Source organism: Asparagus officinalis, chromosome 8 (assembly GCF_001876935.1).
Source record: "Asparagus officinalis chromosome 8, Aspof.V1, whole genome shotgun sequence".
Lineage (NCBI taxonomy): Eukaryota > Viridiplantae > Streptophyta > Magnoliopsida > Asparagales > Asparagaceae > Asparagus > Asparagus officinalis.
In genome coordinates, this window is record NC_033801.1 from 88122514 (window position 1) to 88194602 (window position 72089).

At 37.1% G+C, this 72089-nt stretch overlaps 1 protein-coding gene and 1 long non-coding RNA gene across 2 annotated transcripts; one reads left to right on the plus strand and one right to left on the minus strand.

Moving 5' to 3' along the window:
- On the plus strand, window positions 38581-45729 carry LOC109822687. Its single transcript, XR_002242219.1, has 3 exons — window positions 38581-38810; window positions 44808-45183; window positions 45443-45729. It is a non-coding gene; the product is annotated as an uncharacterized LOC109822687 (long non-coding RNA).
- On the minus strand, window positions 46304-56691 carry LOC109820551 (coatomer subunit epsilon-1-like). The gene is made up of 7 exons (XM_020386710.1): window positions 56428-56691; window positions 56264-56347; window positions 52702-52853; window positions 49305-49440; window positions 49067-49222; window positions 48862-48941; window positions 46304-46651 (listed from the first exon to the last, which is right to left on the minus strand). The coding sequence occupies exons 1-7, from the start codon at window positions 56587-56589 to the stop codon at window positions 46558-46560; spliced, it is 864 nt and encodes a 287-aa protein (XP_020242299.1). The 5' UTR covers window positions 56590-56691; the 3' UTR covers window positions 46304-46557.

Sequence of the window (72089 nt, forward strand, 5' to 3'; positions counted from 1 at the left end):
ATGTTAGAAAAGAAAAATTTTAAATATCATTTCCCATTTGTGAAAACTCATTATTTTACAAAATCTCAAGAATTCGAGTTTGTTTAAACACTTAATTTTAACAAAACGATTTCAAACCCATTTTGGAATCCTTTTGAATGGATTATTGGACTTAGAAAATATATGAAATAGTATTGTTAAGTCTATAATCCAAAACAATGATAAATCAAAACAAGTGTGTGTGTATGAATTTTGAGCTCTAAGTATAAACACACAAAGTATAAACCTAAAAACATTATACCCAGGCAATAGATCTTCAATAAGCTCATCTTAGTTGCGGATAAAGCGATGATGAATCTTGATTTGAATTATGACAACTTCATTCCGATTTTCTTCCAACCTCCTTTGAATGTCATTGTTAAGTTCAGTTCCAACCAACCTCCAACAGGAGGATCTTTGTGTAGGATACCTAACAAACAAATGCAAACACTCGACAAACGATATTAGGAATTGTTTGTTAATTATCAAAACTAGATTAGACAATAGGCTCATAAACATGAGACCTAATAGACCCGACCTAGTAAAAACATGAGTCGACTCTCACAACACGCCCCGGGTCGAGTCAAAAGGCATCATTGGTCGGCCAATCCTAGAGTCGAATTGTATGTTAAATTTGAACTCATAGGCAAAGCTTGCCAACCAACAAACTTCTATCACGTCAAGTGGACCAAGTCATCCACTTCCGAAAAAAGGTGCGCCCACGTCCGTGGCGACCTTCGCCCACATCTTAAACGAACCTCGCCAAGTCTGCAAAGTACGCCCAAATAGTCGTTTCAGAGTAATTTTTAGGGGAAAACCACTTACCACTAACTCCTACTTTAATGGTCCCTTAACCCACAATTAAAAGGGCCATTAACTCTCTCTTTTAGCCTATAAAAGGAGAGGAGATAATCTATTTTGACAGAGGTTCTAGCGGGGAAAGTTCAGGAAAAGAATCGGCACACGCCTCATACTTGCGATTCCATTAAGAAATATTGCTAAGAGAAAACTGAGTTATCTTCCAAGTAATTTAACTCTCATCAACAACAAAAGACACATTGTCTTAATCGACGCATTAACGGAGTACAAGATCGATGCTCCACCGGCACACAGAAAAGAACCCCAGGAAATATAAAAATTTCCTTTGTTTTGTTATAATCTTTAAATTGTAATCTGAATCAATTGCAACTTAAAAGACCCAAAATAGGATGGCGTCTCCGCTGGGGACTTCTTTCTTCTTCGATGAGAAGATTGTGTCACACGCCAATACTAAGACCCTTGGCTCTTTTACTGAAATGCTGGTCATTGAATTTGACCAAGTGAAGTTTTAGGAATCTATTTCCAAGAACTAGATCTCTACAATGGTGACTGTACACAGTTGTCATAGAATTCATCGCAGTGCGAATCTTGGGTCTGAAATGACCCTTGTGTGTGCAAAGGCCACCTTCGTCGAATATAGTTTGAGCTTAGCTGGAAGCCAAACAAACTTCGCCAAGATTGAAAGAAATTCAATCCTTGCCTTGAGTGAAGATCAAGATGTTATCACATCTGATCGCGGACTTCAGTCTTCAACTCTTTTAGGAGTTTGATTTAAAGCGTCTCATGATGCTCGCTATGATTCACCGATAGAAGTTAAAAATAGGGGTTAACTCATTATTAAAATTCCCTCAAGGGAATAAAATCATCATTAATGATCCCGCTGGACAAGCATCTAGCCACGTCGCTGTAAGAAGCGTTTTGCATTCCAAAGCCAAGACTATCGAAGTTGGCACCGACATTGATCAAATAGAATTTATAACTCTAAAGAGAGCTCGCCAATCTCAGCATTGTGCGACCCTCAAAGAAGTGGTCTCGGCAGTTTAAAAAGTTGCCAATGTAAAGAATCAATCTTCAACCATCTCAGTTGTGTTCCTGAACTTCAAATGTTCAGACTAAATACGACGACGTGCTCGAAGAGGAAAAATGCAAGTATTCATTGTTAACATGATAAGTGTGACTTTCAAAGACAACAAGGAAAGTACAGATAGCTCGCCTGATCCAATATACTCTCCTGGCATTGAGTCCATACTACTAGAAGTCGATGGCGTATATCGTAATACCAGGCTAAGAAGAAGAACGACGATTCCTTTTGACTACTCCTCCATCCCAATGCGGACATCACAGTCTTCATCCAAGATGAACCAACCCACTTCCAGTGGATCCATCTCTGCTATGGCATCGAATCCAACGCCTAGTTTAAGTCAAGAATGACAATAGACGATAGACATGCAAACCGAGAAGACATTTTGACTCAAGTGGCGATTCAGAAGAAGGACTCGGACGAACGAATTGAACGTCTGGAAGAGATGGTTAAACAACTTCTACTAGCCTCTCATCCTCAAGTGAGCTCTTCAAAAGGGAAAAGGCCATTTGAAAATCCTCCCGATGAAGATCAATAACATCAAGATGATGCGGACTTTGAACATGCAAGACCAATATGTAGGATCTGATCTAATCACACTAAAAACACTAGAGGGGGGTGAATAGTATTTTATAAAATTTTATGCAAAGTAAATAATAGATTGCAAAGAAGAAATGACAATCACAGAAAATCAACAATACAAACATAAGGATTTATACTGGTTCCACCTTCCAGGTGTACATCCAGTCCCTAAGCAAATCCCACTTGAGAGTTTCCATTATGATTTTAAATAACTTACAAAATCAAAACTCAAACCTGACCAATTTGCAAGACCATGCAAATTGTAACCAATCTCTTCACTAAGGGATTACACCTCTCACACTTGAGAGAATCCTTTCCTTGAATCAATGTACAAATCTCCTATAAGCCTTGATAAGTTTGTGATGTGCAACAGTGGCTTATAGACTCTTTTGTTCTCTGAGTTCTTTTCAAAATCTTGTATAAATGAAGATGAACAATAGTTGTTTTTCTCAATACTCAAGTAAAAATCAGATTTTCTATCACTTGAGTTTCATACAAATTCAATCTTATATGTATATTTTCGTGATCCAAAATTCTGAACTTCTAACCTATTTACATCCCTTGAAAAGACATATTTTTGAACTCATTAAACGGATATAAATGGCTAAAAATTGTTTCAAATTCAAACATAAAACGTTCAGAAAAACTATCTTAGTAGTCGACTATAATGCTCAGTAGTCGACTACTCTGTAAAACAGAAAGTCTGTAATTCCAAAATTAAAGCTGGGTAGTAGACTATAATTCTTAGTAGTCGACTACTCTATAAAACAGATGTTCTGTAATATAGATTTCAATGCTCAGTAATCGACTATAGTTAGTTGTAGTCAACTACTCTGTAATACTGAAGTTCTATAAATAAAATTCAAAGCTGAGTAGTCGACTATAATCCTGAGTAGTTGACTACTCTGTAATTTTACAGAAACTTATGTTTTGATCTTAAACTTTAGTAGTCGACTACAAAACTAATTAGTCGACTTCTAAGGAGTGAAAATGTTATGTATGAAATATTTTTGACTCAATGATTAAATAAAAACTCTAATGGTTAACATATGGGATTTCTATTGTTAACCAACACATTAAGCATGTGTTAATGTGTTCTAATCTCTATGTGTGTGTATGTGTAAGTGATCAAGGCTTGTACAAAGTTTCTAAGTAAAGAAAATATAAAAATTACATTGATACATAAGCTCATCATCTTCTTTACTTCATAATGCCTTGAACTCATCTTGCACTTGTTCATATTGAAATATGTACTGAAATTAGTGCACAATAATACACATAGTGATTCATGTTATGAATAAATTGTTATCATCAAAATTATATCATGTGAACATGATATCCAACATTCTCCCCCTTTTTAATGATGACAAACAATTTATGCATATGTAAGTATATTTTAAAAAAATAGACATTAATAAACAAATATACTTACTCCCCCTGCATAAAAACATATTAGAGTCTACAATTCATATTTTTGAGTTTATATAACATAATAACATAATTATTTCCCCCTTTTGTCATTAATAAAAAGAAAAAAAACACATCTATCCTCTTCATGTCATAATTTCCTCTTCATGAGCTAGTACTTCAAAAAGATCTTTCAAATTGTGAACATAGTCCATCACTTCACCCATCCATATGGATAGACAAAGACTTGCCGTAAATATCAATATTTTAACAATTTCCATCTTCACAATCTGTTTGTAATAAAAGTATCTCATGAACAGAAAATATGAAATATAAACTAACATATAAATTCATACATAGTCATAAGCCACATAAACATAATATCAACAAACAACATATTACATAAGTCTTAAAGCAAATAACTAACACATAGTTTTTCACACATAAACTTAAAACAAACCAAGTTAACACATAGTTTTTAACATAAACATGAAACTAAAACCAAACACTACATGATGCATGTTTTTCTAACATGAAGGTCCTAGAGGAGGTTGATTTCCTTGGAAGTAGGCACTGAGCTTCATGTCCAAGGTATCAATCTTCATATTCATTGTGTCAAACTTTATTTCCAGAATATCAAATTTGTTGGTTAAAGCTTCTTGACTTTTCAGCATAAGCACATTTTGATCGTACAAGGCTTTTTGACCCGCTTCCAAATCAAGTATTCTAGCAGATATTGTATTGTATTGTGCGTCGGAGAAACAAGAAGATTCATGCATTGGTGGTATTAGTGGTGGAATATGAGAAGAGGAAAGTCCAGCTTCATTAGTGTTTTGTGATATATGTTAGGGTTGTTGTTCTGGTTCAGGTTGAGGTTCATCTTGGTGAATTTCAAAATTTGTTAACTTCATCCTAGTTAGGGCATTAGAATCAAAGAATTCAATGGAACGAACGATAGAATTATCAGACTCAAGATCAATATGAAATTTATCAAAGATTTTCATTAAAAAGGCACCATAAGGAAGAAATCTTTTTTGTACTGTCAGAAGATTGTCATAACAAACTTTAACCCAATTAACTTGGATATTCACTATTATAGCACATAATGCTTTTGCTAAATCTAGGGAAATGAAATGGAAACTCTCGGTTTTTGGAAACAAGTTTTAGGCTAAGATTCGGGCAATGAAACAAGGAATTGGATGAAGCTTGTTTGAATTATTTAATGGTTTACCTTAACCCGGAAGAAAGATATGATTTGATAGTAAATTTGCATCATTCATTCTGATTGACCTAAGAGAAACACCTCTGAAAGGAATATTAAATATTTTTCCAATTGACTTAGAAGTCAATTCAATTTCCATTCCTTTAACAAGTGTTTTTAATTTTTTAGTTCTACTTATAGTTCCTACATGTTTTATGTTTTTATAGAATAGTTGAACTAGAAATGGATATGTGGGTTTTCTATTTTCAGCAGAGAATAATTCAAGCAATCCCACATTTTCAAAATATGAACTAAAGTTCCAAGGGATGAAATCATCAAATTTCACAAAGCGTCCTGAAAGAACTTCAAATGTACATATATTGTTAAATTCTTCAAGCAAATCAGGACTTTTTAAGTAGACAATGATTTCATCATTAACATTTGTATGAACTTGCTTAGCCTTCTTTGCTCTAGACATGCTAAATCACAGAAGAATCAAAAGCTAAAAAAGACAGATTGAAGAACTTACCAAATAACACAGAACCCTAGGAATAGTCGAGTAGAACCTATTGTAGTCGACTACAGAACTTGATAAACTCAAGAATAACATGAATTTGATGAATTTTTTTGGAAAGAAGGAGAAAATCGAAGATGTCCTAACCTGGATTTGTTGGGTTCAGAAGAAGGGAATGAGAGGGTTCAGTTATGAGAAGAAGAAGGTGAGTTTAGTTTTTATGATTCTTCTTTAGAAAAAAATAATTTGTATGGTTAAGATTAAATTAATAAACAAATAAATGGTGAAGATTTGCTCTTAAATATGTGGCTAGGATTGATAGGGTTAAAAATAAGTGGTTGAGCTGAATTGTACTTAAGTGAAACAGGTATTAGGTTTAGGGTATAATGGGTTAAAATCTAATATGCTAGAAAAATAAGTTTGGAAAAAATCTGTAGTTGTACTCGACTACTAAGAAGAATAGTCGACTACACTGTAATTGACAGAACTCTGAATTTTAGTTTAAACTCAGATTAGTCGACTACAAAGCAAATTAGTCGACTACACTATAATCAACAGAATGATTTAAATGCAGTACTTATGCATGTAGTCGACTACAAGCTTGATTAGTCGACTACTCAGGCTGAAAAAACATATATATTGATTTTATAACTTAATTTACATCTTCCAAAGAACATATACCTAATTCTCTTCTTAGTTTAACATATGTTTCTTCTTTTAAAGGTTTTGTTAATATATCAGCAATTTGTTTATTTGTTGAAATAAAATCTAATGAAATAGCATCTTTTAGTACATTATCACGTAGAAAATGGTGTTTTATATCAATATGTTTTGTACGTGAATGTTGAATAGGATTTTTAGATAAATTAATTACACTTGTATTATCACACATGATTGATGATGTGGGACAAACTATATCATAATCAGATAACGTTTGTTTCATCTAAAGAACTTGTGTACATGCAAGACTAGCAGCAACATATTCTGCTTCAGTGGTTGATAATGATATTGAATTTTACTTTTTACTAAACAAAGATACAAGTGAATGTCCAAGAAAATGACATGTACCACTTGTACTTTTCCAATCAGATTTACATCCTGCAAAATCTGCATTACTATATGATGCTAAATCAAATGTGCTATTCTTAGGATAAAATAAACCATAATCTGTAGTATTTTTTAAGTATCTAAAAATTCTTTTTATAGCTTTAAGATGTGATTCTTTAGCATTAGACTAAAATCTAGCACATAAACACACACTAAACATAATATCTGGTCTACTTACTGTAATATAAAGAAGTGATCCAATCATACCTCGATATAGCTTTTGATCAACATTCTTACCATTTTCATCTTTGACAAGTGATGTAGTTATACTAATTGGTGTTGGTTTGCTTGTTGTATTTTTCATTCCAAAGCGTTTGAGTAATTCTTTAGTATACTTGCCTTGGTTGATGAAAATTCCTTCCTTTAATTGGTTGATTTGAAGTCCAAGAAAGAAATTGAGTTCACCCATGTGACTCATTTCAAATTCATCTTGCATATTCTTTGTAAACTCTTGACAAAGATTATCGTTAAAAGAATAAAAAACTATATCATCTACATATATTTGAATTAATAATAAAAATTTATTTATTTTCTTTATAAAAAGTATAGAATCAACTTTTTCTATTATAAAACCAGAAGTTATAAGAAATTTTTTTAATCTATCATACTAAGTACGGGGTGCTTCTTTTAAACCATACAAAGCCTTTTTAAGTTTAAAAACATGGTTTGGAAAACTTTTATTTTCAAAATTTGGAGGTTATTCTACAAAAACTTCTTCTTTAATAAAACCATTTAAAAAAGCACTTTTAACATCCATTTGATATAAGTTAAAATTCATAAAACATGCAAATATAAGTAAAATTTTTATAGATTCTAAACGTGCAACATGTGCATATGTTTTATCATAATCAATACATTCTTCTTGATTATAAACTTGTGCAACTAATATAGCTTTATTTCTAATAACTTGTCCAGATTCATCCAATTTATTTCTAAAAATCTATTTAGTTCTAATAATGGACTTATCTTTTGGTCTTAGAACTATATCCCAAACATTATTTCTTATAAATTGGTTTAATTCATCTTGTATGGCAATTCAATTAATGCTTCTTTTATATTTTTAGGTTCAATTATAGATATAAAAACTGAATGAGCAATTAAATCAAAATGTGATCTAGTAGTAACTTTATCCGAAATATTTCTAATAACTAAATCATGTGGATGATTTTTAACTTCAATAAAATCTTTAGGTAAATAATTTTGTAAAATATTATCTTTTGAAATGTCTAAGATTGGAGTTTCATGAATAGTATCAACTATATCATCATCATTATTTAAAATAACGGGTGGTTTTATAAAATTCTCATCAAAAGAAACATGCATAGATTCTTCAATGACTAAAGTTCTTTTGTTATATATTCTATATGCTTTATTATGATTTGAATATCCAACAAAAATTCCTTCATCAGATTTTGAATCAAATTTATCCAAATTATCTTTTGTATTCAAAATAAAATATTTACAACCAAAAACTTTAAAATAAGAAACTTTAGGAATTTTACCATAAAATAATTCATAAGTTGTTTTCTTTAGAATAGGTCTTAATAAAATTCTATTTTGAACATAACATATTGTAGATACAGCTTCTGCCAAAAAATATTTTGATAAATTACTATCACATAATATTGTTCTAGCACATTCTTGTAAACTTTTATTCTTCCTTTCTACAACTCCATTTTTTGGAGCCGCTTGAGGAAAAGAAAAAGTATGAGAAATACCATTTTTATCACAAAAATTTACAAAAATTTCATTTTGAAATTCTCCTCCATGATCACTACGTATAATAATAATTGAAAGAGACATTTGTTTTTGAATTCTTTTACAAAAGATTGAAAATTCATTAAAAGTATCAGTTTTATGTTTAAGAAATATTACTCATGTAAATCTTAAAAAATCATCAATAAGAACAAATGCATACCTACTTCCATTTAATGAAGCTACTCTAGAATGACCAAAAATGTTAATATGAATTAATTCTAGTGGTTTACTTATAGAAACTACATATTTAGATTTGAAAGATGATTTATGCATTTTACCTTGTTGACATGCATCACAAAAGTTATCTTTATAAGAAAGTTTAGGTAAATCTTTAACATAATCATTCTTAAAAATTTTAAAAATATATTTAAAATTGACATGACCAAAACGTTTATGCCATAAAATAGAATCATTAGAAGATGCAAGAAGATAATGTTCATTAGAAATGTTATTCATAGATAAAACATAAATATTAATTTTTCTATGGCCTTTAAATAATATAGTAATCATATCAATATCATAAATTAAGCAAGATTCTTTTTCAAAAATAATTTTAAAACATTTATCACAAAGTTGACTTATACTAAGCAAATTATGTTTAAGACCATCAACTAATAAAACATTATCAATAATAGGTTTATTTGGATTACCGATAATTCCAATACCGATGACCTTCCCTTTGTTGTTATCTCCAAAAGTGACGGTACCATCATTCTTATTTTGATAAGATGACAACCATTGTATATTACCGATCATATGTTTAGAGCAACCGCTATCCAAAATCCACCTATTTTTCTTAGGTACCTAAAATGATAAACATTTACAAATTTGATACCCATGCTATGTTGGGTCCATAAAATTAGTCTTTAGGAAACCAAACCCATAAAGAGTTTGATTTGCCTATAAAATTATTTGATAAACAAACATCTTTAATAAAGTTAGAAATATAACACTTTTTCTTTAAAGGAGATAATTCCTTAGGAATCCAAATTGATAAATATTTTGATTTCTTTTCATATAAAATATTATTTTTAACATTATGTTCATGTAAATTACAAATTGGTTTTACAAAAATAGTTTTCTTAGAATTATTATTATTAACATGAAAACCCAAACCTTTTGTCTTTTGAGATTCTTTTTGAAATGAAAGTAAACTCTTAAGATTTTCTTTACCTTTATTAAACTTACTGACATTCAAACATATATCATCATATTTTAATTTAATAAAAGAAATATCTTTATCTAAAACATTAATACGAATTTTTAAATCATTGCATTCCGATTTTGGATAAACATTCTCATTTGACAAAAAATGATTTTCTTTAAGTAATGATTCATTTTCTTATTTTAATTCAATTATTTGAGAATTAAAAGAAGTGAAAGAATTAAAATTAGAAACTTCTTCATGTAATCTTTTATTTTTACCTTTAAGAAAATTATGTAAAGCCTTTAATCTCAGAAATGTTCCATATAATTCATTGAAAGCATCTAAAAGTTCTTCATTATGACTTACTTCATCTTATGCCATAAAACACATATGAACACTTTCCTTTTCTTCAATTTCTTCATCGGAAGATGAATCATCACTATCATCCCATGTAACCGCCAAAGCTTTTCTTTTCTTGTTACTTTGAATATTGTTGAAGTTGTTGAAATAATTTGACTTTTGCTTATTTTTCAACAATGGACAATCTTTCTTCATATGCCCTGGTTTGTTATACTTGAAACAAAGTAAGTTATTTGAATTTAAATTCTTTGATTTAAGCTTACCTCGTTTTATGAATTTTCTAAATTTGCGTGCAAACATGCTCATTTCTTCATCATCATTTGAATCTTCTTTATCCGAAGTAGTATTGAATGCAAGCACTTTCTTGTTCTTAGTTTCATCTTTATTTTTTCTATCTTCAATTTGGACTTCGTAGGCCATGAGATTTCCAATGAGGTTTTCTACCGAAAGTGTTGACAAGTCATTTGCTTCTTCTATTGCAGTCACTTTCTTTTCCCATTGTGGAGTAAGAGAACGAAGAATCTTTCGCACCATTTCCACTTGTGTGAATTCTTTACCAAGACCAATAAGAGAATTTGTGATGTCGGTGAATCTTGTAAACATTTCTCCAATGGTCTCGTTCTCCTTCATTCTAAATAATTCGAATCTATGTACAAGAATAGAAATTTTAGATTCTTTAACTTTACTTGTACCTTCATGAGTTATCTCAAATGTGTGCCAAATATCATAAGCGGATATAGCCATTGACACCCTATTGAACTCATTCTTGTCAAGAGCGCAAAATAGTGCATTCATGGATTTGTAGTCCAAGTTTGTATTATTTCTTTGAGATGTTGTCCATTCTGTGAAGGGAGTGATTGGCTTCTCACATTTAGTTTCCACAATATTCCAAAGTGGTAGCCAATTGATTGAAGATAAATTCTCATCCGACACTTCTAATAATTATAGTTTAATCCGCCGAACATTGGAGGACGATTCGTAGAATGACCTTCTTTAAATTTTAAAGTTGAATCTGATGATGATGTCATTTCTTCAACCTTGCTATGATACCAAATATAGGATCTGATCTAATCACACTAAAAACACTAGAGGAGGAGGGGGGTGGGGGTGAATAGTGTTTTATAAAATTTTATGCAAAGTAGATAATAAATTAGAAAGAAGAAATGACAATCACAGAAAATCAATAATACAAACACAAGGATTTATACTGATTCCACCTTCCAGGTGTGCATCCAGTCCCCAAGCAAATCCCACTTAAGAGTTTCCACTATGATTTTGAATAAACTTACAAAATCAAAACTCAACCCTGACCAATTTGTAAGACCATGCAAATTGTAACTAATCTCTTCGCCAAGAGATTACACATCTCACACTTGAGAGAATCCTTTCCTTGAATCAATGTACAAATCTCCTATAAGCCTTGATAAGTTTGTGATGTGCAACAGTGGTTTATAGACTCTTTTGTTCTCTGAATTCTTTTCAAAATCTTGTATAAATGAAGAAGAACAATAGTTGTTGCATAATTTTGTTTTTATCAATACTCAAGTAAAAAATCAGATTTTCTATCACTTGAGTTTCATACAAATTCAATCTTATATGTATATTTTTGTGATCCAAAATTCTGAACTTCTAACCTATTTATATCCCTTGAAAAGATATATTTTTGAACTCATTAAACGGATATCAATGGCTAAAAACTGTTTCAAATTCCAACATGAAACGTTTAGAAAAACTATCTTTGTAGTCGACTATAATGCTCAGTAGTTGACTACTCTGTAAAACAGAAAGTCTGTAATTCAAAAATTAAAGCTGAGTAGTCGATTATAATCCTTAGTAGTCGACTACTTTGTAAAACAGATGTTCTGTAATATAGGATTTCAATGCTCAGTAGTCGACTATAGTTAGCTATAGTCGACTACTCTGTAATACTGAAGTTCTGTAAATCAAAATTCAAAGCTGAGTAGTCAACTATAATCCTGAGTAGTCGACTACTTTGTAATTTTACAGAAACTTATGTTTTAATCTTAGACTTTAGTAGTCGACTACAAAACAAATTAGTCTACTACTAAGGAGTGAAAATGTTATGTATGAAATATTTTTGACTCAATGATTAACTAAAAACTCTAATGGTTAACATAGTGGATTTCTATTGTTAACCAACACATTAAGCCTGTGTTAATGTGTTCTAATCTCTATGTGTGTGTATGTGTGAGTGATTAAGGCTAGTACAAAATTTCTAAGTAAAGAAAATGTAAAAATTACATTGATACATAAGCTTCTCATCTTCTTTACTTCATAATGCATTGAACTCATCTTGCACTTGTTCATATTAAAATCTGTACTGAAATGTTAGTGCACAATAATACACATAGTGATTCATGTTATGAATAAATTGTTATCATCGAAATTATATCATGTGAACATGATATCCAACACAATAGCAACCTACTTTTGAAGCCAAATATGGAAGAGAAAGCCTTGGAGGACTCAGAAATAGTTTAATGCTCTTTCTCAACGATCTAAGCCAAGAAGGTCGAATCATCCGACTTATCCCATCGAGTGGTACATGGTTCCCTATCCGATGAAGTTCAAACCACCTACATTATATATGTTTGATGGCAAAGGTTCTCCGACCTAGCATATCTACTACTTCCATCATCAAATTGGAAACATAGTGGATAGCGATGCTATTAAGGCACAATTGTTTATTAGCACCCTCCAGGGAGTAGCCTTTGATTTATTCCAAAATTTGCCCGAAGGTTCAATCAGATCTTGGGTAGATTTAGAATTAAAGTTTCTCTCATAATTCCACGAGGAACAATCTGACATTACCATGGCCAAACTCCTTTCCGAGAAAGAAAACGGAAGTGAGATGGTTAGAGAATACATTGAGAGGTATCGCAAACTTACATTGTGATGTCAAGATATGCCTCTACCGATGCTGCTTCAAACTTGTTGGCACAATTTCATAGTACGGATTGAAGCTCGCATGAGTACCGTTACTGCCCACACTTGGAAGGATTTGATGGAACATGCCAAGATAGCTGAATAGTCATCGGACTGTTTCAACAAGTTCGAGCCCCGTACCAACTTCAAGGGTAACAAGGGCAAGCAAGGACAGACGTCACAACTGAAACCCAAAGAAACTTTTGTAGTTAGAGTCTAAAATTCCAATAACAATCAGCAAAGAGAGCCAAGGAAAAACTTTCAACGCACTTATTCATTTAAGGATGAACATACAGTCACTATTTTCCATATGCTTAATTAAGGGCATCGTTTGAAGCTCCTAGAAGCTCGTCACCCCAAAGAAGTCGGAAAGACTGACAATCCTAATTATTGTCTCTATCACAGAATGTTAAGACATCCAATGAAGAATTGTTATATCCTTAAGGATAAGATCCTAACATTCGTCGAATTAGGGATTCTAAAGCTCAAACTTGAGCAAAAGAAAGTTACTACCAACATGGTGACTAGTCAATTTGGCTTCATACCAGAATTTCAAACCCAAAGCAGCATTGTCCCATTCTTACTGAGAGAATGGAGGTGGTGAATAATGATTGCTAAAACTAGCAAAACAAATGCTTTATTCCTCTCACCACGGCAAAAGGAGAAATAATGTGGGTACATCCCAATCTTTTTCAAGATGAGGATTGGACTCTTTAGAAGTCCAAGAACAAGCGTAAGATGAAGACCTACAATACCATCTCTACGGTCCTTGAAGAAGAATCTCTACATGTCACTTCACTCACAGACTCAGAGGGAGAGCAAGTGGCTATGACAGGAACGAGATCTGGAAAAGATTACCTAAGGGATTACAATCAATCATGAACGTCCAAGCAAAAGGAGACTCAGCCTAACAACATCCTCCAAGTGATCTTATGCCCCATTCAAATACGACATCATGGCTCAGCTAGCAAACATTCTAGCTCGTATAACCTTATTCAAACTCTTACATTTGTCTAAGGACATGAGAGAAGATTTGAAAGAGGCTCTCAATAACAGTGAGACATTTTTTGCCCACATGACTGAACCTCCCTAAGATGAAGAAAACAAGCAGTGCTATCAATGCCAATGACAAATGCCTTGTATTACTTTCACTCCGAAAGATATGCTTGTTAAAGACCATCATCACAACTGACCCCTCTACTACACGGGATATATAGGGTCGTCAAGGATCGAAAGAATTCACATTGATCCAGGCTCTGCGCTGAGCATAATTCCTTGAGGGCTCTTGAGATTTCTGGGTTTTCCCCTCCACGAGCTCTCAAAGACTTCTACAACCATACTCGGCTTCAACTCCAGTAGTAGCCAATCTCTTAGAAAGATCCGACTTAAGTGTCAAATCAAAAATTTGAAGACGGAGGTAACATGCTATGTCATCAACATCAAAACACCTTACAACCTACTCCTCAGACGACCTTAGATCCACTCCAACATACTCGTCCCTTCAACACTTCACCAGTGTTTACATGGATGGATAGGGGGTCCAATAAAGAGTCGAAGCTGAAAAGCATCATTTCAAGGGGGTGGAGAATTACTTCATAGACTCTCTCTTATATGATGAAAATCACACAATCGAGATTGTCCTCCCTGACGATGAGGATAGTGGTAATAAAGCAAATGTCGAGCTAGATCCCATCGATGATCTGGGAGATAAATTCACTTATAATTACCCTAGAAGACCTCTGTATCAACCAATCCGCCTAAGATCAGGGTGACTGGATCCTTAATGTAGAAGAGTTTACTACGACTACTCTTTAGACTTCGAGTTTGAAAACTCAAGAGTCAAAATTCTGATGGTCAAGCTAGCTTTAGAACCGGCATTGCACATGCCAATAAGCGAATCGTACTCCACTCACAAGCAACTAGATAATTCAAAGGATGCCACCTTCATTGTCCGATTCAATGAGGACACTTTGAATCCAATCATCTTGAGAGAAGTTGAGACACAACCTCACTTATCAAACTTCGATGAAGAAGGTAAATCAACGCCATAATTTTCCTGATACAGCCGACAGTCTTAGTAGAATATGGCAAAAATGAGATACAACCTAACTGCAAAACAAGGATTGAATTTTAATATAGGACCACGAGTCCCTTTGATCCCCTTTATACCGGAAGGTGAAGTTTTCAATTATTACAATCGAACCAAACAAGGACTCGGTTACATTTCACCCAAAGCCGAGCCACAAACAAGACAAACATCTAACAACTTTCTAAGCAGTTCTTCAGACACATCCAACTAGGATTCCGATATCAACCTTGGAGCCTTATGTAGTGAATTCAGAGCCAAATGGTCTCATATGACCTAACCATGGATATCGATGAATCCGGAGTGTTCAAGGATCCTGAAGATGATTCATGGGTAAAGCAACTTGAGAAACAATGGGAGTCACGTTTCGAAGTCAGGGAGCAACCCACCGAAGATAAAGTGGTTCAGATCAACATAGGTGATAAAATCAACCCTAAACTCATCTCCATCAACCAAAGTCTTATCATCCACTAAAAAGAAAGAACTCATAGTTCTCCTACAAGAATACATCGATGTCTTCACCTGGAGCTATAAAGACATACCTAGTCTCAATCCTAATGTGGCTATACATTGCATTGACATCAACCCTAGCATTAAGCCAATCAAGCAACAACAACGACGATTCCATCCTGAGTTAATGGAGTAGATCGAGAAGGAAATCCACAATCTCATTAAATGTGGATTAATCCATGATGAACAACATGCCGATTAGCTAGCCAACATCATGATGGTGATGAAAAGGAGCGGCAAGATCCGAATCTGCATCGATTTCTAAGATCTCAATCTCGTTTACCCAAAAGTTGAGTTCCCTCTCCCTATCACAGATGTTACGGTTGACAACATGTGTGGGTTTGAGAGGATATCTTTCATCGACAAATTTTCTGGATACAACTGAATCAAAATGCATCCAGATGATAAAAAAACACACAACCTTCAGAACACCATTAGGAGTATTCTGCTATACAATAATGCTTTTTGGTCTGAAGAATACTAGAGCTACTTATCAATGCGCTATGAACATAATTTTTCATGAACATTTGCGTAAGACAGTGGAGTGCTACGTCGATAACCTTGCGATCAAAAGTCGTCACGAGCAAGATCACATTGGTGATTTGAGAACGGTGTTCAAAATTATATGAAAACACCAGCTCAAAATGAATCCAACCAAATCCTTCCCAGGGGTATCATCAGGCAAATTTCTAGGATTTATTGTGACATCCAAAGAAATACATGTCGACCTCGAAAAAGTGAAAGCCATCCAAGAGGTGCCACCTTTGAGGAATCTCAAAGAACTTAGAGGACTACAAGGACGATTAGCCTACATCCTTTATCACCAACCTATCTAGAAAATATTAACCATTTCAAAGACTCATGAAGAAAGGTGTTTCATTTGTCTGGGATGACACTTGACAATAATCTTTCAACGAGATCAAGGGTTATTTCATGAAGCTACTGGTTCTAGCCGCACCAGTATCAGGTAAACCATTCCTGATATATGCCAGAGCAATGGACCATTCTCTTGGAGCACTTCTTGCCCAAAATAATGATAATGCCTATGAGCAAGCTATTTACTATCTCAGTCGGACTATGATTGGCGCCGAGCATCGCTATAATCCAGTCAAAAAGGAATATTTAGCATTAGTCTTTGCAATTCAAAAGATGCGATACTACCTCACCGGCCAATCCATTCATGTCATTTCAAGAGTTAATCCTCTATGGGTACTCATGATAAAACCTAGTCTCTGAGTTTCAGGTTAGAAAAATAGGCGTTACTGCTCTCACAATACGACATGACTTTCATGCCGCAAAAAGCAATCAAGGGTCAAGCAATAGCCAATTTTCTAGCAGAATACCCTATTCCCCAGTCTTCTAAGCTCTACGAAGACGGACATCCCGTATGAAGTCTTTGAGTCGAATACTACTTCACACCATCAGATATGGCAACTGTACTTCGACGGTGAGTCACGACACAACCACAAAGGAGCAACCATTGCATGAGTGGGGGGTAGTGCTGATCGATCCCCATGGACATGTTCTTCCTCGGGCCTACTCATTGACTGTGCCATGCTCCAACAAAGTAGCTGAGTATAATAACATTGTAATCGGCCTACAACTCGCTCAAGATATGGGTGTCAAATATCTTGAAGCCCACAGTAACTCCAAGCTGATACTGAATCAGATCAAAGGAGAATATAAGGTCCATCACAATGATCTTATACCCTACCATAAAGTGGCAACAAAGCTCACTCGGTCCTTTGAAGGCTTCTACATTAGCTATGTAGCTTGCCTCGAGCATGCAAACACTCAAGCATCCCTTGCAGCCACACTTGCTTTGGCATCCAAATCTACCTGACGCATAGCCATGGCTAGCCATTGTATGCTCTCTGTCGAAAATTCTTCAAGCCAACGAAGTGCATGTCATGAAAACTCACTTTGAGGGTAATGATTGGTGGTTCTCAATCGTCGACTATATCTTGCATGGGATACTCCTAGATAATCCGAAGTAAGCAATCTCTGCTCAAAGAAGAGCTCCGCGCTTCTTCTATGATCCTACCATGCATACTTTGTACCAACGATCTCTCGACGGTACTTTGCTCCGATGCTTACCACCAAATAAAGCTTGAAAAATATTAAAGGAAGTCCATGATGGTACATGTGGAGCTTACCAACCAGGTCCCAAACTTTAGGTCTGACTTCGTCGTCTATGTTACTATTGGCTGACAATTATAGCAGATGTGGTAGCGCATGCTAAACAATGTCATACGTGTCAACTTCATGTTGATTTCCTACATCAAACTCCAAAAGAATTACATCCGACAGTCGCCTCATGGCCATTTTAAGCTTGGGGCATGGATATTCTTGGTCCGATCAGCCTGTCATCCGCCAAAGGCCATCGATTCATCCTAGTCATCATAGATTACTTCTCCAAATAGGTCGAGGTTGTTCTCCTCAGAGAAGTCAAGACATCTTAAATGATCAAATTCTTAAAACATCATGTGATTTATCAATTCGGTGCTCCTAAACGAATCATTGAGGATAATCATCTGCAATTCATCAGTCGATCGTTCTTCAAATTCTACAACAAGTTCAGAATTCAAGAGGTGGCTTTTGCGCCATACAACCCAGCTGCTAATAGTCTAGTTGAAGTTTTAACAAAACCATCATCAAACTTCTGAAGAAGTTCTTCTCCTCCAAAAAACAAGATTGAGACGAGAAATTTGGAGAGTGTCTATGGGCTTATTGAACAATAGTCCACACTCCCACTAGCTCCATGCCATTTTCCTTGGTCTATGGACACGAATCTATCATCGTACTAGAAATTCAGGTACCATCATTGAGAATCAGCATTGCTGAGAAGATGACAACCGAATAATATCATCAAAAGCGCCTCCAAGAACTAGAAGCGTTAGATAAGCTGAGACTCTAAGCTCAGCAAAGAATAGAGATCTACCAAACACAGATTTCGAGAGCCTTTAACAGGAGAATCAAGAACGATCCATCAAAGAAGGTGACCTAGTCTTAGTCATTTGTCGACCCATGGTCATGACGCATAAGACTAAAGGTAAATTACAACCCAAACGAGAAGTTCCATTTGTAGTAGAGACAATCTACTCAAATTGATCGTATCGTCTAATTGACCAACATAGCAATAGGCTTATGGTGCCAATCAATGGAATTTTTTTTAAGAGATACTACGCGTGATTTTGACCATTACTATCTCCCCACAGAGATCTTGGTCATGTTTAATTTTTTACCTCTAACCTGAAATATTGATCTTCTTGATCCAAAATCCCCAACGAGTCATCACATTAACACCACACCTCTACTTTACTCCAGATACATCATCACTATCATGTTAATATTACACCTCTAAACAGTGTCGACTCCAAATATATCCTCATACTGTGATGTTAATATTACACCTCTGAACAATACCTACTTGACCAAACCGTCATGTTACAATTGCACCTTTGAATGGTTTCTCATTCCAAATGATCTGACTGGTTAACATTACACCTCTATCATATCATTTCGTTGACAGGTTAACATTGCATCTCTGTCGACCTATCTTAGCAAATTTGACCAGTTAATACTACACCTCTGTCAATTCGCTCTTATCAAAAATCGATTAGTTAACATTACACTTCCATAGATTTCCTGCCATTAAGTTAACACTACACTTCCAAACGATAGTCATCCTTTGGACTCATTTGAACTAACTGGTTATTTGTTGGTCATCCCATTTGACTGGTTAACATTACACCTCTATCAAATATCCTCATACTATCATGTTAACATTACACCTTTGAACAGTGTTAGCTTGATCAAACTGTTATATTAACATTACACCTCTATCAGTTTAATCTAACATCATTCTCCCCTGTAAAGATATCACTACGATATGTTGACATTACACCCCTATCGTATACACCTCAAGGGGGGTAAAAAGTTCTTTTATTATCAAAAGAGCTAATTAGTTACAAAAGGTTTTTACAGGGAAAGTGGATAAAAAGTGTGTATCTGTGTAAATATACTTAGCCATCCTAGAGTCCCTAACCTCATGTACACCCTTCTGAGCCTTCTCCTTCAAGATCCTAGAGTTAATAAGAGCAGCCTGAGACCTGATGACGAAGAGCCTCTTAGTTTTAGCTTGAAGTTCTACAACCTGAGAGTCCCACTTCTTGGTCAACTCGGCTAGATTAAGCTCAATATCCTTCTTCTGGTGTTGAGCTGCCTTCAGACGCGCCTGAGACACAACAATAGTTTTACCTTAGCCTTATTGATTGTCACGTTCTTTTCCTGGATAGCACCTTGAAGCTCTCTGTGGTGATCATCAGCCGATGCAATGCTATAGTTCAAACTTTGGACTGTCACATTGATCTGCTCCATCTCCGCATGGGCAGATTCACCGGCCCTACAATGAGTTGCCAGCAAGTGATGGAATTCAACCTAAGTAATATTATCAAGATTAACCGTATGAAGTTCATGTAGCTCTCGACAATAGAATTTAGCTTTGTCGATTGTCGTCTTGAAAGGTTCAATGCAGGAAGAACTAGCAACTGATGTCAAAAACATCCAGCTGATCCCTTAACAATTTGAGAGTGTGGGTAGATAACCCTCTCTACAAGTTCAAGGTGGACACGACACTCTGGTTGAACAATCTTACCAGACTCTCCATTAAGATCTTTATCTCTACCTTGACCAATTCCTCGACATCAGGAGATTGGACAACCTCCAAGTAACTCGAAGAATTGCCTCAGTAGAGACCACCATTGCATCCATGGTAGTTGTGAAGATAGTCGGCAAGACTTGTATCCGTTCGTTGCCTGACATGAGGAATGGTGTGAGTGTGACCAAGACACTTGAGACAGTGGATGAGACTGCTATTCTTACAACCATCGCTATAGTCATAAGCACATCTACAGGAACAACTTCAATACCCATGGACGAGACCTCCGATTCATTAAGAGTAGCTGTAGTCATGCTTGGACCTTCATCAAAATGAGGTTTAGGACATGGTGGCACCACCTTTCCAGCTCCTGCTGGCATGGGAGAAACTAAAGCATCATTATCATTGTTGGAAGACCCATGAACGATCAGTTTTCACTACACTAGTGAAACGGGTGTTGGCACAGGAGCTTCGGTCATTTCAATTGTAGGCACCGATGCTAAAACACCAGAAGCACCCTAAAAGTCAACCATAGGTTCAAAACGACCACTGGCAAGAAAAGACAAAGGCTTTGCTTCACACATGGTCCTAAAATCATGTTCATCATCTGTTAGACAGACGAAACGTCAATTACCAAAAGTGGAGCAACCACACAAGACTGATTGAAAGTACCTGGCATGTACAAAGAGCTGCCGATATTACCAATATCGCCTATGTCATCAGGCTCAGTCAAATAGGCATCAGTGTTGTCGTGCCCATAATCCACTTGCTCCTCTTCATCATCTAGAGGAATGGACTCTTTATCTGCATAAAAGAAGCGTATCAGCTAAAAATACTTCAAAATAAAAGTCATGAATATGTAAACATAAATTATCTGAAGAGCCAATCCTAGGTTTTTGCACTGGAACTACACGAGACTCCTCTCTAATCCTCGAAGAGCTCTAGGCATAGATTCAGGCTCAAGAGATGCCAAACATTGCTTCTTTGAAGGATGCAAAGGAGGAGGGGTGTGCAACGGTCTCTTCTCTTTCCCCTGTCCTCTACCGGGTGCCTCTTGGTGAATCATAGTTCAGTCGGCTCTTGGATGTTGATACCGACTTGCCTCTGAGGTGCAGGGTATTCCCCTAGCACTTCCCAATCCTCATCTGTCACACCTTCCATAAGAAATTATTAGAGTCCAGGAGCTCTACTCTTTGAACCTTTCCTGGATAATTCCTTGTACCGGTGGATGATCCAAAACAAACCAGTTTTGTTCACCTAAAAGTTAGAATGAGGAACACTCCTTTGTTGTACCACTTGCAAAACCTGATATGAGTTGCTGTGCGAGCACCCTTTGGTCGCGGAATTACCAAAAGATGGGTTGAGAAGATGATGACAGAAACACAAGCACAATTCAGTATATAGCGAAGGAAAATACCTTCTGTAGATTATGAGTATGAAAAGATTACAATCCCTTTCTCACAATCTCACTAGAATCGAGAACAAACTCTTAATTCTTACTAAACCCTAATACAATGATTAGAATCTCTTTTAATTGCCTCTCTGATTCTATCTGATTTCCTCTGATGTAAGATCTCATAGATCCTCACAATCTAAACTCTAATCCTTTTGATTAGGATCTCACTTAGACCTAAAACTCTTTAGATATACATCTTGGCCTCTAACCTCCTGTTTAGAACCCTAAACAGTCCTTATTTATAGGGTTTACAATGTGGTGGCAATTTGGTAAATAACCAAAACCAAACCCAACTAGAATTCCTTCAAAACAGAAACCAAGTCTGTCTAGGAAACCTCGATGAGTCGACTCATGACTGCATATGAGTCGACTCATGACTGATGAGTCGACCCATAAGCTGATGAGTCGACTGAGCAGAAGCTTTTGACAAAACAGGTGGGTTTCGTGAGTGGACTCATGACAGGCATGAGTCAACTCATGACAGGCATGAGTCGACTCAACCTGATGAGTCGACTCATGTACATGTATGAGTCGACTCACGAGCTGAAATCTGGATTCTTCGAATCTGCTGCTCGCCATCTCGTTCTATGCTTCCACCTGTGCTCTGCCGTGTCGCTTCACACCACTATTCTCAAGATATCATGAGAATCACCTATCCAAGCTCCCATGAGGATCTCTTTTTTCGAAGAGAAAATACACCCGTATCAAAACCCCAATGTCATATAACAGTTGGGTATATGTTCGGGAAGAGAGAATCTAGCTCCTGTAACCCCGGCAACAAAGTGGTACCAAGAACGAGCCCTATTGACCAAGCTTCCTGTTCATAACAATCTCATATTTGGATTCCTGACGTATAGTTGTTGTAGCCAAATTGACGAGCAAATCGGAACGACAAGTAGGGTTGATGTAGCACTCTGTACCATTCAACCTAGCTATGAAGTGACCTGGTCAAATGTTCAATCTAGTTGAAACACCCACTATGTAAGCAGGTGAAGTGCTCATTGCTCATGTCGTCTTCAAACTCGTCCCCAAGATTTACGTCACCAATCAAGGGGAAATAGCAGTAAAAATGATAATGGTCCTTGTTCTGAAGAATTTTAAGGAACCCTGCAAGGTACTTAACCATCCATTTTGAATGTTCATACCTCTGGAGCAAGCAACATTCGCTCTACCAAGTATAGCGTCTGACATCAGTGGAGAGCAGTGTTGAGTGAACCATATTACTAAGTACGTATATGATAACTCCACCTTAGGATTGGGCACGAGATTTCTCGCGGAATGCTCTTCCTGCTTCATATATTCAGTGGCCAACTCCCTTAGGCCATGATGAATGCAGCTAACCATTGCCGGTAAGAAAGCTAAGTTATACCAAGAGGCTAAAAATACAGCAGGGTATAACACTTTGATGGAGATATGATCCTTTGGCCGAGAAGGCAGAACACAACCCTTCAGCTAGATCAAGAAGAAACCTACAAGCAATGCCAACTCAGATATTGGCTCTTTAGCTTGATAATGGAAGCTCTCAAATTGATCACCAGCATGGAACCCGCACACGTCAGAGTCAGCATTGTGTAATACGAAGCCATCTTTGAATATACGAGTATCAACATCATCCTCTGTGGCTAGAGAGATCAGACCTACATCCCCCTTCTTGCTAATGTTGGGAAATAGGTATTCTGCCCAAGGAACATGAGGCGTAGTATAATTGTGCCCAGTACTCCTTGTAGCCCTCTGGAAAATGAGGAAATGACAAACTAGTTCTCAAAACACCTCCGCAACTTAGGCAATGTGGGGGAAGTGTTCAATTCCTCGTTAGTAGGAAAACACTCCTTGTACGGATGATCCCCCATCGGCAAATGAGATACCTCAAACATCTCATGAAGAGAAATCCCAATCTCCCCCACTAGAGTGAAGAAGGTGCTGCTATCAACATTGTACAGCTCCAGAATGTCGTACAACATAGGTGCATAAATCTCAGCACCATACTTGGAAGCTCTCACTGCAGCGTAGAGCCCCATCTCTCATAATCTTTCCTCAAAGGTGATGAGAGTGAGGTCCACCAAATGGGTTCACCACTGATATCTGTTGATTTGATCCAGTCGAGAAACCTAGCATCTCCATCAATATACTGAGCATCATTCTTAACAAGCTCATTCCCGAAGGTAATCGAGACAACAACAACTTCATTAACCGGAGCATCCTCATTCACAAAGCCTGGTGCAACCCCATGATGTTGATTCCAAAATCCCCTCTTGATGAAAGCCACCTCTGTGCTTTAAAAAGCCTTTTTTATGCTATCTTCCCTATTGGTGAGGTTATAGCACATGAGACGAGACACGGCAAGGCGGTGCAAGAACAAGAAGGAGACCTAACGCTCTATCGTCGATAAAGCAAATCTATGATCTTCTTGAGCATAACACCAGTACTCTTCTTCCCAGTGTAAGAGAGAGTTTCCACTAGGGACACTATCTTCGAAGAGGAAATGCGGCTTCACCGATACGTCCTCATGAGGGACTGAGAACTTTGCATCAGTGATTATCTCCCGCAAAGTTCTATAGCTACCTGTACAGATGGTCTCCTTCTTCTTGGCTACTACCTTCAAGGAACAAATGTACGTTTCTATCAAAAACATGTGATACCTTAGGATCATGAGTCCCATCATGACTGAAATAATTATGACGATCTATGGGGGGCCTCGAATAGGCAACTGCACAAAAAACAACAAATGGGTTAGCAGATAAAAATCAAAATTAGCCGTCATACACAAGAACAAAGGCAAAACCTTGCTCATAAGTTAAGACCATCTATATCAACTATGTGTTGATAAGATGAAGCGAAGTTCAACTAAGAACAACAAACTTCACTCATATGTTCAAGTTGGTGAACTTTATCCAACTTAAACAGGCGAATCTTGCTCAAGTGAAAGTTATCCAAATTGGCGAACATCACTCTAGCAAAGATCGCTCAAAATAGAGCAAAAAACTCTGCCCAAATGAAGTCCATTGTAGAAGCCCAAAAGGCTAACGAGCCTCACCTGAGAAGTGAAGCTCACCCTATTGAACGACATTAATGGTCGCTAACAAAACTTCATCGCCAGAGACAAAAGCTCATCGGAGAGACAACAAGTGGTTGTAAATCTTGCCTTTAATGGTAGACCAAGTTGCCAAATGCCTGGAGGCATTGTTTAAAGCCTAATGTACTGAGGTTTAGGCTGAGTCCAAGCTCACAATTAATGGTTTCGAAGCTTACCCACAACCATCTTTAACTGCGTCGGTGCCTCTTCAACCCTTAGCCAACGAGCTCCTCGACCGAAGCCTCTTCCCCTAGAGATAGCACGATGAGGAGCCATAGATGATGAACTTTGGGGATTTTAAGAAAACTAGAGTTCAAAGAAAAGTAGAGAATTTTTGAAATCAAAGTGGAGAAGGGGGCAAACAGTCTATTTATAGAATAAACCCCCGAACATCGCTGAAGAATCTTCATCTTGAACTTCACCGAGTATTTCACCACTAAACCCCACCTAACATCTTGCTATCAAGCTCCGCTAAAAAATTATTTGCCTTGAACTTCGCTGAATATTTTGCTATTAAAATCTGCCAAAGTTCTCGCTATCGAAATCTGCCGAAGATCTCGCTATCGAGCTCTGTCGAAGATTTCATTTCGAACTTTGCTAGAGATTCTAATCTTAAATATCGCTTCGAATGAACTTCGCCACCATCTCAGGCATGCAAATCGAAGACCTGAGTTTTATGTCCTTAGGTTGAGCCTCACCCAACCGACTTACTAAGCCTCGCCTTAACCGACTTACAGAGTTTCACCAAAACGACTATTTCTTAAGTAAGTGAACCTCGCCCAAATTAATAGGACACTAAGGCGAATCTTGCCAGAGCATCATAATGAATTTCTCTAAGTCTCCAAGTTAAGAAAATCACAACTTAATTTGTTTGAGGCCTTATATAATAAACCTCGCCAAAATGACTTGGCAAAATTCACTAAGTTTCCAAATTGAGTAAAAACTTCAACTCAATTTGTTTAAGACTTCATCTGACAAACTTCAAACTAACTCTCGCCAGCACAAGGAAGCCCGAGCGTTGCTTCCAAACACAATAACTCCATACAGAGTTCGAGCCATGCAGAGTCCAAGCTTGCCATAGAAGTAAAGTACGCACAGATCAATACACTAAAAGATGGATAATTTTAACATTCTAAAAAGTTTATTTTTATTGATTGAAGACTTTACTACATGAATGCGACATTCTAGACTGCCAAATTACAAGGATGATGGGTACTTGTTGGTATTTGTTACTACCCTATATTTCTAAAATATGGGTAATATGACGACAGGTGAGCATACACGAGCTGCACCAAGCTAGAGCTCGTACTACTTTGATCTTACAAGATTAAGAAAATAAGAATTTTCCCACTACAGAGAAAACAGCTCCTACTTACTCCTCCCTAAGCCGTATGCCAGGAGATGAGAAGAGAGTTGTTGAATAAGAAGTCCCCCTTACACGAGACTGAAGCATACCAGCAGCAAGAAGTACTTCTTGCAACCAAAATTCGACGTTAGGCCTGAGTCAGCCACACGACGTCTAATTTTGATCTAGGTTCATGTTTGTGATACCTAGTTACTATTGGAATCCTCACTCATAGAGATCCAAGGATCCTTCTTTAAGCACCGTTTCAGTCATTGAATAGTCTTACGTAGAGCTCGGCAGTCGAAGATCCACGTATCTCTATTGCAATCCATCTTGTGCTAAGTCATCGATTGATTCTTGATGATCCCCTATAGCATCTCTTTCTTACCTGACAACAACTCTGCCAGATGACGGGGTATGTGAAGTTGATCTGCTTGATTGCACTTTATTTGCGCTAACTCCTATTGGAGTCTTTTGATTTTAGCTCCTCTGTCAAGGAGCATCTCCGGTCTAGGCGATGATGGCGCAAACATGGAGAAGAAGAAGAAGAAGAAGAAGATAGAGGCGGTGAAAATGGATGGGGATGACTACTATTTATAACCTCTTTCAAATCCTAACTCCCAAGAAAATTACATCTTTTAAGATTAGATTAGATTGGACAAAGAGACTAAGTCTTAACCTAAAACTCAGTCAAATCCACAGCGGATCTCACGAGATCTTTAATCAAGAGATCTTAGCCACAGATCACGGCACAAATCTAGAGGCAAATCTCAACAAACTTCGCCAGCCAGTGAACATCGCCAGATGACGAACTTTGCCAACACAACTCAAAACAAATTGAGCATTGCCATCTAGCGAATGTCGCTAATCAACGAACTTCGCCCAATAGCCCAAAGTTGAGCAACCTTCGCTCATACACAGAATCGATCGAACTTTGTTGATTTCTCAATATCACCTCAATAACAGAAGAGGCAAATTTCATTCCAAGCATGGATTTGGATGAGTACAAGCATCATTAATCATTCGATACAAGTTTACAACAAAGGAAGCTATGTTCAACATTATACCTCTGGCGACCAAGTGGGCGGATGAAGACAAGTTTTCACCACATCAAGATAACTCAAGTCACGTTCAACACTACACCTCTGGCTATTTACCCAAAGTATTTCAATCCTAGCTACATATTAAAATGTAGGATCTTGAAAACTTTAAGGGGGGAGTCTTGTAGATGGTCAAAATGTATTTTTACTTAGGACAATGATGATCTTGTGTGACGCCCCAGGGTTCACACAAGGCTGCAGTTCAAGGTAAAACCCGGATTGTCAAACCTATCAAGCACCAAACACCATGCTACGATATGTTTTACCATCACAGTCACTATCTCTCTAGTGGAAACAATAAATAGGTGAAGGTACAAAACATGCAAATAATAAAAGTAGTACAAAATCAGATATGCATAGAAGAAGTATATCAACAAATGAGCCCAACTGAAATAGAATGAAAATAACTTTGAGTCTGAAATACATCTCAACACAACGAGTCAAATGAAATCTCACTAAGGTACTCAGCCTCTACAAAATGAATACAACTCTAAAGTCTGAACAATGAATATAACTATATAGTGGAGGTTTAACTGCTAAAACTATGCGACGACGACTATGCTAGAACTCTATCATCCTACGGCTCTCCGAAACTCTGATCTGCCTGAAAGATATAATTTAAACAAAAGGAATAACGACAAGAGTGTCAGAGCACTACAGCAAGATCACCTCCATCCGCCCCAGGGGAAGGGCTGCTAGATGAAGTGGATGCTCTATCTATTAAGCATAGTCTACCTATATCATTTTTCTCGTATCTAATGGAGTTAATATTTAGACACCTACAAGACGAGACGCAGTACATCGAGCAAAATAATCCAAATAAGGAAACCCTCATATATATATCATATGTCTCAAATTGTAGATCCCTAAGTACCAATTCCAACTCTATGAATGAAAACAACACTCAAAAGAAATACTCCAAGCCTAAATCATATAGGACCAATGTCATAATCTCTAACTACTTCCCAAGTAGTTGGTGCAGTAATAACAGAATATCATCCAACTCAAAAAAAATCACCATAGGCCATATCCTGTATGACACAAATCAAGGAATGTGCCCTACTCATGGGTAATCTAACATTAGAGTAACTACAACTGATGATATATATATATATATATATATGTATATCTCCTTATACAATAGCGATACTCTTGTAATATTCTTACACAATCGCTCTGCGGCAATAGGTTTTGTCTCCTTATTCCGGATACATAAAATAACGATACTATTGTAATACTCTTACTCAATCGTTCTGTGACAAATAGGTTTTATCTTTCTATTTCCGGATGATGCATCCAGATGATCGTACAGCAGAGTATAGACATATCAGCCAAATCCAGAAAACCTTGATCATCTTCGAGTATTAGTACAGTCGCGATCTCATTGCGGGAAACATCCAATACTCCTAGTGTGGTACAGCCGCGGTCTCATTGCGGGAAACATCCACATAGAGCATCTATAACTGATGAACAATACTTTATTATATGTTATTACACTTTTATCAACTCAACGTATATCAGAAATCTCAACAGTGCGTGTTAACACAACATAAACTAAGTGTATGTGCACATATCTTGGTGTGAGTGTCCATAACCGGTGTTCACCATCATCTCAGGTGTTAAATAACACTTAATCATTGTAATATAATAGTACAAGATCTAGAAACTCTCTCAAAAATAACAAACAAGAGCGAAACTCAAGAAACTTTCACGTTATATATTAATTATTTCAAATCAGCACATTTGCAGTTTTCTGCAGAATATATCGTTAGTAAAATGATCATATCTTTCTCTAGACAAACTCTTTTTAAGAATAGTTTTTCGTTTTGGAAACTAGATTCACATAGCTATCATTTGACACTAGTTTGGTTCAGTTTAGAGTTTATATGATATCTCTCATTTCTAGTTAAACGTTATATATGTGTAGCAGTTTTTTTGCAAAATGTATCATTAGTAAATTAGGTATATCTTTCTCTAGAAAAACTATCTTTAGGAAAGGTTTTCTGTTTTGAAATCTAGATTCACATATCTTTCAATTGGAATTAGTTTGGTTCAATTTGGATTTCATTTGTTATTTTAAATTTCTAGTTAAACAGTATATATGTGCAGCATTTTTTCTACAGAACATAACAAGCATGATTATTTGCACAAGAAATCATATTTAAACCTTCAATCATGTTTAAAACATTCTGAAACATATATAAAATATATAACAATACTTAAACTTTGATAATCACTTACTGAAATTTCTCGAACATAAATCAAACTCTTGTGTTAATCTAATTAGGATTTTTCAACCTAATTAACCAAATTCTTCAATCTAAAGCATGAACTTTTAACATATTAAACATAAGCATGAGTGCCAAACAACTTAGAAAAGATATACATTCATTAAATTATATTTTTAACACCTAGGTATCACAAACCTAGGGTTTTTTCATCTTTAATCCACATGTAAACTCAATTAAATGTCAAATTAGGGTTTAAACATGATTAGAACATGATTAACAAGTTAATTTTTTTTTGAAGAACCCTAATGATCATAATCATGTTTCTATTATAAACAGTAAGAAAACATATAGATCTAACATTTGTTTAAGATCTAACAACAAAAATCTAATCTTTTTCATATTAGATTAAGATCTAAGCATGTAAACATAATTTAAACTTCTAAACTAGTTATTTAACTATAGGGATGGGTTTGGATGTAAATGATCTTTCCTTAATATCATGTGCAAGCCTCTGAAACAAAGCAAGTAATCCCCAAGCATAAACAACCCGTTCTTCCTTGCCACACGTCGATGATCTCGCCCTCGTGTCGGTGTTTTGCTTCATAAAGCTCTTCAAACTCATAAGAAAAGATCTAGGGTTTTTGAGGGGAGATGGTGACTGCTAGGGTTCATAGATATGATAAAAGAAAGAAATTTTCATGAAAAACACAGGTAGTTATAAAGGCAAACCCAAAACAAACCTGTTTGATCCGAACCAGGAAACCTAGTCTGACTAGGAAAACAACCTTCGATATTTTGGCTGTAACTTTCTCATCCGACATCGGAATGAGGTGATCTAAGATTTGTTAGAAATCTGTTGAAGAGATCTATAACTTTAGTCTTTATATTTTTTCATATTCTGATTGCATCGGTATGAAAAACATAGAAACTCATAACTGGTCATTATTCTCAGATTTTTACTATTTTGGCCTTTGTGCATGTTTTGTGTATTTGCACTCATATTTTCACAAATATACATTGAATTGATCTCAAATCAATTCTTATCATACTCAAACATCAAAATATGTTATTTTTTACTATATAACATATTTATTATTATTTATCATAAAATATTCAAATTTATAGGGTTTTACATCTTGGATCCAAGAAGTGAAGTCCCATAGGCTAAACACTTTGAATGGGCATAAAGTTAAGCCCACAAAAAGCTACAGCAAAGGTCGCCCGATGACTAAGGAGAACCTCACCAAGAAGCCCATGTCGACTCGATCCGACCAAGTCAAAACACGAGTCGACTACTACCACACACCCCAGGCCGAGTCAAAAGGTGTCATTAGTCGGCCAAGATTAGATCTGCGTCAAATTCAAACTCATAGGCGAAGCTCGCCAAACAGCCCACGTCGACTCGACCGGACCAAGTTAAAACACAAGTCAACTCCCATGACATGCTTGAGGCCAAGTCAAAAGGCGTCATTAGTCAACCAAGCCTAGAGTCGAATTTCCTATCAAATTTGAACTCATAGACAAAGCTTGCCGACCAATAAACTTCACCCACGTTAAGTGGACCAAGTCATCCACTTCTGAAAAAGGCGTGCCCTTGTCCGCAGTGACCTTCGTCTACGTCTTCAGTAAACCTCGCCAAGTCCACAAAGTTCACCTAAATATTCATTTCAGAGCTATTTTTAGGGGATAACCGCTCTCCAGTAACTCCTACTTTAATGGCTACTAGACATGATAATTAAAGGGGTCATTAACTCTCTCTTTTAGCCTATAAAAGGAGAGGAGATCATCCATTTTGAGAGAGGTTCTGGCGGGGAAAGTTCGGTAGAAGACTCGGTACACGCCTCACGCTTACGATTCCATTAAGAAATATTGCTAAGAGAAAATTGAGTTATCTTCCAAGCAATTCAACTCTCATCAACAGCAAAAGATACATTGTCTTAATCGGCGTGTCAACGGAGTACAAGATCGACACTCCACTGCCACATAGAAAAGAACCCCAGGAAATATAAAATTTTCATTTGTTTTATTATAATCTTTGAATCATAATTTGAGTCAATTGTAATTCAAAAGACCCAAAACAATGGCCACGTAGGACTACTCCAGCTCCACTACCCCCTTCTCTCGAGGATCCATCCACCTTCAATAACGACCACAAATGAGAACTTAGGCAGGTCATGCTTGGGAGTATTGCGTTTTTGAGAAGGAGGCTCTTTGTGTTAGACCCTAGAGGGGGGTGATTAGGGTCTTATGCTAATCTAATCTGATTTTATACCAATTAAAACTAATAACAAGTTATCCTAGTAAGTATGAAATACAACAAGATATATGAGCTAGGATAAGCAATATGAACAAAGAGATATATCCTAGCAATGAGATATACTATGAGATATATGCAAGGATATACAAATTAACACAATGGTGAAATAAACATAAACAAAACAAGAGTGATAGTGTGCAAATAAACAATGCAAACACACAATATGATCACGGAGTTCGGACCTTTCGTCCTACGTCTCCGCTCCCCACTCCCGGGGAGAAATCCACTATCACAACCGGGTTTTCTACGCTTACCCGAACAACGTTTACATCTCACACTCGGTTTTCTAGTTTACTGAAAACTCTACAATCAACACTCTTGCAATCCCACTCTACACCCTCTCAAGTGTTGGAACTAGACGTATCTCCCTCAAGTGCTCAGATACAACCTCTCCCTAGGTTCGTCAACCGACGCCACTCCTCTTGGGACAATCCCTAACTCTCACCACACACTTCTCTCGGTGTACAGGTGTATTACAAAGTGATTCTCACAATAAGCACAATTACAATAAATGATTATTCTCTAATATGGATGAGAACACAATGAAAGCTCATACTCAATTGTTACAACTCTCACCAACCCAAATATACAATGTATGCAAATACAATAAGCTCAAGTGAGTGTGTGTAAACAATGAGTGAAATCAAATCAACTAAACTCAATATAAAACTAGATTTAATAAAATGATAATCAAACAAATAGATGTAAAGCTAGAAATAGAGTTTAGAAAACTTCTCAATAGATTAAGAGGTAGAGGAAGAATAGTTGGATGCCCAAACACCAATAGATGATCTCCTCAAGCTCTTGTGAAATTAATTTCACAAACTCAAACTTCCAAATACTTAAAAGCTTCTTAAACAAACTTAAACCCTTGTTTAAAACTCTTTAAACTTGTTTTAAAACATTCTCTTAGTTCTATGAGAACTGAGATCAATGGGGTATTTATAGCCTGCCAAAACCTCAGCCAAAAACCCCAAACAAAAGACCAAAAAGCCCCACAAAAACAGCTGCAGAAAATAGCCGTTGGTGTATGAAAAGACAGTGCGGCGGTCAACCATGAAATTCTAGTGGTCGACCGCGAGACATATTCAAAACTGAGAAAACTTTCAGAGAAAGCTACGGTCGACCGTGGCGGTCGACCGTGGGAACTTACAGGCTGACGGTCGACCGTCGGTCAACCGTGAAAGTCTCTGCTAGCTCCTCAGGGAAAAACATAGGCACGGTCGACCGTGGCGGTCGGCCGCAAACAGATATATGAAATAACAGGTTTAGAAGCAGTTTGATAATTTTAAAACCCTGTTTAAAAATATTAAATAAATTCCAAAAAATATAAAACTTTGGAAAATGATTGTAGGCACGATAATACACATGCTACAAAAATTGGTTTTTAGAAAGGACCTCCCAAATAAAAAAATATCATTATTTTGCAAAATAGTCCAAAACATGAAAATGTGAACATATGAGTTTTGACATTTTAGCTTAACCATGTTTTGAAACAATACAAAATGATTTTGTAGACTTAATAAAAGATGTATATAATTATTGTTAAGTCCAAAAACAACGAATACAATATTTTCACAAAATTGCATATTTTTGCAAACTTTTCAAAAACAATAAATATGATTTTATTAAATATAAACTTGATATTGATAAAATCATATATAAGCATATAAACATGAAACAAAAATGTATTTTCCAAATATATTCAATTGTTTCATATTTAAACTTGAAAAACCAAAACAATAAATATGAAGGATGTAATTTCATATTATTTAAACTTGAAAAACCAAAACAATAAATATGAAGGATGTAATTTCATATTTATATATACTTGGAAACCAAAACATGTATGTATATATATAACTATATATATACAAAACTAAAACGTGTATGTGTTTATATGATTGAGCTTTAAAGTACTAACACACATAATATAAACCTAAACTAAATTACCCAAGGTTTATCTTGATCTTCAATAGCTTGACTTGGTAATCTCACGGATGAAGCTTGAACTTGAATCTTTAACTTGAATTGCATAGCTTCAACCACTATATCCTCCAACCTCCATTTGATATGATCGTTATATCCAACCTCCAACATGTAGTTTATCTATAATAAATAGAATTATACAAACACTAGACAAACAATATTAGAAGTAAATTGTTTGTTAAACATTATCAAAACAAGAAGGCCAACACTTTGGTCATCTTGGGAGTTAGAGACTAAGGTGGGGGGCACCGGTATGAACGGAGATGGCTCATCGTCTGTTGCGGATGACTCTATCAAGAAGTTGGCCCAGGCTTCGGCTTTTATGGTCGTCTTGGGCTCAAATTGTATATCATATTCACTGAGCTCGACTAACCAGTTGATCATTCTTCCTAAAGGGGTAGGGCTACTATGTGCTTTCTTCAAGGTAAAGGTTTGTCCACATCACTATGGTATGAGCTTGAAAGCAGGGGCGAAGCCTCCTAGCTGCGATCATGAGAGTGACGGAGGCCTTCTCAATGAGAGTATAGTTGAGTTCAGCCACCTTCAGAATCTGGCTGACGTAATATATCGACCTCTATGCATTGTCTTCCTCTTGGATTAGGACAAAGCTAATTACTTCTTGGGAGTTGACCAAGTAGCGGTACAAAGGTTTCTCTTTCTCTAGGATGGCTCAACAGAGGCTTGGTGGTCAAAAATTTCCTGAGGTCATTGAAGGCCTCACTGCACTCTACTATCCAGCCGATGTCTTCCTTCAAATCCTTACTTTCTCTCAAAGTTTTGAAGAACAATAGGCTTCTCTCTGCAGATTTTGAAAGGAAGCAACCCAACGCCACTATCTTTCTATTTAGTTTCTGAACGTCCTTCAATGCACAAGGCTCACACATTTGCTCTATGGCAGTTATTTTCTTAGGGTTGATCTCAATGCCTCGCCAGGTAATAATGAACTTGAGGAATTTGCCTGATTGCACCTCAAAAGCTCATTTGGCCGGGTTAAGCTTCATGCAGTTGTGTCGAAGGACAGAGAAATTTTCTTCAAGATCCGACATGTAAGACGCTGCCTGTTTTGACTTCACAAGGATATCATCCACATATGCCTCCACATTTCGGCCAATTTGGTGCTTGAATATCTTGTTGACCAATCTCTAGTACGTGGCTCCTCATTCTTAAGACTCAAGAGTATCACCTTATAGCAGTAGTTTTATTAGACTCTAATGAATAAGGTCTTCTCTTGATCATGCTCTGCCATCAGGGTCTGATTGTATCCAGAGAAGGCGTCCATAAAAATAAGCAGGTCATGGCCCCTCGTTGCATTCTAGCATAGGAATGGGATCACAGCTCCTCATTGGCACTCAATGAGGCCTAACCTAATTTTGACCTTCCTTGACCCCTCGAGGTCAATCAGCACTTCTTGCAATTCTTCCACAGGAGTCGTCCGCTCTCGTTCCAGCTTTTTTCTCCATCTAGAGGTGGGTCTTCTCAATTGGCAAGTTCTCCAATACTCCTTTCCTTTTCAATAGGAGCAGATAGCATGATCTAGTCTTTTGTTGATTGCTCCTCACAAACCCGACTCCTTCTGGGTTAGAACTTCACCATCTGGTGGTAGGTGGACGGAACCACCTGTAGGTTATTCTGAAAAGTTCTTTCAAGAATAACATTGTAGGCAGACTTTATGTTCATCACAATAAACTGAGTTTGAATAGTGGAATGGTGAGGGTACTCGCCAATCATTAGGCAGAGAGTAATCAGCCCTTCTGTTAGGAGCAAGTGCCTTGTGAACCTAATGAGGGGACCTCGACAAGGTTGTAGTTTGTACTTGTTGATGCCCATCTGGTTGAAGGCATTAATGAACAGGATATCAGTGGAGCTCACTGTATCGACTAAGATCCTTTTGACCCAAAAGCCATTAGTCTCGGTCGATATAATGAGAGGGTCATCATGAGGTATCTCTATGCATTTTAGATCAGCATTGCTGAAAGAAATAGGTTGATTTGTCCTTGATTATTCTCACATAAATTGACATCAAACGCTCACCTATCATATTTCTTCTGAGTGTTATTGGATATTCCTCTTGATGCTGGAGCTAATGGTGTTGGTGACGCTCTGACTACCGATTTTTGTAGGATGTTTATCTTGCTGATGTTGGGGATGGGTCAATCTGGATTGAGACCTCCTGTTAGACTTCCATGGAACGGGTTCTCCTCTATCCCGCTTAGAGATATGTCTCTTCAATATTTCTTTTTGTATCAAGTCCTTGATATCTCTCCGCAGAACTCTATAGTCATCGATATGATGCTCGTGAACCGGTAGTATTATTTGGTGTCTCTAAATTAGGGGGTCTAACTTCATGCGAGGAGGACTGGAGTTCAAATATCCTTCTTTCTGGACCAAATAGAGAGTTTGTGAGAGAGCAATGTTGAGGGAAGTGAGGCCGGCCTCTTGGCTGCTTCTCTGCTCTGGTCCCTCTTGTTGACCTTGCTTGGCATGGAGTCAGTTCTTGGGGGGTCCTTCGCTATTTCCTCCTTTGGAGAGATATCGACTTCTGCTATTGTTGCTACTGCTACTGCTTCTACTTCTATAGCTACCTTCTTATAGGCTCAGGTGTCTTCCACGTTAATGTGCCCTCGTGCCCTGGCCATCAACTGTTCATAATTGGTGACTCAATCTATGATGGGTGAGTCAGCTAGCTGGTTGTCCTCTAGCCCTGCCAAGATCACAACTGTGGCGATCATGTTGCCAAGGTCGTCAACTTCTAGCCTCTTGGCTTGGAACCTCTTGAAGTAGTCCATGTGGTTTTCCCTATGGTCCTTTCTCATTTGCAACAAGACATAGGAGGGCTTCTTCTATTTGAAGTCGGTTAAAAACTGATGTACAAACTTTTGGCTGAGCTATTCAAAACTGTGGATGGACTTCTGGTTTAGTGAGTTCCACCACATCTTAGCACTTTCCGTCAAGGTGACAGGGAAGGATCTACAGATGATCGGCTCAGTTACCTGCTGCATGCTTATCAAGTCATAAAAATTTTGTGAATGCTCTACTAGATCTCCCTCGCCTTTGTACTTCTCAATATGCAACATCTTGAATTTGGCATAGGGAGCATTCATGATCCAGTCGACAAGTGGAGTGTTCCCTCTGATGGTTTTGGCAACAGTGTTGAATGTCTGGTTGTAACCAGAGGCAAGATTAGTGGTGGAAGGATTCAGATCTACGTAGCAGTATCTGGGGCCACGTGAAGTCGTCCATGTAGCTCGCTCATGATCGCCATGGTCGTAGCTGGGGCTTCCCATGTCGCCTCTACATATTGTAAGGTTTGTCGAGGCAGAGCGGCAAAACGAGCATGTTGGTGAAGTGGAGGAGAGGCGTGCTCAACATAAATCTTCGGGTGTTCATTTCTCCTCCTGAACTACAGGAGGGGGGAGGAGGAAAGAATGACAAAGAAGGCTATTGAGGAGGAATTCTGCTGAGGTGCTTATTCGTGAAGGAAGTGAAATGCTGCTGGAGAGATTGAGAAATTCTCTGAGCGTACTCTTCTAGTTGAGCTTGAGTTACATAGCCTATATGTGACTCTTCAGCGGATGGATTGGAGGATCGGTCTGGGCGATCAGAACCAGCCATCTTATGTAAAGAAGAAAAAGAGGCACCCCAGTGGGTGCCAACTATTAATGACGGTTATCAAACAGGAAATTGAGGGTGGATTGTTTAGGGTATTAGAGTCTCTTAATCTTCTTCAAACGGTTGGTTCTTAAACAGAGAAACAAACAACTGGTTCTTGAGCAGAGAATCCAGCCCTGCACATGAACAACACATGAGAGGATCGGAGTTGAAATCTCCAGTGATTCCTCCGACGATCAGGTTAGTCTCATGCTCAAGTGGACAAGAGAGTAAACGTATGGTGTTTTCTAGAAAGAGATTGCTTACCCTATGCAGTAGATAGTAACTTTCCTTTATAGCAGATCCAAGGGGTAGATGTGTAACTTTAGCCGAGTCTAAATAGGCTGCTCAGTTGGCAGCTACTTTACAGGGTTCGGCTGCAGAGGAGATGAGTCACCTATGCATTTAATGTGATGGTGATGTGGCGTGCATAGTGCTGATGAGGTCTATGAGTCATAAAGACTTTAGGGGCGGAAGCAATGATGATTTTGATCATGCATTTAATGTGATGGTGATCAACTGTCGGCAGGGGGTTCGAGGATAAACCATCTCTTGACTCATCTCTATGAGAGGGTCAAAAAATAACGCCTTTTGCCTTAATCTTGCAAGCGGACCGATAAGTACCATCTTTTTACTCAGCTTCAAAAATTCTCGACCTGGCTTTGTAGAATGATAAGGGAGGGTTGATTCTAATGGAAAGATACAGGTAAGGAAATCTTTCGACTTGGCACTTATTGGGAAGGGTCGAGTTTTGAAGCCGCTCGAGTCATCCTGTCTAGGGTGAGGCCAATCTAGTGTTTAGTTAATATAGGACATATGTTGACTCCTCGTATATGATTAACACTTGACCATTTATGTGATATAACAACTATCAAATCCAAACGGAATACACTTAATTTTAACCTCTCGTGAAGGGTTAACTATGTTAGTTCTTCCCCCTAATCCTTCTCCTTTAATGTCTTGCCAATTGGCACCTTAGGTTTTTAAAATCTCGCTTGTAAATCTCCCCATGACCTTGAGGTAATTTTCCCCCCATAAATTACTACATTAAAAAACAATTGGAAAAATTCTACCAAATTAGACCAAAAAATTTGTTAGTATAAGAAATTACTTTCAAAAAATTCAGTGTACTAGAAATGAAAGTAATATGATGGATATCTACATAAGATAAATTGAGAAAACACTTTGGGGTTCTGATACCAAGCCCTAGAAAATTCATGAATATTAAGGCCAACAGCACTCGTGTCTAAGATTAATAATCGAGGTTTATTGCATCTATCTCAAGCCTCTCTCTTTCGGTACCTTTCTGCAACTCCAAATGAAAACCTTAACGATCTCTCAAAATCTTTGCTAAATTGATCCCCCCAAGAAAACCTAGAAGCTCCAGCACCTCAAATCCTACAGTACTTCACCTAACCGCCGCCATCTCCTACTCATGCTGCCACCTTCTTCTCTGTAAGTAATCTTTCCCCTCTCACTCTGCCACCTCCTTCTCTATAAGTAATCTCTCCCCTCTCCTCAAAACCCTATTCCTATGTTTAGTACGCTGTCATCTCCCTCTCTAAGTAATCTCTCCCCTCTCCTCAAAACCCTATTCCTATGTTTAATAATTGGGTTTTTTGGTTTAGGGGCTTCTTTTTTGGATTTTAGTTTCCATTACAACTTTTGATCACAAGTTACTCAGTACAAATCTGCTTATGAATTAATCAGTACTAATCAAGAAAAGAGAGTGAGAGAAAAGCTGTCAATAGTTAATAGAAATAATGTGCACCGTTTTAATTTTAATGAAGGAATTCCCTTGATCATACAACTAAAATATCTCTTAATTTGAAAATAAAGTTGAGAATAGGTATTTATCCTGTGCAAAGGCTTACAGGCTCAAGAAAGGTGTGCAAGTTGTCTTGTTGTCTTGTCTACTAAGAATGACAGTCACTCATCTTAGGATTATTCTTATCCAGTCACGTTTAAGTATAAAGTTGTTTGGCTTATACACTATTATAAATATTTAATCATCAATATATTTAAATGTTAAGACTTATTATTTTAGTCCATTAATAAAACCTCACACAACCAATATGGGACTATTAACCTTTTTTAATTTTAACTTTGTATATCTAATAACACAATATATGTCGTGATTTGCCACACTTTGTACTTGTGTCACTATTATTTAACCATTTACAGATAAAATGACACTTCTGTATGTGTCCCAAAATAAGTGTGGATATATGCAATTTTTATTGGCAGTGACTCTTATTTCATTATAAATGGCCCTTATATGGGACAGGTGATTTGGCATATTCTCCTAAGAAATTAAATAAGGTTAGTTTTGGTAAGAACTTGTCATCTTCTCAAGCAGTCCAACTCTTCACCTTCTTCATTGATATTTTCTCTTCTAACCCATAATTTCTTTCCCTCAGCTGCAACTCAATCTCTCGAGCTTCTCTCCTGAGCTGGTCACCATCTTTCTCCTGCTCTCGCTATCACAGACTCACTGACGCATCTAATGATAATCTAACTACCAAATTTAACAACATCCTTTATGAAAACAAAATTTAACGACAACAAAATTCATCTGCATACTGTGCCCCAAAAACCAAACTTTCAAACAACCTTCTTCACACAAGATCCATCAAATCATATGGATCTAAAAAAAATCGATACAAACTGATAAAATAAAATAAAATTTTGATACAAAAGAATTGAGTCACGGGAGGAGTCATCATCATTTAGTATAAATGAGTTAATCGTGGAATGGCTTATGAGTCGGGACCGCGTCGATTGGAGCACATGCCGATGTCAGTAGTGCCAGTGACAGGGAGCGCGACATTGATAGTGTTGGCGCCTTTGGATAAATCTAAAATAAAACAGATATAAATCAGATAGAACTGAAAGAAAACTGAAGTGCTATATTTTAAAACTTTTTCAAGTTAGCTGATGTGCGTTTGTGAAACGATGTGCTTAAAGCAATATTTGGTCTACTCCGGTGCAAGGATCCTAAGGCCAAACTGCTTCCAGGAACAGCAGTACAGTACAATGATGTGCACCAACCAAGTACTGTCAAGATCTCCTTGATCTATAAGACCTTTCGGTCAAGACAACGATCTCCTCAATCTGTGTAGTAACATTTCGGTTCAGAGAAAAATCTTTCGATCTGTAATAACCTTTCGGTTTAGGGCTATGTTCCTTCGGGCACAAACTAAAGCTTGCATGCTTTTAAACTCTGCAGCAGCAGCACAACAGCTTAACAGATTCAATATGTTCAAGTTGTACAACATTTCAGTGTATTTTTTCCTCTCCCAAGAGCTGCCCCAAGGGGCACTATTTATACGTCTCTAAGGCCAGCTCAAGGGTCACCCACAATCAATTTGACTGTTACAAATCATAATGACAATTATGATTGTAACAGCAAATGACTTAATTGTTGTAACTGCTGCATGCAGTAACGCCTGAACGCGAGGGTCGCGTTTTCACGCAACTTGAGGTTGCGTCGCATCTCGCGAAAACGAGGCTCACACCCTCGCGCGAACGCGAGGGTCGCGTCACTCCTCCGAGGGTCGCGTTCTCTCTCGTGAACGCGAGGGTCGTACCATCGCACGTATGCTCTCTAATATCTTCTAATGGAATCTTGGCCTTTAATTTATCAATCAAAGGCCAAGATTTCCTCATGAGCAAAAGTAGGGGGAGGATAAGGATGAGATCTTGGCCTTTGATTGATAAATCAAAGGCTAATGAGCAAAAGTAGGGGGAGGATAAGGATGAGATCTTGGCCTTTGATTGATAAATCAAAGGCTAAGATCTCTTTATTAGTGTAGGGGGAGGATAAGGATGAGATCTTGGCCTTTGATTGATAAATCAAAGGCTAAGATCTCTTTATTAGTAGATATTAGTAGATGATCCATTAGTAGAGGATCCCAATCCCATTTTTTATGGTCCTCCTATTCCCTATGGCACTTTTTCTTTATTCCTTTTATAGTATACTCCGCTGGGCCCCACATCCTCCTCCTCTTATCTTGTCTCCCAAAAAATTCAACACAATATGCTCAAAATAAGTAGCACTTAAATACCTTATAGCTTCACTCATTTTATAGTTACATACTCTTAGTTGTCTTCGGTAGCATTTGTATGTCGTAAGTTCTTTAAAATTGGTACATTAGTATCCTTTATTATGTAAAATTGAAAATATTCACCCGATTGTTCCACGATAACATTCGTATGTTAATTTTATAACTTTCCAACTATCTATGTTTGTGAATTGACTATTAAACATGTCCAAATTATATTTTAAAAGTAGGATTGGGATAGGTTTAAACTAGAATTTGGGCAAGGTTAACAGTAAATTAACATATTTTTTGAGCTGACCAGTAAATTAACATATTAATGGTTAAGAAACTCTAAACTAACATGAGAATGTCATCTGAAAATTTTAGAGTGAAAATTTTACATTTGCATAATAGAGAGTATTAACATGCCAATTTTAGACAAGTTAGTTTATATAAATGCTAGAAAAAAACAACTAAGGGTATATAAGTACAAAATGAGTGAAACTATAAGATATTTAAGCGCTATTTTGTTTTTGTCCCTTTTTAACCCTCTTTTAGTGTGCTAAAGTAGATTTAAGATCCATGTTTCCATAACTTAACTTGATTACAATCAATTTTGGTTTCATAACAGATGCTCCATAGGGCAGTTTAATCAAAATTATGTTAATTAGGGAAAATCGCGCAACAACAAAGTTTTCCCTGGTACTCAACAACTAGAGAAGCAGTGGCATCGTGCTTTAGCACTAGTTAAATAATACGGTTAATTTCACTAAACCCCCAGAACTTTTGGGGGTGTTACACATAACCCCCCTAAACTTTAGCTTATCTCACCAACCTCCTTGTCTATAATTTGCAAATAAATAAAATATCTTTTGAGTGAAAATTTTCCAAACTTTATCACCTCATTTACATACAACATACTCATTCCTGAAGTATGAGCTTTATTCTCTCGAGAAAAATTTAGTTATTTACAAATTACAAGCAAAGAGAGTTAGGTGAGGTTAGGGGTGGCAAATTTTGACCCGACCCATCAACCCGACCCTACCCGACCCGTTTATAATGGGTATGGGTTGAGTTATATGGGTTGGGTCATAAATGGGTCAACCCGAATTTACCCATTTATTAGATGGGTAAATTCGGGTTGAGCCACTGACCCGTATAATGACCCGTATAATGAAAGTACCGACCCGAATAACAACCTGCTTAAACCCGTGCGACAGAAATAAGCTCCAGATCCCATCACGAAGAAAAGCCCTAGATCCCACCACGAAGCTCAAGCGGCGAGCGGCCCTAGATCCCATCAGGAAGCTCGATCGGCGAGCGGCGGCGATCGGCTAACGGCGGCAAACGGCGAGCAGCGGCGATCGGAGTGAGGTGTCGACGACGAGTGACGGTGAACAAGCGGAGGCAAGCGGCGTTGTTTCTTCCCCATTTTGGTCTTCGTTCTAATTTAGACCCTTGTTTCCCAATAATTCACAGCGCGATCCTCTCTGTAAGTTCCCCCCTCTCTCTCTCGAAGCTCAAATGTTCAAGTTTTGTAGCTCAAATGTTCTGTTTCCAGAGTTGATCATTGGCTTTCATGTAAATGAATTTGATCATAGACATCTATTCCTCTTACTAGGGTTTCATTCATGCTCATTTATTAGTGAAATCTGGCTAGAGTTCCATCTTTTGATGTACTCTTTATCTCTGATTGTGATTTATTTTTTAAGTAGACTGTTTGAATATCGACAATCAGTATTGAGGATCTAACCTTAACCTATTACTCTGCCATGATTTTGATATGTTTAATTAATAAATTTTAATTACCTGAACATATAATTAGTTTTTCTTGACGCTGCATTTTAGGAAATAATCAGTTCCCCAACGGATAGCTGAATGAACATTTTGTAGCTCATTTGTAGCTTGTAATTCTTGGTTATAATGAAGAGCAGCCCATGCCAGAGTTGTGACTGTAAAAGTCATGGGCAAGCCATATTTTACATTGTCTGCTGCATCATAGTATCCTCCCACGAGGTCCACCTACACTTTCCATGAAAATTGTCAACATAAAAGAGAGAAAATTTAATATATGACTCCATTGGAAGTGGATAAAAGAGAGAAAATTTAATATATGTGTGTCTATTAATTACCAAGATGATATCGAAAAATTTAATATATGACTCCATTGGAAGTGGATAAAAGAGAGAAATTTTAATATATGTGTGTCTATTAATTACCAAGATGATATCGAAAAATTTAATATATGACTCCATTGGAAGTGGATAAAAGAGAGAAAATTGTTTGTAATGGAGAGAAAAGATTGAGAAAGGGAGATACTATATACATTGAGTTTGGTACTTAATTAGTTTGTTAGTTTTCTTTTTATGTCTATCTTTGCATTGTGCATAGCGGTACCTTGTAATCTTTTCTTTTGAGACCACACAAAATAAGTTTAAAGCGACAATATTAGTTGTAATTTGATCTGTTGTTATCCCTTTCATAATATTTCTAAATAAAAGAGCTTTTAATGGAATGTTAGTTTGACATTAACAAACTAAATTAACTAATTCTTACTGGCTGCTGTTTCTATATTTAACTATTGGGCATTGGTCAAGTTTTTGAAATACCTGTCCTATTTATATGTGTGTCTATTAATTACCATATCAAAAAGTAAACATAACAGTAGTTAATTTGAAAAATATTGGAGTGAGTACAATGTTCTACTTGCTATTGCGTGCATCTTGGATCCCCGATACAAAATGCAATTTGTAGAGTTTTGCTATCATGGGCTATATGGACACAATTCTACGGAGCTTAAGAATGTGAAAGACAAGCTTTTCTCTCTCTTTAATGAGTACTCGAGCAATATGGATGGTAATAGAATGTGAAAGACAAACTTCCACATTGTAACGTAAATCATGCTCTTTAGATTGAGGAGAGCAACCAAACAGTGCATTATTCCGAACTCTTTAGTATCTTAAAATAAGTCTCTCTATTCACTAAGTTTAAAACAGCCTACAATATCTATCCAGTTTAAAACATGATGCTGATTTTTCAGTGAGCACATGTACAAAGTTTGTATATTTTGCAATATTCGGTTTCAGCTTTAAGTTAAAATTTTGAATCAAACATATTAATCTGTCTGTGTTTGTCACTCAAAAATTTGAATCAAATATACTCGCTGTAGTACTCTCCTACTTGTTTTGCATACTATTATCATTCAGCTTCCAACAAAGCTGATTAACAGCTATTGATATTGTACATTACATTGTCTCTTCTCTTGTCTGTACTTATAAGTATTTGTGCTCTCTGTTTATTGTCAGTTTCATTGGTGGTTACTATTAAGCCTTCAACATGTTATTATTATTAGTTAGCAACTTCAGATTTTCTTTAACGCATCGTTAATATATTTGTGATAATTGTTTAGGTAATTTTGTTATCATGTCTGCTTCGAGAATATGGCCCCTAATAAAAGTTGGATGCACAATATTGATAATCGTGCTACTTGTGAAGATTATGCTATTGGATAATAAAACTGGTACTCTTGAGATAGTTGACATAATGCCGGGGGCGGAGATGAAGGTTGTGAGGGAGAGCCCGACGTTGACTATTGTTAGGTTTAAGGCGGGGAGCGGGGAGCCGGCGCATCACCATAGTTTCGGGCACGACGTGATGGTGATGAAAGGGAGGAAGAGGGTTTGGAACCTGGGGAAGAAGGAGAGCTTGGGCTTGGAACCTGGGAAAGGCGAGGTCCGAGACTGACAGGGAGCTTGGACTTGGAGAGGGAGGGGGGAGCAAATGAGGTAAAATGTGTTCAGTGATAGCTTGGCATGCTTTTGTTGTTGTTGTTGTTGTTGTTGTTGTTGGATGATAAAAGTATGATCCTTATAGGCAGGTGATAGTTTGCTTTGATTTGCTTGCTTCTTGTTGTTGTTGTTGTTGTTGTTGTTGAGGATAAAAGGATGAACTTTGCTATTGTTTTCGGTGCAATTTGCTTGTGTTACAGTGCCAAATATGCTTGTGAGCTGCACTTTTATTAACAAATCCACCCTCTCGTTGCAGGACTTGCCACCGGAGCGAGCTTTTGCTGATTTTGTCCTCTGCAATCTGATTCTCCACCTTGTGATCATGAACTTATTCGAATAGAACTGTATTAATATAAGTTGGAAACTGCAGCAATATGTATTAGGTCTTATCAGTTTTTGGACATGTCCATTTATGGTACTCACATAATTGTTTACCTGGTTGAAGATTGTACTCTTGCCTCACAATTCTCAGGATGAATGATGTATTCAACTAAAACTCGAGATCAAAGTTCTTATTTATTTTTGATGACTGATATTGCATGAGAAAAAAAATATGCAAGCTAGGGGGTGACCTTCAGATGCATGAGAAATGGTGTCATTACTTAGAAGTTTGGAAAATTTGAACAGTTTAAGTTCATTGTTAGAAGTTTGATAAACGGGTCATTCGGGTTATATGGGTCGGGTCGGGTAACCCGTTTAATAAATGGGTAGGATCGTATTGACCCATTTATTAAACGGGTCGGGTCGGGTCATACTTATACGGGTCGGGTCAAATTTTATATGGGTCGGGTCGGGTCGGGTTGACCCGTTTGCCACCCCTAGGTGAGGTAAGCTAAAATTCAGAGGGACTTGAGACACCGCAATATTTAGAGGGGTTGTGTGTGATAAATGAAGTTTAAAGGGTTAAATGCAACATCTCACAAAGTTCAGGGGGGTTTTGTGAAATAAACCCTAAATAATAAATAGCCTTTCCGGCATTGAACAGGTGAAGTCAGTACATACAACTAGTCATATTTTTCCTTTTCTTTTTTTATTTTTTCTTTTTCTTGCAAGATCCTGGTCCAAGTTAGTGACCTACAACTAGAAAAAAAATTTGAAATCGAATGAAAGGCATAAATTTCTGGCAGCCACCACAGAAGCTATAAGATTTTATAGAGAATTAGACGCAGGTTTATAGAAGCAAAGTATAAGAAAGTGAAACTGTTTCCCCAAAATACAGAATTAGGGGCTGTCTTCGTAAGATTTAACTGAGAACATATCCATAAACTTCAACCTATAAAATCCAAACAAGCCTACTTTTGCTCAACCAAAAACATAGATTTCATCAGAAAATGGAACAACAAGATGACAGATCTGAAAGTATTTGGAACCTCAAGCAACAGACTGAAGAGCTCTGTCAAAGTTTTCTTCAGCAGCAGAAGCGCGTTTCACTAGCAAATGCTCAGGATGTAACAGCCTCAGCTGGCTGCAAAGGTACAGGAGAAATCAGAAAAATGAGCAGAAAGAAAGAAAATGGCTGCAACTTGATTGGTTAATGCTTCAAAAGATAGGAAATGAATAATGTTTCAATGACCGACATATGAAGAAGTATGGCTTGTGAACTTAAATGCGTCCAAGAAGTTGAATCCTAAAGATTAAAGACCATGAGTAGAGAAAAAACGAAAAAGCTTACAACTTTCAACTGAAAGTAAGCCTAAACAATTTTTTTCCCCCTTCTAATTTTAGGCATTAATGCTTTTTCTCTTTAAGACTTTTCTTTTCTGATTAGCGCTTGCAGTAATTTTAGGCAGTGTGAACGGTGTAATCTATTCACAGTTAACCATAGGGATAATTCAAAACAATGCGCTTCATGCCCACAGGCCACAAGTTCTTCATTTCTACAGGCTGCTAATTTGTTAAGAGTCTTGTCGACTTGACTAGAACCGTAACCGTGATCACCTAGGGATAATCCAAAACAATGTGGCTTTGCGCACTTCATGCTTACAAGTTCTTCATTTCTTCTGGCTTCCAATTTGTTAAAGAGTGTTGACTTGACTAGAACTGTGATCACCAAGAAAGCGCGTGCAACCTGCTTGATTTCATAAGTGACGATTGCACTCTATGTATGACCATATAAACTGCAATTCTTTTATCTTTACAAGAATGCATATTACATACAAAAGTGCACATCAGATTTAATATAAAATTCCGTGTACTTACAGAGAGGTCCACATGAAGGAATATTTATAAGACAAAGTTCGAGAAATTATAACATCAACTAGGTGGATGTTTACAGATAATCACGCTAATACCTGGAAAATGCAAAACTATATTTCTCCATAGGTCTGTATTGAAATTGAAATTTAATGCTTGGAAAGGTAGAAACACAGATGCCAAACGAAAATTTTCTTTTAATTTTTATGATGAATCTATTCAAAATGAGTCATTTGCAATACTGCCTTCACCTAGTTACTGGTCTCTAAAAGATGGAAAATGAAGATTGTCTTGGTCTAAACACAAAACTGTCTTCACCTCACTGCTGATCCCTAAGTTGGACGAAGAAGATTGTTTACGGAGTAAAAAGACAAAAAATAAGTTGAGGACAAGACAATGGTAGAATAAAACGAAACCAGAAGTATCTAACTCTTCCACTGAAAGTGTGATAGTTGTTCCCTATGTTACCCGGGTGCTTCTATAATGAAGCCGTACCCGTACCGTACACGAACCCAACACTTTCCCGTACCCAAACTTCATGAACATTTCTTGAATATATGCATGCATTTATTACAACATGTACTCAATTATACGATATATGTGTTAATTTAAAACACTTGCCAAAGACTTCCTGGACGTAGAGCTTACACTTCACATCCGTCTTTTGAAACTAATGAGATACGGGTCAGGTTCGTTTTAGTCCATACCCAAGTTTAAAACTATATAGTTAATGGGTCGTTTAGATGTCTAGTAAAAAAAATGAGTAGTTTACAATTCACGATAATCGATATGATAAAAGAAACTCAAAAATGTGATCGGAATTTTAATTCTAATGACACATGAAGGGGAAAAAAATTATCTTATGCACAGTATTAATTCAATATATATATGTAGTCGTGTCCCCGTACCCTACATTTTACAATTTTGCCGTGTCCCGCACCCGCACCCGTACCAGTACTCGTGCCCGTTTCCATGCAACTTAGGTAGTTCCCAAGCAACACCTTGCTAGAACTTCTCCTGCAATATGCAGAACAATTTTGCATTTGGGTGTTATTGCTAGAACCTATCCTGCAATTTTCAGAACATTCTTTCTGCATTTGGTGTGTAACAAATCACCTTCTTCTGCAATAGTTGATCCCCAAAGATCTATTCCACTAGCCTAGTAGTTTTTCACTGTTAATGAAGTTTGACCTAAATCTTGTGCTGGCAACAGTCTCGCATAAACAAGTTCCAGTCTTGAGCATGCTTAACTGAGGAGATGACAATATAACAGAAATCTACCAAGGGGATGCGCTAGAGTTGGGTACCGTTAGTTAAGTTTTTAGTTTTGGGTAATATTGTATCTGACTTTCTAACTGGAGCAAGCTTTAAAGTTATGCACAGTTTAAGATCGAAGGCCATATATATACTAAGAAATACAAAATGTGGAAAAAACTGGCATATCTTGGCATATCTGGAATTCATTAAAGTACGGATGCTTACGTAAGGTATCTTGCTGGAGGTTTGCCTACATGAAGACTGCACACAACTAAGTTGGCCAGAGTTTCCGCATCCTTTGCATCCTAGAGATCATCAAACAACATTCTCAGCCAACAGATGATCGTAGATACTGACCAGAAGACATTCCAGCCATATGTTTTCCAAATATAAGCTAAAACTTTATTTTTTTTCTGAATGTCCAAGATACCTTGTTCAGTGCTTCAAGCAACAAAGATTCAGCTTCATCAAAATGCCCCATGTGCATACAGCAGACAGCCTTTCCATTAAGAACCATCCCAGTCATCTGATACTTCTCAGAAAAATCTTGGAAAATAAGATATGCTTCCTGAATCTTAGAACCACCCTGAAATTGCAGAAGTTATGATTCATATCGTCAAGGAGTAATTAGCATAAATCTCCCTGTAAAGAAAAAGACAGAAACTTACTACTGCCAGATTTAGCCATGCATTTGCAAGTTGGGTCAATGTGTGGTCTTCATCAATTTGTTGCATCAACTTTAGCTGTTTCTCTGCATAATCTGACCTGTGCATCTTTATGTATATCTGAACATTCAGTGCAAGCCTGCATACAGAAACAATGGATCAAATTGTAAATTCCACAGTTGAATCAGTTATACAGAGTTATTGCAGTGCAAATCAGGTTGGCAGGTGACAAACTATGCTCCTGAAGAAGAAAGTATGTGATCAAGAAAACTAAGGTCCAATATCTGATTACATTTCTGTTAACTGTTTCCAAACCAACATCAAGTGTTTGGTTATGGACGAACTTTAAACAAAAACGCTTTTTTATAAAGTATAAATTCTTAATAAACCGTACCTTATGGTTACATCTGACCATAATTCTATGAAATAATATTGGATCGAGATATAAAATATAGATGCGGTAAAACTCACATCAAGTGATCACATACGTTAATGTGGATATATAATAGCGACTATAAAAACAACAGTCATGACTCCAAATTTTGGAGTCAACAACATGAATATTTTCCTTCCATTCAGCCATGTTAAGGTAATCACCTAATTAAACTAACCACTAGAATGCACTTGAGTCTTTGACTCCTTTACTGGCTCCATGCAAATTCACTTAGGTCTATCTCCGGTCCTCATTTGCTCCATTCCGTGGACTATAATCCTATCACCTCTCCTAATTCGCACACTTACTAGTCTTCATTGCACATGCGAAAAACCATATTCTCCACGCCCTCCCCCGCCGCACCCACGCCCCAAAAAATAATAATAATGAATCCTTCAATCGGAGAAATCTCTAACTTCCTATATGCACCCATTTATATCCTATCTCTTACACTATGTCCACTCAAACTCTATAAACTTTTTGAAAACATGTTTCTTAATAGTTCTGTATTTTGACCCATAACACATTGTGGGTTTCAAACCTGCCACATAACCTCCCTTCAATTTTCAAGGGTATTCTATAGCACTATGATTTTTTGTCACCCTACTTTCCTTCCTTTGTCACAATCTTGATAACTACACCAAATAGAAAAAATGGCTACTCCAAGATATTTCTTAACCTCAAATATGTACTGTATATCCATTACCTTAAACCCTTTAGCTTAAAGTTGCATCCCATATATTCAATTTTAAATTCTTTTAGGCTCCTAGATTTTCGTTACCTTTCTGGTCACCCTCACTCAAGTCATTCCCCTTTATTATGTACCTTTCATACCATCATGTATAAAAGACTACAGGCACTACAATGTTGTATGTGGTTGTGCACCTTATGTTATGAATAAAGAACACTAGGCTTCAAAACATATCTAAATCCAATTGTAACATGATAATCAACACTTTTCATACATGAGTAACACTTCACACTTATTCATCTTTTGATGGTGATATGTGATGGTGCTGTAATGTCTTAGCTGATACTTGTACACATATCTCTGGAGTTGGGGAAATGGTTTTGATTTGTATAACCAATTTTGGAGGTGAATGAAGGTGGCTGGGGCTTCTCTTTGGAGCCCCATCTTTAGTTTAAAACATATAGGTAAATATTCTTACTCTTTCCATTTATGAATTACATGTATCACGTTGCATATTTACTTAATAATTGAATTCCCATGTACACTATAATGATGTCTCTTTCAACTAAATTATGGCCATCAAGGAACAAAGAACGCGTGCTGCATCCAAGATGCATTGCAAAATATGGAAGTTTCTTGCTATGTGATAACTCCTATTTACTGCCATGAATAAGCGGTCATAAGTATATTTGCTCTCTACACCAACATGCTTTTATATAGGCTGAAATCTATACTATTTGCCTAAATGCATACTAATCATGGGGGCATCCCTTAAACTAGAAATTTAAAATGCAAGAGTGAAATATTAACATGACAAATTCCTACATCACCTGAGGTGTGGATCCAAATAAGACAACCATATAATTAAGGCAAAGGAAAACAAAATTAAGTTATGACCTTTACAATATAACCTAATAAACAAACATAGTAAAGTCCAGTTCTAATTATGTTAGCAAGTAGTGACCACCAACAAGAATTACAAAATTAACAAGAAAAATAACTATAAATTGTAAACTATATTAACACACAAGAAAAATCAAAAGGGAAATTAAGATAATAAAATATAATCGAAGATGATAAGACATAAACAATAGGTAATAATATAAGATATTTGAAGGACTCCTACAGCTCCTATTTGAAGTGGTTGGAGTAGTCAGTAATGGCGTCTGGGACTGATGAGCGAAAAAAAAAAGGTTGGCTATGCTCCTATACATAAACAAATAGAATAGTCTATTTGTACAAAGTGATAACAAAGCAAACTTAAAGATCAAATGTCCAGTTGGACGGTCAGTACGGTGACCATAGAAGGAAAAGAAGATAGGACAAAGGTGGCGATGAGTTCTACAACAAACCCCAGGTTTTGAACGCCTTTCCATTCCGTTTCATTTCTTCTACTCATACCACCTCTACTTTACTCTCTGTGCGTGCATTTGGCCCTTAAAGGGGATTAGCACCCATGGAACAAGGTTTCAAGATAGAGACCAGGGTCCAACCAAGAACATAAATTGATCATAAAGATATAGCCTTGAGTTCATGACAGCATACATAATACTTGGTTTCTTATGAAAAAATACAACATTTCAAAACTAAAACCCCACAACATTATGCACACATTATCCACGGTTTCTGTGTAAGTTGAGTTGCCTAAAGCTTCAACATGGAACTAACAGAAGTTCAGGCAGAATTACGAGTTCCAACTTAGAACCAGTCCAGAATGCAAACAAAAAAAAAACTAAACTAAACTAAACAAAAGAAAAAGGGAAAAGAAAAGGAATGGCCTAATCTCCAATATTTCTACCTGTTATACATAAACTAGAAGTATTAAGGTTGCAGTTCTACTCATGCTAACAGAACAAGACTAGTTAAAGGAAGCCAAAACCTTTCATCTGATTTGCTTATTCCAATTTTGATTGTCAACAAACACTCATAATTTAAATTTTTAAATTTTTTTTATTAAAAAGTAAAACAAAACATGTGTATAGTTGTATATACCAGTCGTGAATATTAAACTCTTTTAATGATGATTAGACCATAAACAAAAACCATTTGAAAAAAATTGAAACTGGAAGGAAGCACAAAGTCACCATTACGTCCAAAATACAGACAAACGTGCATAAAGTTATCTAGTGTTTCTTTCAAGTTCTAATGGGGCTCAGGATTCAGCAATGTTTATAAGTATAAAAAATAAATTGCAATGCTAAGGCTCTCTTCTATAAGAAATTGAAATGTGCATATATTTTTCTTAGTGGGAAAAAGAACGAGATTATATGACTCACAAGTCCATTGTTCCTCCAGCATTAGTATGCTTAAGAGCCTCATTGTAGTCCTGCTCATGCATGTATATTATCCCTGCAATCAGCCGGAGAAAAGGATTGTTCGCTATTGCAGCATCACTCAGCCATTCTTGTAGACTTGATTTTGCACCTTCCTTTAGAAGCAGTATGAGAAGAGGAAGAACATATTAGACTTGAGTAGAGTGCAGTTTGAAAAATGTCCAAACAAGCTAGTTTAGAGCATGTTTGTGAAGTGAGTAAGTTTAGCTTCTAATTGTATTCACTTATAACCAAATTCATGTTTGGTAAATAATACTTATTTATTTATTTTTTCACTTATAAGTATTAAATATGTTGGGAGTTTCCAACTTATTTTTTGGCAGTTACAAGAAGTTTTCACTTATTAATGTTAAAAGACTACTATACCCTCTAACAAAATAAGTAAAACTAAGTAACAAATAACTTACAAGATTTCATAAAATAAGTATTAACCAAACATGCCCTTATGATGTGTAAAATCACAAGTTTCTAATCAAACAGAAGATTTAACGAATTTCTAGGAAAAACATACACTACAATGGTGAGTGAAATTTTTTTCGAAGTAAAAGCGTATGACATATTTTCCAGTTAAGAGGACAACTTTTATAGAGTATAATGTCTAATTAACCCTTGAAGGGAAAATAACCATATAATATTGCCAAGTCGTTCATGCTTTAGATCAATTTATCAAAATAATTTCTAGATAAAAAAATTTGCAGCTTATCTACATAGAGTAAAAGAAATGATCATGGAAGTCCTCCAACAAAATAAACCAACCATTTAGATCGAGAAATAGAACATACTCCTAAATCACATAAAGCTAAGCTGTAAATTAGTCACCTATGACAATCATCCAGGCCCTCGACTTTAACTATATTTCTACCAAATTCTAATACCTACTGACTTATAGTAACCTTTAAGACAAAACTTTGCATAACATAAAAACCTGAATAACTAAGCCTCAAAGTAAAATATTTTCCAATTAAAAATATCAAATAATCAGGGAACCATAAAACATCAAAAAACAAAAAAACTAATCATTTCGCATTTCATTCTTTTTTTCTAATTAACAATGACGAGACATCCTTGTTATAGACCCATCTCAAATGATGAAAACTAAGGCTTAGGTGGAAAAATGTGTTTTGTTTTGGTGGAATATATACCTCCGAAGAACACATTTGCAAATTTACCACCAAATCAGTATGTTTTCTAATTTACCCCTACATTATTCCACATTGGATTTTTTGGCTCTCACATTTAACACCATTAAGTTTTAAATTGTTGGGGTTAAAATGTCAAAAATATCTCCTCCATGAAGAGAGGGATGACCCTCTCCTCCCTTAAATCAAACCCTAACCCCTACCCAAACCGAAACTCCAAATCTTCTAATATATTAGTAGTTATTAGCCAATATCTACCAATATTGTCCTTTTTCTAATATGGATATATGGTTAATATGTGTTAATATCTATTGACACATCAAATCTTTGGTCCATGAAACTTTCATACTTTAGATAGAAATGATTTTTCAATGAATATTTGCAGCATATCACCTACAACAAAGTAAAAGTCATATTGATGACAGTCTTCCAAAAAAGTAAAACTAAACAAGCCAACCTTCTAGTGCAAGATCTATGCTACTTTATAAAAGTATTTATGAAGGCAGGCAAAAGTGGAGGAATGCATAATGATTCCTTCAATTTGTCAAAGAATAGAGAGTTATTATTTTAGTAAAAGATAAGGGTAATTTGGTCACGGGTCAATATCTTATTGATGTGGGCTTCATCTCTCCCTCCCTCCCTTTCCTCTCTAGAAGGTTCCATTACTTTCATTCCTCCATCTCTTTTTCAAATTTAAAATTTCATCCCCCCTAGAAAAATTTAAGAATTCATCCCCCTCTCTCTAGAAGATTCCATTGCTTCCATTGCTCCATTTCTTTCTCAAACTTATAATTTCGTGCATGTCTTTTTTAAAACCATATAATTTAAGAAAATAAAAATGCAACAACGTAAACTAGGCAGTAATCTATAAGTAAGTGTCTTCTTTTAACATGTATATATAATATAATATATATTTAAAAACATTTTTTAATAACAAAAAAATACTTTTCATAATTATGCTAATAAAATTATAAATTTTGGATGAATTTTCTTATGCACAATAGTTTTTGTTTACTTCAATAAAAGGTTAACCAAAAAACTACAAAATTCAGAAAATAAATCAAATAAAATTTATTTATTACATCCACTATAGTCAATTACAATTTCACTCCTATTAGTGAAATGAAGGATACAATAACAATTTTCGAGATGCATAAAAGATATACATATATTTTAATATTCTTTATTATTTTGATCAAAATTTTTACTAGAAACACTATAAATGCACATTAAATGATTATAACATAATTAACAAGCATGACGAGAACTATTTAGATAGAAATTTAAACGTGCATTTGCATGTGCTAATATACTAGTTGGAAAATAAAAAATATTCCATCCCATATAATGCCAAATTATCATGCAACTACTCAAGACCTCCAATTTAGCTTACTTATGTTTTTTGTGTTTATTATACCTAATGGCCACAATAATACATGGGACAGAATTTTCCATAATCATGATAAAAAATCTAAATAACAAATAAGGCCAAAATAAAATATCTATCACTTTTAAACATGTCAAAAGACCATACTCTAGGTCATGATATGTCATTAAACAAAGACCAATCGTTCACATCTCGTTCTTTCTATAAAGTTATAAATAGCAATGGCAATAGATACTCATCAATGATCATACAACTCAAAATGCTGAGGAAACCAAAAATCTACCAGACGAGTAGATACAAAGTGGGGAGGAACAAGTCCATCTGCATTCATTCACATGTTTTAATTCAGAGATCTCTAATGTACAACGCACAAGTGTTTATCTTTTGCCCATCAATTCTGCTTTTTTCGAAACTTCCAGATCTAAACAAATCAAGCCATACGACCTCAAAACAACTACCAACCTATTTTAGGGATTCTACATCTCTAATTCAGACAAATTAGGGTTTTGAAGCTACAAAAATATGCAGGAAACAGTACTTTGAACAGATTCTAGATCACAAAACAACCAAACTGTCTAATTTGAGGGCTTCAACATAACTAATTCAGCACATTAGGGTTTTCAAACTCCTAAATAAAAGATAATTTTCCATTTCAGCTTGTCCAACTTCCAGATCAAAGAAAAACAAAGCCATAAGATCACAAAACAACCAAAACTATCTGATTTTAGGGCTTCCATGTAGCTAATTCGGTTCACATTAGGGTTTTCAAACTCCTAAATCACGGATTAACCCTGCATTTCAGGTTTCCCAGCTTCCAGATCCAAAGAAATTAAGCCAAAAGATCACAAAACAATCAAACTACCTAAAATAGAGCTTCTGCATCTCCCATTCAGTTCACATCAGGGTTTTCAAACTCCTAAAACTCACAGATCTCATCAAAACTTAATCCAGATCCAGATCAAAGGTATCAGAAACCAACCTTATCGCCGGAAAGATATACCGCGAGCAACTTCACCGCCTGCAACGCCGTCGGGGCGTTCGAATCGATCTCGCTGATCACCAGCTGATAAACAATCACAAAATCAAGAGCAGCAACAACCCGAAACGATAAAAATCCAATAGAAATCAGATCGGAACCGTAACCTGATGAGATCCGAGGGCGATGTAGGATCTGTAGACGAGGGAATCCCGCTCGATGGCGTCGTCGTGGGAGAGGTTGGGGACGTCGCTGTTGTTGATGGCGGCCTGGTACGCGCCGAGGTAGAAGTTGTTACGGAGGTTGAAGAGGAGATCGGGGGTCGCCATCGGAGAGAGGATTTTTTTTTTTCTTTTTTTTGCCGCGGGGGAGATCTGAGAGATTTGAAGGAAGAAATGGGCTTTAAGATCTTCGCTCCTCCTCCGGTTGATGAATGATGATACATGTGTGCTGGAGTCGAGGGGAAGGTGGGCACGTGCGAGGCTGCACGTGTGTTGTTTGGAGCCTCAGTGGGTCTGGACCCGACCCGGATTCCAACGGCCCATGGTTACTTCCCGTTGGGTGGGATGAGGACCTATTGATCGCACCAGAAACACTTACTATTGGGCCTAAGCCCGTGATGGTTTCACACAACGCTCTTCAACTTAGGCCCGTTTTGAGATGACCTGACTTTTTGACGCTAGTAACACCACCACCACCCCCCCCTAACCATTAATTCTTCTTGCCTTCTCAATGAACACCATCAATGTATACTCCATAGGGGTGCCAAACCGTATCCGTATCTGAGGAAATATCTGTAACCGTATCCGTTAGGATACGAATATGGTTACTCAAATCTAAAACCGATAGGATATGGTTATGGATATGGTTTTGTAGTGAAATATCCGTATCCGTATCCGAAAATATCCGAATACATATATTGGTCATACTCTTACGGTAGTTTCAGAGTCTTAGATTATGGATTTGTGATTAATTTTGATGATCAATATGTCTAATCTTAGCTTTTCAATCATAATGAACGTATTAACGAACTCTTTTTGTATCACATGACTATATTTTTTTGAATACTATCTAGTTTTCTGATATCCTTTTTGTATCCGCATGCATATCCGTTTATATATCCGCATCTATATCCGTAACCATATCCGATTTTGGCGGATATGGATATGAATTTTTCTTACCGACGTATATCCGTATCCATATCCGTATCATATGGTTATGATAAGTGTCATATCCGAACCGTATCCGCTCCGTTAACACCCCTAATATTCCAGCTTCAATGAAAATATGAAACGGACCACTATTTGAGTCAATCACGTGCTGGTTTACAAGTACACCCTGACCGTTAACAGAATAAAAATAATAGTAATAGAACAATTACTCAATTTTCTCTGATCAGTTTTAGTAGCGTTAGTAATAGATGAAGATATCACAGGAACTAGAGCTAGAAGATGCTGATATTATCAAAACCGAATGAGGGATGTGCTCTAGTCCTTCAAAGCAGGTTGTCCTTGGCCTTGTTGAGAAGGTATCACGCATTTATTCGTAGCTCCGTTACACGTATTAGAGCGGAAATAGTTTACAATTTGTTGAAAGTAAAATTCATGTTAAATCGGTATACATACAAACAAGAAACAGTACAGTTTGTATTGCACACTTGTATATCCTTGGACTATCATGCATCTGTGTTACACTAATTGGGTGCCTTCTTAAGGGCCTGTCTGGATAATAGAAGTATTGGAAGTAAGAAATAGGTTATAGAAGTAACTTTCAAAACTATGAAGTATGAAGTAGTGGAAATAGCATTTTTTTTGTCCTTTTTTGTTTGGATAACATTTAGAAATATTATTGGGAAGTAATTAACACATGTTGCTTTCACAATTTCAAAGCCACATCATGCTATTTAATTTGATTTAGCACATTACAACCAGTTTCATGCCGCTATGACCCCTCACCACTTGAGAGCAAGAATAATCCTTCAACCACATAGCTTCAAAATATTTGTTTACCTCTCGCCTACGATGAGACTCCGGATGACCATAAATTCCTATGAATCTCCAATTTCCCTCCTTCCTTGCTCCTTTGATCGTAACATCAACGTGGTATTTAGACAAAAAACTAATAGACAAACTGTTCTTTTCATCCCAAAGAAAAGCTGGCCGACGACCATCACAAATTACTACAAAATAATTGTTAAAATTAAGAGCAATTTTATCAATGAAAAGTTGTTAGAAGTAACTAATAAAGGAAATATTAATAAAAAATTATTTATTTCCTAATTAATATGCATTTTAACTACTTCCGAGCAACTTCTGGGTATTGAGGATTGGAAAAATATTTTGAAAGTAAGGATAGCACGTAGACGCCACATAAGCGCTTAAGGAAGTATTAGAAGTAAGTGTTTTAGAGAACCAAACATATTTTTTTGATTGAAAGTAGCAGAAGTAACATCTATTTCTTTTACTTTAGTTACTTCATAATTACTTTCGTGCAAACAAACATGCCCTAAGGTGAAAGGCTTGAATACGTTGAAGGCGCAAAGTAACAAAGCAACAAAAGGAAATCAACTCTGAAAAAAGGAGTAGGATTTGCCACATTTTTATAGCGGAAAAGGTGTTAGCCTTTTTTTTTCTTTGTTTCTTTGATTTGATTTACATATGGTACATTTGGTCATTTTGATTTTTTTTTTTTTTTGGCAGGAAAGGGTGTAGGAAAATGAAGATGGTACATTTGGTCATTTTGATTTTTTTTTTTTTTTGGCAGGAAAGGGTGTAGGAAAATGAAGATTCTTTTCTTGGGTTTCTTTCCTGATATTAGTCTCCCAAATCTTCATATTTCAAAATTTGTCCCCCAAGTCTTTAAGAATTTTGAAATTAGTTCTCAAAATCTTTACGTGTTTTGAAATTAGTCTCCGAAATCTTCATATTTTGAAATTACTCCCTGAATGTGTTAAGTGTTTTTAAATTAGTCTTTCAAATCTTCCAAGTTGGTGCTAGCTAGAGGGACTAATTCCAAAACGCAGACTAATTCTTCATATTTTGAAATTACTTCCTGAATGTGTTAAGTGTTTTTAAATTAGTCTTTCAAATCTTCCAAGTTGGTGCTAACTAGAGGGACTAATTCCAAAACGCATACAAGATATGGTAGGCTAATTTTAAAATATAAAGATTTGGGAGACTAATTGTAAAACCCCAAAAATTTTGAAAATATTATTATAAATGATAATAAATGAGTTTTATTATGATTGGTGATCATTCTAGGATGAATGGATCAGATTGGAATCAATTTGAGATCGATTCGCAATTTCAGCCTCGGTATCGCGAGTCTACTAAAAACTGATACTATTTTATTTTTAGAAATTTTTCTATTGATCAGATGAGCACGAGATTTACGCCATTGATCTTAGAATATCAAGAATGTGTTGTGGGTAAAGTTTCATTGAGTTCTGACGACGGAGACTGAAACACTATTTTGAGACGGTATCGCCTCTACTGACATCCATTGTATTTGTATTTTTAATAATTTTTATGTTGATCAGATAAATATGAGGATTACACCATTGATCATAGAATGTTAAGACGTTCTTGTGGGTAAATTTTTATTACTTTCTGAGAACGAAGATTTGAAACTTAATTTTTTAAATAATATAAAATTATAAATATTATTTTTTTCCTTTTCTTTTCTTCTCTCCACCTACCCCCACCTACCCCGCTCCTCTCTTCTCCTATAAAAAGGGGCCCTCCCCTTCACTCTTCTCACACAGCAGAAAGAAAGAAGAGAGAGAAAGAGAAGGGGAGAGAGAGATAGAGAAAGAGAAAGAGAGAGAGAGAAAGAAGAAGGGGTTTTGGCAATTCGAAAAGCAGGAACAGATATGGATTCCAATTTCAGAGATCAATAAAGGCAAGTTCATCTCTTTCCAAACCCATCCCCAGTAAATTTTGATCTTGATGAATATACATGATATTGATGAATATACATGATATTGATGAAAAGACATGATATTGATAAAAATTGATGAATTTACATGATATTGATGAAAAGACATGATATTGATAAAAATTGATAAATATACATGATATTGAAGAAAAGTTCCTAAAGACATGATATTGCTAGTTAGAACTATACGTACAATTCTACCGCTGGAAATACTGTCACTATTTTATACGTATGGTACTATTCATACATACGGTACTATTCATACTTACGACACTATTCATAAATACTGTTACTATTCATATGTATGACACTATTCATAAGTATCGTACTGTTCATACGTACGACACTATTCATGAGTACTATTCATACATACTATGGTACTATTCATAAATACCGTACTGTTCATACGTACGGCACTATTCATGAGTATTATTACTATTCATGCATACTGGGGGGTACTATTCATATGTATTGTTATTGTTCAAACATACGACACTATTCATAAGTACTGACACTATTCATACGTATGGGTACTATTTATACATACTGTTACTATTCATGCATACGGTACTATTCATACGTACTGTTACTATTCATGAGTACGGATACTAATCGTAAAGTACTGTTGCTATTAGTAAGTACTGCTACTATTCATATTTAGTTATTATAGCGGATAGGCGGGGTTGGTAACCCTGACCGTTTACTGGACAATTTGGCCCAGTTTTATTTTCTGGAGTTTGTTTGCGCCGTTTGTGACGCGATCACGGAGTTTGAGCCGCTTGATGTTATACTTACAGTCATGAATATGACGAAATACGCATTTGAGTATCCCACGGGGATTACGATGAATCTAGATCTATTTACTTGTGAGTTAGTACACCGCAAATGAGACTGCGATGATACCTATTTGTCGATCCGCACGGTGATGCGATGATACCTATTTGTCGATCCGCACTATGATGCGATGATACATATTTGTCGATCCGCACTATGATGCGATGATACATATTTGTCGATCCGCACTATGATGCGATGATACATATTTGTCGATCCGCACTATGATGCGATGATACATATTTGTCGATCCGCACTATGATGCGATGATACCTATTTGTCGATCCGCGCGATGATGCGATGAGTTGGAAGAAGTTCAGAATGATAATATTATAAACTATTTACATGAGTATTTGGCGGATGCCAAAAGTGTTTCTACTCATTGTTGAGATACTTTGCTATACGAGTACACGAGATACATATGCTGATGTCTATTATGATGCTTTACTTTCCAATTATATTTTGATTGCTTAGTTCAGGGTTAATATTTAGTTATTTACTATCTGAGACATACGGTATATACATGAGGGTTTCCTTGTTTGGATTATTTCGCTCGACGTACTACGTCTCAAGTTGTAAGTTTCTAAATATTAATTCCATTAGATACAGGGAAAATGACCTAGGTAGATTATGCTTAATAGATAGAGCCTCCACTTCATCATCTAGCAGCCCTTCCCCTGGGGGCGGATGGAGGTGAACTTGCTGTAGCGCTCTGACGCTCTTGTTGTTGTTCTTTTTCTTTTATTTTATTTTCTCATTTCAGGCGGCTCAGAGCATCGGAGAGTCGCAGGGTGACGGAGTTCTTGCATAGTCGCCGTCGCGTATTTTTACTAGTATGGACTCCACAGTGATCTTATGTTTCCATTTAGTCATTTGAGTTTGTACTCATATTGTTAAGGCAATATGCCTTAGTACGATTTCTAATCGATTCATGTTGAGACATATCATGTTATTTTAGACTCCAGATGTATATCAGTTGTATTCCAGTTTAGTTTATTTGGGACATGATTTTATTTATGAGATATATCTTTCTGTATCATGTCTATAGTATTTATTTCCCTTATTTGCCTGTTTTGTACCTTCACTCATAATTGATTTCACTAGAGGATATTACTGTGATTGGTGAAACATGTTATTGCACAGTGTGGGTGCATGACAGGTTTGACATCTCTGGGTTCACCTTGGACTGCAGCCATGTGTGAAAACAGTGGCGTCATAGTTGGTATCAGAGCTCTAGTTCCAGTATCCTTAGGATCATCCTATATTGAGTCGTGAAGTTAGAATAGAGTTTCTTAGGATTCATGTATAGAGTCCGCTAAAAATTTCCTAGAATGAGTGAGGACGATATATGCGTATATCTCAAAATTTCGGATTTTTTTTATAACAACTATTTTATGTTAATCTAAAGTATTTGCGTGAATACTATGTGTTATGGGTACTTAAGCGTGATACATTATGTTATGTATATATGTATGTTTGCGACCTCATTTACTGTGTCAATTAAGCTCTCCTCTTGATATTATAAATATCGGGACGAGGACGTGGTCGAGGTAAAACTCGTACCCGGAGAGCTAGGCAAGCAGAGCCCGGGCCGCAGCAGACTCCACAGTATCTGATCGACTTCATGGCGCCGTTTACAGCAAGATTTTTGCAACACTCGAGGAGTGAGAGGCGTATCTGTTTTCGTTTGCAGTACCACTTTTAGGAGTTCCACCATCGATTGTACCCGTCGTGCCAAGTGAAGAGGTAATACCAATAAGTACACCACCACCACAATCAGCTGTTGATAGAGCCGCAGAGTAGGAGGTTTGGCTTAGTAAGATTGAGAAAGATATCAAACAATGAGAGCACCATAGTTTTAGGGCACACCAGATTCATGTGCAGCCTATAAATAAAAGAAATATGTGAAATTTTCTTAACGTCAAAACAGAAGTTAGATGTAATCAGCGTAAAGGACATCACCGGAGGATAGCAATGACTTTAGATTTTCGCCGGAGCAGCAAATATCACTTATTTCAGAGAATTTTATTTACTTCATCGACAAGCAGTTAGAGCTAGTCCGATTAAAACAGGGAGATATGTCTGTAGTTAATGAAGAAATCAAAACCAGCATGGTGACGATGGCAAGGACAAGGGGCCTATTGCGGAATCTAGAGAACCCCAACAACGGTGTAAAGATTTTTACCACTATCAACAAGGACAATATAAGAAGGGAGCACAACATGATTCGAGAGCATCGTAGCAACCCAAAGTTCAGGGTACATGTTACAATTGTAACAAGATCAGACAAAGAGCGAAGGACTTGTCGCAGTACACCAGCAGGAAGCCAGCTTGACAGAGGTCAGGGTCGGCAGTCTCAGAGCCATAATTACGCCAGCAGCGGAGGATAGATGCACTACCTGTTATTCCGAGGATTGAGGGGCCAGTAGGCCAGATTTGCGTTATCCAGGAGATTCCTGAGGGACAGATGGTCCTATATATTTTCCATCACCGACAGAGTTTATGCAGCCGTATCGCGTGATCATGGTACGAGCGGAGCTTTCTTCGTAATTTCCATTCCAGCTTAGACCTTGTTTTATTTAAAAATTTCGCATTCTTTTATCTTTCATGCCTTCATGGATAGGCTTCAGCTTAAAGCACATCCTATAGATGTTCCGTTATTAGTCTCTACTCCTTTAGGGGAGATATCCCTATTAAAGAGTACTTGTAGGAGCTGTATCATCAGTCTAGATGAGTTCGAGTTTCTCATAGATCTGATCGTGTTGCGGATGTCGGATTTCGACGTCATTCTCGGTATGGATTGGCTTTCATCCTACCATGTTAGTATCGATTGTTTTGCTAAAATAGTCAGCCTGTGAGCTTTTGTTGGGTTTATATAGATAGTAGCAACCTCATAGGGTAACCAGAATGCAGAGCTTTATTCGTCAAAGTCATTCTCCGTAGGGAGCACCGATCCTCTTCGTGAGGAAGAAGGACGGTAGCTTATGATTATGTATAGATTATTGTGAGTTGAACAAGTTCGTTATCCGGATTAGATAGGATTTATGACTTGTTCGATCGGCTGCGGGGAGCGCAGCATTTCTTGAAGATTGATCTTCGTATTGGTTATTTTCTATTACGGGTTCGGGAGATGGATATTCCCAAAACCGCTTTTCTAACTCGATATGGGTCCTTTGAATTTCTTGTCATGCCGTTTAGGCTGACCAATGCACCCGCAGTATTCATGGATTTGATGAACCTGGTTTTTCGTCCATACTTAGACCAGTTCGTGATTGTATTTATCGATGATATCCTTATCTATTCGAGATCGGAGGCAGAGCACGAGCAGCATCTACGATTGGCATTGCAGACTTTGCAGGAACATCAGTTATATGCTAAGTTCAGCAAGTGTAAATTTTGGCTATCGGAGATTAGATTTTTGGGCCACGTCATCAGCAGAGAGGGCATTATAGTAGATCCAGCGAAGGTTGAGGCAGTACTAGAAAGGGAGCCGCCGAAGACTGTCACAGAGATCCGTAGTTTCTTAGGCTTAGCCGCCTATTACAGGAAATTTATTTAGGACTTCTCGAAGATTGCGACGTCACTTACACGCCTTACGATGAAGGGTGTACAGTTCATTTGGGGCACAGAGTGCCAGAATGCTTTTGAGACATTAAAGACAAAGTTAACTACAACTCCGGTTCTGACTATTCTAAACAGTGATAGGACATTTGTTGTCTATACAGATGCGTCATTAGCAGGCCTAGGAGGTGTTTTGATGCAAATCCAGGGAGTAGTAGATTATACCTCTCGACAGTTAAGGACGCATGAGCAGAACTATCCCACGAACGACTTGGAGTTAGTAGCAGTGGTCTTCGGACTGAAAACATGGAGACATTACCTGTATGGGGTGTAGTTCGAGTTATTCACAGACCACCAGAACCTGAAATACCTATTTTCTCAGAAGGAGCTCAACCAGAGGCAGCGGCGATGGGTCGAGTTCATCAAGGATTACGAGTTCGCGATTCAGTACCATCCGGGGAAGTCGAACGTCGTGGCTGACGCTTTGAGCAGGAAGCGTCAACATCGGGTTATGGCTTTGAGGTGTTCGTTGTACCGAGATCTTTACACTCTTAGCCAGTTTGATTTCAGGCCAGAGACCGGCGGGAGCAGCGCATTTTTGGGAGCTATGTCAGTGCAGTCATCTTGGAGTAATAGAGTGGTCAAAGCTCAGCCAGCGGACTCTTGGATTCAAACCCGAAAGGAGGAGATTTCCAAGGAGCCCAAAGCTGATTGGATCGTTGGAATATACGGAGGCCTTCGAATGAAAGGTAGATTAGTTATGCCAGCTAGTGCAGAGCTGAAGAAGGAGTTGCTTGATGAAGCACATCGTTCTAGGTACACAGTGTATCCAGGCACAACAGAGATGTACAAGGACCTGAAGAGACACTTTTGGTGGAGCGGCATGCGTAAGGAGATAGCAGCATATGTCGCTAGATGCATTACCTGTCAACAGGTGAAGGCAGAACATCAGAGACCAGCAGGAACCCTACAGCCTTTACCCATTTCGGAATGGAAATGGATGTGTATCTCTATGGATTTCATTGTGGGGTTACCGAGGTCAAAGAAAGGGAATGATTCCGTTTGGGTGATAATTGATCGATTGACAAAGTCAGCACATTTTATACCAGTGAGGACTACCTACACCGCCGAGACTTATGCGAGGATCTTCATTCGAGAGATAGTTCGACTACACGGAGTTCCAGAGACGATCGTGTCGGATTGAGGCTCAGTTTTCACTTCGCATTTTTGGAGGAGCTTTCAGGATTTGTTCCGCAGCAGATTATCATACGACAATGTATTTTACCCGTAGACAGATGGGCAGACGATGAGAGTAAACCAAGTCTTGGAGGACATATTGCGGGCTTGCATTTTAGACTTCCATGGCGGTTGGGAAGACCATATCCCATTGATTGAATTCTCTTATAACAACAGTTATCAAGCGATGATAGGTATGGCACCGTATGAGGCATTGTACGGGAGACCCTGTAGATCCCCGATTTGTTGGGCAGAGCCGGAGGATAGCTTATTGCTTGGGCCAGAGCTTGTGAGGCAGACTACTGAGAATGTAGCATTGATTAGGGAGCGTATTCTTGCCACTCAGAGTCGGCAGAAGAGCTACGCAGATCAAAGACGACGACCTTTGGAGTTTCAGGTTGGAGATTTTGTTATGTTGAAAGTATCACCAATGAAGGGCGTTAAGCGATTTGGAAGACGAGGAAAACTTGCCCCGAGATATGTTGGACCATTTCGGATTACCAAGCGTGTTGGAGCGGTTTCATATAGACTATATCTTCCAGCATCGATGTCAAGTGTGCACGATGTATTTCATGTGTCGATGCTTAAGAAGCACCTACGCGACGAGGAGCAGCAGAGGGTGATTGATACATCTGAGATCGAGATTCAGACAGATTTGTCTACCATTAAGGTGCCAGTTTGCATCCTTGCTAGAGAGGACAAGAGACTAAGAAATAAGGTGATTCCTTTAGTTAAAGTTCAATGGAACTGGAAAGGAGCTGAGGAGGCTTCTTGGGAGCACGAAGAGGATATGCATCACGACTACCCACACCTGTTTGAGCAGGTAAAATTAATTGATTATGACTTGTTTGTGTTTATGATTATTTATATGGTCATATTTATATTTAATGCTAGAATGAGGGTATTAACACTTAGTTCCTAATCATTCGGAACACATGGTATATATATGGGGGTTCTTTGTTTAGATTTTTCGCCCGACGTACTAGTTTCGCTTAATTAGGGGTTAAGTGAGAGTATTTGCATTCTAGATTGTTAAGTGTAGATATATTTTTATTTTGTTTCATATCTAGAGATTAATGGTACGAGATGTGTATGTGAGGGTTTCCTTGTCTGGATTATTCTCTTAATGTGCTTAATCTCTAAGATATAATTGCGGAATTTCGAGGACGAAATTCTTTTAAGGGGGGAAGAATGTAAAACCCCAAAAATTTTGAAAATATTATTATAAATGATAATAAATGAGTTTTATTATGATTGGTGATCATTCTAGGATGAATGGATCAGATTGGAATCAATTTGAGATCGATTCGCAATTTCAGCCTCGGTATCGCGAGTCTACTAAAAACTGATACTATTTTATTTTTAGAAATTTTTCTATTGATCAGATGAGCACGAGATTTACGCCATTGATCTTAGAATATCAAGAATGTGTTGTGGGTAAAGTTTCATTGAGTTCTGACGACGGAGACTGAAACACTATTTTGAGACGGTATCGCGTCTACTGACATCCATTGTATTTGTATTTTTAATAATTTTTATGTTGATCAGATAAATATGAGGATTACACTATTAATCATAGAATGTTGAGACGTTCTTGTGGGTAAATTTTTATTACTTTCTGAGAACGGAGATTTGAAACTTATAGAATGTTGAGACGTTCTTGTGGGTAAATTTTTATTACTTTCTGAGAACGGAGATTTGAAACTTAATTTTTTAAATAATATAAAATTATAAATATTTTTTTTCCTTTTCTTTTCTTCTCTCCACCTACCCCCACCTACCCCGCTCCTCTCTTCTCCTATAAAAAGGGGCCCTCCCCTTCACTCTTCTCACACGGCAGAAAGAAAGAAGAGAGAGAAAGAGAAGGGGAGAGAGAGAGAGAGAGAGAAAGAGAGAGAGAGAAAGAAGAAGGGGTTTTGGCAATTCGAAAAGCAGGAACAGATAGGGATTCCAATTTCAGAGATCAATAAAGGCAAGTTCATCTATTTCTAAACCCATTCCCAGTAAATTTTGATCTTGATGAATATACATGATATTGATGAATATACATGATATTGATAAAAATTGATGAATATACATGATATTGAAGAAAAGACTTGATATTGATGAAAATTGATGAATAGAATATAAGACCAAATTCCTAAAGACATGATATTGCCAGCTAGAACTATACGTACATGTCTACCGCTGGAAAACTATACGTACAATTCTACCGCTGGAAATACTGTCACTATTTTATACGTATGGTACTATTCATACATACAGTACTATTCATACTTACGACACTATTCATAAATACTATTACTATTCATATGTATGGCACTATTCATAAGTATCGTACTGTTCATACGTACAACACTATTCATGAGTACTATTCATACATACTATGGTACTATTCATAAATACCGTACTGTTCATACGTACGACACTATTCGTAAGTACTATTACTATTCATACATACTGGGGGTACTATTCATACGTACTGTTATTGTTCATACATACGACACTATTCATAAGTACTGACATTATTCATACGTATGGGTACTATTTATACATACCGTTACATACGTACTGTTACTATTCATGAGTACGGATACTAATCGTAAAGTACTGTTGCTATTAGTAAGTACTGTTACTATTCATAATTAGTTATTATAGCAGATAGGCGGGGTTGGTAACCCTGACCATTTACTGGACAGTTTGGCCCAGTTTTATTTTCTGGAGTTTGTTTGCGCCGTTTGTGACGCGATCACGGAGTTTGAGCCGCTTGATGTTATACTTACAGTCATGAATATGACGAAATACGCATTTGAGTATCCCACGGGGATTATGACGAATTGAGATCTATTTACTTGTGAGTTAGTACACCGCAAATGAGACTGCGATGATACCTATTTGTCGATCCGCACGGTGATGCGATGATACCTATTTGTCGATCCGCACTATGATGCGATGATACCTATTTGTCGATCCGCACGATGATGCGATGATACCTATTTGTCGATCCGCACTATGATGCGATGATACCTATTTGTCGATCCGCACTATGATGCGATGATACATATTTGTCGATCCGCACTATGATGCGATGATACCTATTTGTCGATCCTCACTATGATGCGATGATACCTATTTATCGATCCGCGCGATGATGCGATGAGTTGGAAGAAGTTCAGAATGATAATATTATAAACTATTTACATGAGTATTTGGCGGATGCCAAAAGTGTTTCTACTCATTGTTGAGATACTTTGCTATACGAGTACACGAGATACATATGCTGATGTCTATTATGATGCTTTACTTTCCAGTTATATTTTGATTGCTTAGTTCAGGGTTAATATTTAATTATTTACTATCTGAGACATACGGTATATACATGAGGGTTTCCTTGTTTGGATTATTTCGCTCGACGTACTACGTCTCAAGTTGTAAGTTTCTAAATATTAATTCTATTAGATACAGGGAAAATGATCTAGGTAGACTATGTTTAATAGATAGAGCCTCCACTTCATCATCTAGCAGCCCTTTCCCTGGGGGCGGATGGAGGTGAACTTGCTGTAGCGCTCTGACGCTCTTGTTGTTGTTCTTTTTCTTTTAAATTTTCCTTTCAGGCAGCTCAGAGTTCCGGAGAGCCGCAGGATGACGGAGTTTCTGGCATAGTCATCGTCGTATGATTTATTAGTTGAGACTCCACCGTAGATTTATTTTTACTTTTCAGACATTAGAGTTGTATTCCATTTGTAAAGGCTAGGTGCCTTTGTACGATTTTCAGTTGACTCATGTTGAGATATTTTACTTTATTTCAGACTCCAGATGTATTTCAGTTTATTTCAGTTCAGACATGATATCATTTATGAGATATATCTTTCTACATCATGTCTATTGTATTTACTTTTCCTTATTTTGCCTGTTTTGTACCTTCACTCATAATTGATTTCACTAGAGGATATTACTGTGATTGGTGAAACATGTTATTGCACAGTGTGGGTGCATGACAGGTTTGACATCTCTGGGTTCACCTTGGACTACAGCCATGTGTGAAAACAGGGGCGTCACACTAATTTCAATATACTTAAAGTTTGGGTGACTATTTTCTAAATAAGGAACATTCACATGGATTGTCTTTCGGCTAAGGAAGACAATTTTTGCCCATGCCCATTTACCCACCTAGCCCGCTCATCACTTGGCCCGTCCAAAACCCACACATTTAGTTAAATGGGTCTAATCAGACAAGCTTATTTCGAACTAGACTAAATGGGTACTAAATGGGCGGTATTTATTCACCTATTTTTCTGCCTGTATTCTCAAAACCAAAACCCTAAGCCAGCAAAACCCTTCGCTTAGCCTTTGCCTTCAGCCAGCAAAACCCTTTGCCAGCAAAACCCTATTCTCCCTCTCCTGCTCTGATAGGGACTTGAGTAGTATGGGATGCCTAAAGTCCCACATCGAGTAGTTTAGGATGTTTAATGGAGTATTTAAGTGGCTTGGTTCTTCCCCCTTAACAACTAGCTTTTAAGGGTGGGTTCCCTAAGTTGCTTAGATGTCTATCAAATGGTATCAGAGCTGGTTGTCAGCGTCACGGAAAGGGCTACCTATGGAGGGGCTAACCGGCGGAGGGGCTGAGCAGAAAGGCCGAGTGAAGTAACGTCAAGTGAAGCGTCATAGAGTGCAGCCGCCGGGATATCGGCTCTCAGGGGCGGTGCTTTGATAGGGACTTGGGTAGTATGAAATGCTTAAAGTCCCACATCAAGTAGTTTGGGATGCTTGATGGGGTATTTAAATGGCTTGGTTCTTCCCCCTTAACAGCTAGCTTTTAAGGGTGGGTTCCTCAAGTTGCTTGGGGTGCCTATCACGCTCCCTCCTCTCATACGTCGCAGCGGCCCTCGATTCCCGCGGCGACCTCGCTGGAGACACCCGTGCCTACACCATCGCCGGCATGCTATGCCTCCTCCCACTTGTAAGCTCCGCCATCGCCGGCAAACTCGCCAATGATTGATGATCCTCTACCATTACCATGTGAGCTCCTTATCGAGAACAACAAAGTGATCTCAAGCCCAGCAGTGAGATTTGAAAGCACCCTAGGGGGGGTGAATAGGGTTGAAGCTAATCTTATTAGATATTAATACCGATTAAAAGATATTAACAAATATATCCTAAAAAATTGATATTCAATAGATATTCAATTGAAATAAAGCAAGGATATATATGCAAAGGGCAAAATAATCAAGAAACATTATAAACAAATAGTGGACACAAAGAGCAAATCAAACACAATAATATGATCACGGAGTTCGGTCCTTCCGACCTACGTCTCCGCTCCCCACTCCCGGGGAGAATACACTATCACGACACACCGGGTTTGGAAGCCAGAACTTCTCTACACACTCGGTTTTCTAGTTAACCAAAAACTCTACAAGACACTCACAATGTACATACACAAACTACAACCTCAAGTGTTGGTCCTCACGTATCGCCTCTCTCAAATGCTCGACTTTACCACCTCTCACTAAGCTTTACTACCAACGTCACTCCTCTTGGTATCGATTACGTCCTCACCACACACTCTTCTCGGTGTAAATGTGTATTACAAAGTGATCCTCTCACAATAAGTCTCAATTACAATATTTGTTCTCTATAATAGATGAGAACACAATTTAGGCTCACTCTCACAATATCACAATCTAACAACCCAATATATAATGTATGAAATACTAAAAGCTCAAATAGGGATGTGTGTGATAAAATGAGTTCAAATAAAATCTAACTCAATTAGCAAACTAGCAATAATAAGAATATGAAAACTAGTAATAAATTACTAGAGAAAAGAGTTAGAAAAACTTCTCTATAAACACAATAAGAGGATGACGAAGATTGAGGATGAATTCCTTAATTGACGATGTAAGCTTCCTCTTTTGTGAACAAACACCAAACTCCACTTGAGAAGAAACAAACTTTAAAACCCTTTAAAACTTGTTTTTAAAACTTTTCTTAACAGGTTCAGAAGTGAAATAGTATGGAGTATATATAGGATGAAGAAACAAAGCCCCAAAACCAAGAAAAACTAAGCAAAAAGACAAAATAACAGAAACTAGAAAACTAGCCGTTACAGCGTCAGTCGACTGATGAGCTGAATAAGTCGACCGAGCAGCTAACAGCTTATCAATCGACTGATGAATCTCGTCAGTCGACTGATGACATCATCAGTCAACTGGTCAGTCGACTGAATAAGAAACAGAAACTATTGATGATTGCAAGCAGT

Coding starts and splice junctions, on each gene's coding strand:
- LOC109820551 (XM_020386710.1), bottom strand. CDS start 56,589: ATGGCGACCCCCGATCTCCTCTTCAACCTCCGTAACAACTTCTACCTC. Junction 49,441..52,701: donor GCTGGAGGAACAATGGACTT/GTGAGTCATATA, acceptor TTCTGTATGCAG/GCTTGCACTGAATGTTCAGA. Junction 48,942..49,066: donor TGCTTGAAGCACTGAACAAG/GTATCTTGGACA, acceptor GATGATCTCTAG/GATGCAAAGGATGCGGAAAC.